We start from the raw sequence: 72,089 nt of genomic DNA on the forward strand, positions 1-72,089 counted from the left end.
AAGTGGGAGTTCTTAAGTAATATGACTAATTGAACTTTAATTTATCATGAACTTAGTCCTGATGGTATTAGCATATCTATGTTGATCAACAGCACGCGTATAGCTCCACTGTTTTATATTTTTATATGTTCCTAGAGAAAACTTAGTTGAAAGATGATACTAGCAATGATGCGGACTTGGTCCGTGATCTGAGGATTACCCTCGTTGCTGCACAGAAAAATTATCTCCTTGATGCACCGCTAGGTGACAGACCTATTGCAGGAGCAGATGCAGATGTTATGAACATTTGGCAAGCTCGGTATGATGACTACTTGATAGTTTAGTGCGCCATGATTTACGGCTTAGAACCGGGACTTCAAAAACGTTTTGAATGCCACGGAGCATATAAGATGTTCCTAGAGCTGAAATTGGTATTTCAGACTCATGCCCGAGTCGAGAGGTATAAGACCTCTGATAAGTACTTTGCCTACAAGATGGAGGAGAATAGCTCAACCAGTGAGCATGTGCTCAGAATGTCTGAGTACTACAATCGCTTGAAACAAGTGGGAGTTAATCTTCCAAGATAGTGATTGACAGAGTTCTCTAGTCACTATCACCAAGTTACTGGAACTTCTTGATGAACTATAATATGTAAGGGATGGAAAAGACAATTCCCGAGCTCTTCGCAATGCTAAAGGCTACGGAGGTAGAAATCAAAAAGAAGCATCAAGTGTTGATGGTTAACAAGACCACTAGTTTCAAGAAAAAGGGCAAAGGGAAGAAGGGGAACTTCAAGAAGAATAGCAAGCAAGTTGCTACTCCCAGTAAGAAGCCCAAGTTTGGACCTAAGCCTAAAACTATGTGCTTCTAGTGCAAAGGGACTAGTCACTGGAAGCGGAACTGCCCCAAGTATTTGGCGGATAAGAAGGATGGAAAAGTGAAAGGTATATTTGATATATATGTTATTGATGTGTACTTTACTAGTGTTCATAGTAACCCCAGGGTATTTGATACCGTTTCAGTTGCTAAGATTAGTAACTCAAAACAGGAGTTACAAAATGAACAGAGACTAGTTGAGGGTGAGGCAACGATGTGTGTTGGAAGTGATTCCAAGGTTGATAAGATCACTATCGCATACTCCCTCTACCTTCAGGATTAGTGTTGAACCTAAATAAATGTTATTTGGTGTTTGCGTTGAGCATGAACATGATTGGATCATGTTTATTGCAATACATTTATTCATTTAAGTTAGAGAATAATTGTTGTTCTATTTACATGAATAAAACCTTCAATGGTCATACACCCAATGTGAATGATTTGTTGAATCTCGATCGTGGTTATACACATATTCATAATATTGAAGCCAAAAGATGCAAAGTTAATAATGATAGTGTAACTTATTTATGGCACTGTCGTTTAGGTCATATTAGTGTAAAGCGCATGAAGAAACTCCATGCTGATGGGCTTTTGGAATCACTTGATTATGAATCATGTGATACTTGCGAACCATGCCTCATGGGCAAGATGATTAAAACTCCGTTCTTCGGAACAATGGAGTGAACCACTAACTTATTGGAAATAATACATACTGATGTATGCAGTCCGATGAGTGTTGAGGCTCGCGGCGGGTATCATTATTTTCTGACCTTCATAGATGATTTGAGAAGATATGAGAATATCTACTTAATGAAACATAAGTCTGAAACATTTGAAAAGTTCAAAAAAATTCAGAGTGAAGTGGAAAATCATCGTAACAAGAAACTAAAGTTTCTACGATACTGATCGCAGAGGCGAATATTTGAGTTATGAGCTTGGTCTTCATTTGAAACAATGTGGAATAGTTTCGCAACTCACGCCACCTGGAAACCACAATGTAATGGTGTGTCCGAACATCGTAATCATACTTTATTAGATATGGTGCGATCTAGGATGTCTCTTACCGATTTACCACTATCGTTTTGGGGTTATGCATTAGTGACAACTGCATTCATGTTAAATAGGGCACCATCTGATCCGTTGAGACGACACCGTATGAACTATGGTTTAACAAGAAACCTAAGCTGCCGTTTCTTAAAAGTTTGGGGTTGTGATGCTTATGTGAAAAAGTTTCAAACCGATAAGCTAGAACCTATATCGGAGAAGTGCGTCTTCATAGGATACCCTAAAAGGAAATTGTTGGTCACACCTTCTATCACAGATCTGAAGGCAAGATATTTGTTGCTAAGAGTGGTTCCTTTCTAGAGAAGGAGTTTCTCTCGAAATAAGTGAGTGGGAGGAAAGTAGAACTTGATGAGGTAGTTGACCTTCTCCCGAATTGGAAAGTAGTTCATCACAGAAATCAGTTCTAGTGATTCCTACACCAATTAGTGAGGAAGCTAATGATGATGATCACGAAACTTCAGATTAAGTTACTACCGAACCTCGTAGGTCAACCAGAGTATAGTCCGCACCAGAGTGGTATGGTAATACTTTCTGGAAGTCATGTTACTAGACCATGACGAACCTACGAACTATGAGGAAGCGATGATGAGCCGAGATTCTGCAAAATGGCTTGAGGCCATGAAATCTGAGATTGGATCCATGTATGAAGAACAAAGTGTGGACTTTGGTTGACTTGTCCGATGATCGGCAAGCCATTGAGAATAAATGGATCTTCAAGAGGAAGATGGACCCTGATAGTAGTGTTAATATCTAGAAAGCTTGAATTGTCGCAAAAAGTTTTCGACAAGTTCAAGGTGTTGACTACGATGAGATTTTCTCACTCGTATCGATGCTTAAAGTCTGTCCGAGTCATGTTAGCAATTTCCACATTTTATGAAATCTGACAAATGGATGTCAAAACTGCATTCCTTAATGGATTTATTAAAGAAGAGTTGTATATGATACAACCAGAAGGTTTTGTAAATCCTAAAGCTGCTAACAAAATGTGCAAGCTCCAGCGATCCATCTATGGACTAGTGCAAGCATCTTGGAGTTGGAATATACACTTTGATGAGTTGATCAAAGCATATAGTTTTATACAGACTTGTGGTGAGGCCTGTATTTGCAAGAAAGTGAGTGAGAGCACTACAGCCTTTCTGATAAGTATGTGTGAATGGCATATTGTTGATCAGAAATGATGTAGAATTTTCTGGAAAGCATAAAGGAGTGTTTGAAAGGAGTTTTTCAAAGAAAGACCTCAGTGAAGTGCTTACATATTGGGCATCAAGATATATAGAGATAGATCAAGACGCTTGATAAGATTTTTCAACTAGTACATACATTGACAAGATTTTCAAGTAGTTCAAAACAGAACAGTCAAAGAAGGAGTTCTTGCCTGTATTGCAAGGTGTAAAGTTGAGTAAGACTCAAAAACACGACCACGGTAGAAAATAGAAAGAGAATGAAAATCATTCCCTATGCCTCAGCCATAGGTTCTATAAAGTATGCTATGTTGTGTACTAAACCTATTGTGTACCTTGCCATGAGTTTGGCAAGGGGGTACGATATTGATCCAGTAGTGGATCACTAGACAATGGTCAAAATTATCCTTAGAAGACTAAGGACATATTTCTCGGTTATGGAGGTGCTAAAGAGTTCTTCGTAAAGAGTTATGTCGATGCAAGCTTTTACACCGATCCGGATGACTCTAACTCTCAATCTGGATACATATTGAAAGTGGGAGCAATTAGCTAGAGTAGCTCCATGCAGAGCATTGTAGACATAGAAAATTTGCAAAATACATGCGGCTCTGAATGTGCCAGACCTATTGACTAAGCTTCTCTCACAAGCAAAACATGATCACACCTTAGTACTCTTTGGGTGTTAATCATATAGCGATGTGAACTAGATTATTGACTCTAGTAAAACCCTTTGGGTATTAGTCACATGGCGATGTGAACTAATCACATAAAGATGTGAACTATTGGTGTTAAATCACATGACAATGTGAACTAGATTATTAACTCTAGTGCAAGTTGGAGACTGAAGGAAATATGCCCTAGAGGCAATAATAAAGTTGTTATTTATATTTCCTTATATCATGATAAATGTTTATTATTCATGCTAGAATTGTATTAACCGGAAACTTGATACATGTGTGGATACATAGACAAAACACTGTGTCCCTAGTAAGCCTCTACTAGACTAGCTTGTTAATCAAAGATGATTAAGTTTCCTAACCATAGACATGTGTTCTCATTTGATGAACGGGATCAAATCATTAGGAGAATTATGTGATGGACAAGACCCATCCATTAGCTTAGCATATTGATCGTTCAGTTTTATTGCTATTACTTTCTTCATGTCATATACATATTCCTTTGACTATGAGATTATGCAACTCCCGGACACCGGACGAATACTTTGTGTGCTATCAAATGTCACAAACATAACTGGATGATTATAAAGATGCTCTACAAGTATCTCCGAAGGTGTTTGTCGGGATGGCATAGATCGAGATTAGGATTTGTCACTCCGAGTAACAGAGAGGTATCTCTGGGCCCTCTCGTTAATGCACATCATAAGAAGCCTTGCAAGAAAAGTGACTAATGAATTAGTTGCGGGATGATGTATTATGAACGAGTAAAGAGACTTGCCAGTAACAAGATTGAACTAGGTATGAAGATACCGACGATGGATTCTCGGGCAAGTAACATACCGATGGACAAAGGGAATAACGTATGTTGTAATAACGGTTCGACCGATAAAGATCTTCGTAGAATATGTAGGAGCCAATATGAGCATCCAGGTTCCACTATTGGTTATTGACCGGAGAGGTGTCTCGGTCATGTCTGCATAGTTCTCAAACCTGTAGGGTCCACACGCTTGACGTCCAATGACGCTTTTGTATTATATGAGTTATGTGATTTGGTAACCAATTGATATTCGGAGTCCAGAATGAGATCACGGACATGAAGAGGAGTCTCAAAATGGTCGAGAGGTAAAGATTGATATATATATATATACATATATATATATATATATACATATATATATATATACATATATATATATATATATACATATATATATATATATACATATATATATATATATATATGACGATAGTATTCGGACACAGGAAGTGTTTCGGAGGGTACCGGGTACATATCGGGTCACCGGTAGGGGTTCCGGCCCCCCGGCAAAGATATGGGCTTAATGGGCCAACTGAGGTAATACACCAACCCATAAGGGGCTGGTATGCCCCCTATAGGGCCAGCCATATGGGGAGGAAAGAAAAGGAGAGGAGGAAAAGGAAAGTGAGAAGTAGGTCTCCTAGTTCCTTCCCCTCCCCCCTCATTCCTTTGCCCCTTGTCCAAACATGGCAGGGGGGCGGTTAGGGCAGGAGCCCTAGGGCCGGCCGACCACCTATGTGGTGCACCAGGCTGCCTCCCCTCCCCTCCCACCTATATATATTTTAGGGTGGGGGCGTGCCCCTAGCACAACACAACAACATCTGTTAGCCGTGTGCGGCGCCCCCCTACAAAGATTACACCCTCGGTCATATTCTTGCGGTGCTTAGGCAAAGCCCTATGTGGATCACTTCACCATCACCGTCACCACACTGTCGTGCTAACGGAACTCATCTACTTCCTCGACACTTTGCGGTATGAAGAGTTCGAGGGACACCATGGAGCTGAACATGTGCAGAACTCGGAGGTGCCGTACGTTCGGTACTTGATTGGCCGGAAAGAAAAGAAGATCAACTACATCAACCGCGTTTTCAAACGCTTCCGTCGTCGGTCTACAAGGGTACATAGACACACTCTCCCCCTCTTGTTGCTATGCATCTCCTAGATAGATCTTGCGTGAGCATAGGATTTTTTTTTGAAATTGCATGCTACATTTCCCAAGAGTGGCCATGAAGGCTCGATGGCCATGGCTCAAAAGGACAGACGTGACTAGACCATGGAGTGAGCTCTGAATCAAAGTTAGTAGGCTCAAGAAGCACGAGAGCTAACTGCAGATCTTCTTTGAGGCCACCTCTGAAGTGATAGATGATAACCCACAAGTATAGGGGATCAATTGTAGCCTCTTTCGATAAGTAAGAGTATCGAAACAAACGAGGAGCTAAAGGTAGAACAAATATTCCCTCAAGTTCTATCGACTACCGATACAACTCTACGCATGCTTAACGTTTGATTTACCTAGAACAAGTATGAAACTAGAAGTACTTTGTAGGTGTTGCTGGATAGGTTTGCAAGATAATAAAGAGTGCGTAAATACAAAGTAGGGGCTGTTTAGATAAAGCCACAACTAAATTAGTTTTAGTAGAGAGCTTTTTGTCACGAGAAAGTTATTTGTCCCTAGGCAATCGATAACTAGACCGGTAATCATTATTGCAATTTTATTTGAGGGAGAGGCATAAGCTAACAAAATTTCTCTACTTGGATCATATGCACTTATGATTGGAACTCTAGCAAGCGTTCGCAACTACTAAAGATCATTAAGGTAAAACCCAACCATAGCATTAAAGTATCAAGTCCTCTTTACTCCCATATGCAAACAACCTACTTACTCGGGTATGTGCTTCTGTCACTCACGCCACCCACCATAAGCAAATCTTGAAGGTATTGCAACACCTTGCAGCGGGGATCCCTCATGCTTGCGCGACACAGAGAGCACCATAGGACAACATCAATACTAAAACATGCAACTCAAACCAATCACGATCATCAATTAACCCATAGGACAAAACGAATCTACTCAAACATCATAGGATAGCCATACATCATTGGGAAATAATATATAGCATTGAGCACCATGTTTAAGTAGAGATTACAACGGGTAAAAGAGGGGTTACACTGCTGCATAGAGGGGGGAAGTGTTGGTGATGGTGGCGGTGAAGTTGTTGGTGTAGATTGCGGTGATGATGATGGCCCCGGCGGTGTTCCGGCGCCACCGAAAGAGAGGGGGAGAGAGCCCCCCTCCTTCTTCTTATTCCTTGACCTTCTCCCTAGATGGGAGAAGGGTTTCCCTCTGTTCCATGGTCTCATGGCGTGGGAGGGGCGAGAGCCCCTCTGAGATTGGATCTGTCTCTCTGTTTCTGCGTTCCCTGATTCTGCCCTTTCACCGTTTCTTAAATTCCTGGAGATCCATAACTCCGATTGGGCTGAATTTTGGACATGATTTTTATTCGGATATTGGCTTTCTTTCGGCGAAAGAAGGGCACCAACCGCCTTACGGGGTGGCCATGAGGGCCCAGGGTGCGCCTGACCCCCTAGGGCGCGCCCCCTTCCTCGTGGCCCCCTCGGGCATCGTCTCACGTTGATTCTTCTTCCCAAAAATATCATATATTCCAAAAAAAATCTCCGTCAGTTTTTATCCCGTTTGGACTCCGTTTGATATGGATTTTCTGTGAAACAAAAAACAAGCAACAAATAGGAACTGGCACTGGGCACTGGATCAATATGTTAGTCCCAAAAATAGTATAAAAAGTTGCCAAAAATATATGAAAGTTTTAGAATATTGGCATGGAACAATCAAAAAATATATATACGACGGAGACGTATAAGCATCCCCAAGCTTAATTCCTGCTCGTCCTCGAGTAGGTAAATGATAAAAAAAAGATAATTTTTGATGTGGAATGCTACCTAGCATAATCTTGATCATGTAATCTAATCATGGCATGAATATTAAGACATGAGTGATTCAAAGCAATAGTCTATCATTTGACATTAAGATAATAATACTTCAAGCATACTAATAAAGCAATCATGTCTTTTCAAAATAACATGGCCAAAGAAAGTTATCCCTACAAAATCATATAGTCTGGCTATGCTCCATCTTCACCACACAAAATATTCAAATCATGCACAACCCCGATGACAAGCCAAGCAATTGTTTCATACTTTTGACGTTCTGTAACCTTTTCAATTTTTACGCTATACATGAGCGTGATCCATGGACATAGCACTATAGGTGGAATAGAATATGATGATGGGGGTTGTGTGGAGAAGACACAAAGGAAGAAAGTCTCACATCGACGCGGCTAATCAACGGGCTATGGAGATGCCCATCAATTGATGTCAATGTGAGGGGTAGGGACTGCCATGCAACTGATGCACTAAGAGCTATAAGTGTATGAAAGCTCACACTAAAACTAAGTGGGTGTGCATCCTACTTGCTTGCTCATGAAGACCTTGGACATTCGAGGAAGCCCATCATCGGAATATACAAGCCAAGTTCTATAATGAAAACTTCCACTAGTATATGAAAAGTGATAACTCAAGAGACTCTCTATATGAAGAACATGGTGCTACTCTGAAGCACAAGTGTGGTAAAAGGATAGTAACATTACCCCTTCTCTCTTTTTCTCTCAATTTTTTCTTTTTTTTCTTTTGGTGGGCTTCTTTGGCCTCTTTTTTTATTTTGGATTCTTTGGCCTCTTTTATTTTGATAACATCACATAGGACAATGTTCTAATAATGATGATCATCACACTTTTATTTACTTACAACTCAATATTACAATTCGATACTAGAACAAAGATATGACTCTATATGAATGCCTACAGCGGTGTACCGGGATGCGCAATGATCTAGCATAGCAATGACATCAAAAAACGGACAAGCCATGAAAACATCATGCTAGCTATCTTACGACCATGCAAAGCAATATGACAATAAATGCTCAATTCATGTATATGATGATGATGGAAGTTGCATGGCAATATATCTCGGAATGGCTATGGAAATGCCATAATAGGTAGGTATGGTGGCTGTTTTGAGGAAGATATAAGGAGGCTTATGTGTGACAGAGCGTATCATATCACGGGGTTTGGATGCACCGGCGAAGTTTGCACCAACAGTCGAGGTGAGAAAGGGCAATACACGGTACCGAAGAGGCTAGCAATGATGGAAGGGTGAGAGTGCGTATAATCCATGGACTCAACATTAGTCATAAAGAACTCACATACTTATTGCAAAAATCTATTAGTCATCGAAACAATGTACTACGCGCATGCTCCTAGGGGGTAGATTGGTAGGAAAAGACCATTGCTCGTCCCCGACCGCCACTCATAGGGAAGACAATCAATAAATATCTCATGCTCCAACTTCGTTACATAACGGTTCACCATACGTGCATGCTACGGGAATCACAAACTTCAACACACGTATTTCTACAATCTACAACTACCCACTAGCATGACTCTAATATCACCATCTTTATATCGCAAAACTATTGCAAGGAATCAAACATATCATATTCAGTGATTTACAAGTTTTATGTAGGATTTTATGACTAACCATGTGAATGACCCATTCCCGTCATCTCTCTAAATAGATATAATTGAAGCAAGAGAGTTTAATTCTTTCTAAAAAAGATATGCCCACGCTCTAACAAATATAAGTGAAGCAAAAGAGCACTCTACAAATGGCGGTTTTCTATGTGAAGAGAAACAGGCAATCCAAACTTCAAAAGATATAAGTGAAGCACATGAAGCATTCTATAAAGCCATACTCAAAAGATATAAGAGAAGTGCAATGAGAATTCTATAAATCAACCAAGGACTATCTCATACCAGCATGGTGCATGAAAGAAAAGTGAAAACTAAATGCAAAAGACGCTCCGAGATTTACACATATCATGTGACGAATAAAAATATAGCTCCAAGTAAAATTACCGATGATTGTTAGAAGAAAGAGGGGATGCCTTCCGGGGCATCCCCAAGCTTGGTTGCTTGGGAGTCCTTGAATATTTCCTTGGGGTGCCTCAGGAATCCCCAAGCTTAGGCTCTTGCCACTCCTTATTCCTTCATCCATCATGATCTCTCCCAAAACTTGAAAACTTCAATTACACAAAACTTAACGGAAAGTTCGGTAACATTCGTTAGTATAATAAAGCAAATCACTACTCTAATTACTGTTGTAAACCAATTCATATTTTGTTTTTTCATTGTATATACTGTAATATAACTTTTCCATGGCTTAATCCACTGATAGAAATTGATAGTTTCATCAAAACAAGCAAACTATGCATCAAAAACAGAATATGTCTTAAACAGGACAGTCTGTAGTAATCTGAACATTCACCATACTTATGGCACTCCAAAAATTATGAAAAAATTAGGAAAAATGAAAAATTTGTATAGAAAGACAGTGCAAAAAGTTTCGGAACCGTTTGACGTTCCAGTAAGAAATGTAAAATCCTGCACTACAGCCAAAGTTTCTGTTCTGCACCGCACAAACCAACAAGCAATGTAAACATCCTAAAGGCAAATCTTGGCACATTATTTTTATAATATAATGGAATTGTACAAGGGTATAATTATTTTTATTGAAAAGTATCTGTAATCAAGATTCACAAAGTTTCCGTGAGCATGAACAAAGTTCAAGGAGCTCCCCCACTTCAACAATGCTTGTCTCTCTCACTTTCACTTTCCTTTTTGAAAAGTTTTGGGTTCCCCTCTTTATTTTTTTTGTTTTAAACTATATAAAAGCACTGAACAGAAATAAATGACTCTCTAAAACTTCCAGGTTGTCTCCCTGGCAGCGCTTTCTTTAAACCCATTATGCTAGGCATATAGTACTCAAGTAATGAATCCACCTAGATCCCAAGGTATATCAAAGCCAATTTGAATTAGAAATGATTTGGCATTTAGTAGTGAGCACAAAGCAACATATATCATGTAATGATGAAGTCTAACTCTCTTCCTATGCATCCGCATGTCATAAAAGAACAATTCATGCACACATAGTAAAGGCCAATGCATAGTATAAATAGTTTCTTGCAATTTTATCATATTGGAAACATGGAGAGGTGGAAATGTAGTTCCTCTCTCATAATAATTGCAAGTAGGAGCAGCAAGCACATGCATATTATATCTATCAAAATCATCATGTGTAGTAGTGAAATGCAACCCATCAATATAATCCTTAATAAGGGAAAACTTCTCCAATATAGTGTAGTCGGGAGAATTCAAATAGATAATAGGACTACCATGTGTGGGTGCAATAGCAACAATTTCATGCTTAACATACAGAACTATAGCAAGTTCATCTCCATACGCATAATTCATATTGGCATCTTGACCACAAGCATAGCAAGCAACATCAAAAAGGGATATTTCAAAAGAATCAACGAGATCATAACAATCATCATAGCAATCATCCTTCGGTAAGCATGAAGGGAAATTAAACAATGTAATCATTAGAAGGTGGGCACGGGTAGCTAATCCACTCTTCCTCCTTTTGTTCTTCGCTCTCCTCATCATCTTTTTCATCCAATGAGCCCACAGTTTCATCAATTTCTTCTTCCATAGACTCCTGCAAAATATTAGTCTCTTCTTGGATAGCGGAGACTCTCTCAATAAAATCATCAATATCGGAATTGAATTCATAATTCTCATAGCAATATCTAAGTATAGCAAAATTTTCAGGTCTGTAAACAGCATCATCAAGATTTTCACACTCTTTAAACAAAGATTCAATTTCATAAGCACCCATAAAAGCAATGAATTCTTCTATTTGTTCCATATCATAATAATCATATATACCATTATCATAAGAAGCCAAGGTTTCATCATCATTAAATTCACATAAAAAGGGAAGGTGTGGAGCCTTCATCCTAGAGCAACAAGTATAATCATATCTCAAGCATAGTTGCCGAGCATACCAATGCAACATATAAATTTGATCCCATAATAGTTTCCCTTTTTGAGTCAAGCAATAATCCCTAAAGTATTCACGTTGATCCAACGTTACTCCCATTATAAAGTTGAATGGGGTTTTCTCAGGATTATCAAAGTAGTACATAATATATTTCACATAATGAGCATCGAGGGTTTTAGGAGGTTCCCCATCTCCATGAGTAGCAAGTAAACCTAATTTTTTTTGGCATTTCGTGTTCCATATCCATAACTAAAGATGGAGAACAACTTAGAACATCAAATAAACTTTACTTAGTGATAAAGCAAACAAGCACACACGAGAATATTCACCCCATGCTATAATTCCCTAGCAACGGCGCCAGAAAAAGGTCTTGATAACTCACAAGCATAGGGGATCAGTTGTAGCCTCTTTTGATAAGTAAGTGTGTCGAACCCAATGAGGAGCTAAAGGTAGAACAAATATTCCCTCAAGTTCTATTGACCACCGATACAACTCTACGCACGCTTAACGTTCACTTTACCTAGAACAAGTATGAAACTAGAAGTACTTTGTAGGTGTTGTTGGATAGGTTTGCAAGATAATAAAGAGTGCGTAAATAAAAGTAGGGGCTTTTTAGATAAAGACACAACTAAATTAGTTTAAGTAGAGAGCTTTTTGTCACGAGAAAGTTATTTGTCCCTAGGCAATCGATAACTAGACCGGTAATCGTTATTGCAATTTTATTTGAGGGAGAGGCATAAGCTAACATACTTTCTCTACTTGGATCATATGCACTTATGATTGGAACTCTAGCAAGCGTCCGCAACTACTAAAGATCATTAAGGTAAAACCCAACCATAGCATTAAAGTATCAAGTCCTCTTTACTCCCATATGCAAACAACCTACTTACTCGGGTATGTGCTTCTGTCACTCATGCCACCCACCATAAGCAAATCATGAACGTATTGAAACACCCTACACCGGGGATCCCTCACACTTGCGCGACACGGAGAGCACCATAGGACAGCACCAATAATAAAACATGCAACTCAAACCAATCACGATCATCAATTAACACATAAGACAAAACGGATCTACTCAAACATCATAGGATACCCATACATCATTGGGAAATAATATATAGCATTGAGCACCATGTTTAAGTAGAGATTACAGCGGGTAAAAGAGGGGTTAAACCTCTGCATAGATGGGGGAAGAGTTGGTGATGGTGGCGGTGAAGTTGTTGGTGTAGATTGCGGTGATGATGATGGCCCCGGTGGCGTTCCGGCGCCACCGGGAGAGAGGGGGAGAGAGCCCCCCTCCTTCTTCCTCCTCCTTGACCTTCTCCCTAGATGGGAGAAGGGTTTCCCCTCTGGTCCATGGTCTCATGGCGTGGGAGGGGCGAGAGCCCCTCTGAGATTGGATATGTCTCTTTGTTTCTGCGTTACCTGATTCTGCCCTTTCACCGTTTCTTAAATTGCCGGAATCCGTAACTCCGATTGGCTGAATTTTGGACACGATTTTTATCCGGATATTGGCTTTCTTGTGGAGAAAGAAGGGCACCAACTGCCTTACGGGGTGGCCACGAGGGCCCAGGGCGCGCCTGAACCCCTAGGGCGTGCCCCCTGCCTTGTGGCCCCCTCGGGCATCGTCTCGCGTTGATTCTTCTTCCCAAAAATCACATATATTCCCAAAAAAATCTCCGTCATTTTTTATCCTGTTTGGACTCCGTTTGATATGGATTTTCTGTGAAACAAAAAACATGCAACAAACAGAAACTGGCACTTGGCACAGGATCAATATGTTAGTCCCAAAAATAGTATAAAAAGTTGCCAAAAGTATATGAAAGTTGTAGAATATTGGCATGGAACAATAAAAAATTATAGATACGACGGAAACGTATCAATAGATCATGTTCTTTTCATCAGGAACATCCTGCCTTGCAAAGTGAGCAAGTTTCTGAAACTGAATGTTGTATTGGTACATAGACATGCTTCCTTCCTTGAGATTGCGGAACTCCTTACGCTTGCTCTCAGCAACACTTGTTGGAATATGATGAGCTTTGAAATCTCGGCAGAAATCATCCCAAGTAATCACATGACCTCCTCTGGAGTCTTTGTATTGTTGCCAATCAGTAGCTTGGTCCTTGAGTTGAAACGAAGCGAACTTGACGTAGTCCTCAGGCCTGACATTACTACATTCAAAATGCTTGTTGATGTCCACGAGCCAATCATCAGCGTCCGTGGCCTCGGCACAGTAGCTGAAAGACTTTGGCTGATTTGCAAGGAACTGGTTGAGGGTAGCAAACTAAGGCTGATTGTTGAAATTCCCTTGGCCTTGATTTCCTTGGTTTCCTTGACCTTGGTTGCGTTCTTGCAAGAGTTGCAAAAGCATCTGGGCATTGGCGTTGGTGGCTGCCATGACAAATTGCCATGCCTCCGGAGGCGGAGGTGGAGGTGGAGGGTTCGCCTGACTCCCATCATTGTGTGGATTCAGACGCATTGGAGGAGCCATCCTGAAGAGGGTGACATCCGTTAGAATCTTGATAGACAGATAGATAAGATGAATCAATGGATAGAAATTGCAACATATAGTCTTCACAATAAACATCTGAACAAGAATGAACGAATGAATTCCAAAGTTAACATCACACGCCCATTAAGGTGAGAAGCCACTTAGATAAAGGTTGATGGGTGAAACAACAAGGTACGAATGGAACAAACAAGTGGTAAGGATTACCCAATCACAAACCAAATATCTACGGGAAGAAATACTAGAGCTACTTGAATTCCCACCTATAAACTCCCGAAACTTTCTGGTCATGCAATCTGGTGTTCGGGATACAGGGGGGCACAATATATATCACATAACTAACAAGCCCTACGCTCCAATTGTATCCATCCATCAACACATAACTAACAAACATTCGGAAATCGGGTACCTCAACCTTTGAAAAGCATCCGTTATACGAGTTATGGAAATAGTCTCGAACTCCCGCCCTAGTACTGGGTGGCATCGAGATTATCTCACAAACAACTGCATAGAAGAGATTTTCGATGTGGGCAAACTCAGGTATTCCAGAACTGCAACGATAAAATTGTGACGACAACACCTCGGAGCTTAACTCCCCGGGACACTGCCACAACCCCTAAATGACAGGAGGTACCAAGAACAATGTTCTCGTCACAAGAATATCAGAACGATTCCAGGATACCCGCGTGATCCTAAAACTTTTTTAGTGAAATTTGAGGAGAGGAAAGTCAAAACATCTATGTCAGGAGGCCTCAACAGAGCGACGAAGGGACTGGGGAGTAAAAAGAATCTTACTCTCCGATATATATACAATCCCAAGACTCATAACATTTTGTTCTAGACTGAACGATGTCAGCGATTCGATCAAGCAGGGGGCTCCTAAGTCGGGGATGGCTCTAATTACCAACTTGTAACACCCACGATGCGGCTATAGCTCCTACATGTCGAGCCACGACTTAGAGGCATAACCCATAGTGGTTTTGTCGCAAGAAGGGTCATCTTCACAACATCCCATGTAGTGAACGAGAAAGGGATAAATAGAGTTGGATTACACTCGCCATGTCACACAATATTCAAATAAGTCATACATCATCAGAATACACTCATATTCTGACTATGGACAACCAAATGAAAAAGAAAATAACCAAACTGCTAGGTCCCCGATAGTCCCAACTGGGCACCACTACCGATCATCAGGAAACGACACCTAGTAACGACCAAGGTCCTCGTCGAACTCCCACTTGAGTTCAGTAGCGTCACCTGCACTGGTATCATCGGCACCTGCAACTGTTTTTGGAAGTATCCGTGAGTCACGAGGACTCAGCAATGTCACACCCGTGAGATCGAGACTATTTAAGCTTATGGGTAGGATGAGGTAATGAGGTGGAGTTGCTGCAAGCGCTAAGCAATTATGGTGGCTAACATACGCAAATAAGAGTAAGATGAGAAGCTACGCAACGGTCGTGAAGCTACAAGTGATCAAGAAGTGATCCTGAAACTACTTATGTTCAAACATTACCCAAAACCGTGTTCACTTTCCGCACTCCACCGAAAAGAGACCATCACAGCTACACACACGGTTGATTCATTTTAGTTAAGTCAAGTGTCAAGTTCCCTACAACCAAATATTAACAAATTCCCATCTGCCACATAACCGCAGGCACGGCTCTCGAAAGTTTATACCCTTTAGGGGTGTCCCAACTTATCCCATCACAAGCTCTCATGATCAACGAATGATATTCCTTCTCCCGGAAAGACCCGATCAGTCTCGGAATCCCGGTTACATGACATTTCCACAATGGTAAAACAAGACCAGCAAGACTGCCTGATGTGCCGATAAATCCCGATAGGAGCTACACATATCTCATTCTCAGGGAACACAGGATGAACACTACGTACAATAACCGAAGACCCCGGGTGAAGGGGTGGCACCGCAAGTGGCTCTAGGTTGGACCGACACTCAAAGGAGCACTGGCCCCAGGGGTTAAAATAAAGATGACCCTCGGGTCTGCAAAACCCAAGGGAAAGTTATAGGTTGTTAGGCAAATGTAAAATCAAGGTTGGGCCTTGCTGGAGGAGTTTTATTCAAAGCGAACTGTCAAGGGGGTCCCATAACCCCAACCGCGTAAGGAACGCAAAATCAAGGACCATAACACCGGTATGACGGAAACTAGGGCGGCAAGAGCGGAACAAAACACCGAGAAAAAGTCCAAGCCTTCCACCCTTTGCCAAGTATATAGATGCATTAATTAAATAAGAGATAATTTGATATCCCAACATATCCATGTTCCAACATGGAACAACCTGCAAGGCACCTGCAACTAGCAACGCTATAAGAGGGGCTGAGCAAAAGTGGTAACTTAGCCAAAGAATAGTTTGCTAGGAAGGTGGGTTAGAGGCTTGACATGGCAATATGGGAGGCATGATATAACAAGTGGTAGGTAGTGTGACATAGCGATAGAACGAACAACTAGCAAGCAAAGATAGAAGTGATATCGAGGGTAATGGTCATCTTGCCTGCACAGTTCTCTGAGTTGTCGAAAGCTTGCTCCTCGTTAGCGTACTCAACAGGTTCCTCGTTCATGTACTCGTCTCCCGGCTCTACCCAAAGCAAGAACACAAGCAACGGAACAACAATCAATCACGGCGCAATGCACAAACAACATGATGCAAGACATGGCATGGGATGCAAGGTATGATGTGCAATGCATATGGATACTCCAAAAGGGAAAATATGAATGAGACATCAACTTGGAAAACCAAGTATGCCACTGGAAAGATGAGGTGATTTCAGTCGAAATCGATATAAGGAACACCGGAAACGGATGCACGGTTTGCAAACGACAAGCAATACAAGAATGACACAAATCTGCGATTAACAGCATCATAGCACTTAGAATGCAACAAGAAACTATGCTACAACACTCCAACATAGCAACAATGTACATGGACGTAAAGTACATGTGAAGTTCTACAAATCATGAACAGTGAGCTCCTGCTAGAACTCACTAGAACAAGTTCAAAATAGCATGGCAAAAATGCAAATGATAACAGATTCACAGACTTGGAGAAAATACTAAACATGTCAAAACAACATCATATAGCAATGTTTAGAGCTAGCAAACAACATGCTACAGAAACATATCATGGAAAACAAAGGCATGGAATGCTAGAAATCAAAGCATAGAATAAAACTCCCATGCTAAAATTTAACCAAAGATGCATAGAAAATGATGTGGTACCCATGCAAACATGGAAAGTTATATGAACAGTTTTAGACGGTAGAAAAACATGACATGGCATAAACAGATTCATGATAGCAACTTTGCAAGCTCAATTCACTCACCACAAGGAATTTCATGGCATAACAAGGTAACTGCTACCTCTTGAGCACTGCGTTGATTTTCCCCGAAGAGGAAGGGATGATGCAGCAAAGTAGCGTGAGTATTTCCCTCAGTTTTTGAGAACCAAGGTATCAATCCAGTAGGAGGCTACGCGCGAGTCCCTCGTACCTGCACAAAACAATTAAATCCTCGCAACCAACGCGATAAGGGGTTGTCAATCCCTACACGGCCACTTACGAGAGTGAGATCTGATAGATATGATAATATTTTTGGTATTTTTATGATAAAGATGCAAAGTAAAATTAAAGCAAAGTAAAAAAGCAAATGAAATAACTAAGTATTGGAAGATTAATATTATGAAGATAGACCCGGGGGTCATAGGTTTCACTAGTGGCTTCTCTCAAGAGCACAAGTATTCTACGGTGGGTGAACGAATTACTGTTGAGCAATTGACAGAATTGAACATAGTTATGAGAATATCTAGGTATGATCATGTATATAGGCATCACGTCCAAGACAAGTAGACCGACTCCTGCCTGCATCTACTACTATTACTCCACTCATCGACCGCTATCCATCATGCATCTAGAGTATTAAGTTAATGAAAACAGAGTAACGGCTTAAGCAAGATGACATGATGTAGAGGGATAAACTCATGCAATATGATGAAAACCCCATCTTGTTATCCTCGATGGCAACAATACAATACGTGCCTTGCTGCCCCTACTGTCACTGGGAAAGGACACCGCAAGATTGAACCCAAAGCTAAGCACTCCTCCCATTGCAAGAAAGATCAATCTAGTAGGCCAAACCAAAGTGATAATTCAAAGAGACTTGCAAAGATAACTAATCATACATAAAAGAATTCAGAGAAGATTGAAATATTGTTCATAGATAGACTTGATCATAAACCCACAATTCATCGGTCTCAATAAACACACCGCAAAAAGAAGATTACATCGAATAGATCTCCACAAGAGAGGGGGAGAACATTGTATTGAGATCCAAAAAGAGAGAAGAAGTCATCTAGCTAATAACTATGGACCCGTAGGTTTGAGGTGAACTACTCACACTTCATCGGAGGGGCTATGGCGATGATATAGAAGCCCTCCATGATCGATGACCCCTCCGGTGGAGCTTCAGAACAGGCCCCAAGATGGGATCTCGTGGATACAGAAAGTTACTGTGGTGGAATTAGGGTTTTGGCTCCGTATCTGATCGTTTGGGGGTATGTAGGTATATATAGGAGGAAGGAGTGCGTCGGTGGAGCAACAGGGGGCCCACGAGGGTGGAGGGCGCGCTTGGGGGGGGAGGGTAGGCGCGCCCCCCTACCTCATGGCCTCCTCTTTTGTGTCTTGACGTAGGGTCCAAGTCTCCTGGATCATGTTCGGTGAGAAAATCACGTTCCCAAAGGTTTCATTCCGTTTGGACTCGTTTGATATTCCTTTTCTTCGAAACCCTAAAATAGGCAAAAAACAGCAATTCTGGGTTGGGCCTCCGGTTAATAGGTTAGTCCCAAAAATAATATAAATGTGGATAATAAAGCCCAATAATGTCCAAAATAGTAGATAATATAGCATGGAGAAATCAAAAATTATAGATACGTTGGAGACTTATCAAGCATCCCCAAGCTTAATTCCTGCTCGTCCTCGAGTAGGTAAATGATAAAAAACAGAATTTTTGATGTGGAGTGCTACTTGGCAAAATTTTAATGTAACTCTTCTTAATTGTGGTATGAATATTCAGATCCGATAGATTCAAGATAAAAGTTTAATATTGACATAAAAATAATAATACTTCAAGCATACTAACAAAGTAATCATGTCTTCTCAAAATAACATGGCCAAAGAAATTATCCCTACAAAATCATATAGTCTAGCTATGCTCCATCTTCACCACACAAAATATTTAAATCATGCACAACCCCGATGACAAGCCAAGCAATTGTTTCATACTTTTGGTGTTCTCAAACTTTTTCAATCTTCACGCAATACATGAGCGTGAGCCATGGATATAGCACTATAAGTGGAATAGAACGGTGGTTGTGGAGAAGACAAAAAGGGGGAACATAGTCTCAAATCAACTAGGCGTATCAACAGGCTATGGAGATGCTCATCAATAGATATCAATGTGAGTGAGTAGGGATTGCCATGCAACGGATGCACTAGAGCTATAAGTATATGAAAGCTCAACAAAAGAAACTAAGTGGGTGTGAATCCAACTTGCTTGCTCATGAAGACCTAGGGCATTTTGAGGAAGCCCATCATTGGAATATACTGGCCAAGTTCTATAACGAAAAATTCCCACTAGTATATGAAGGTGACAACATAGGAGACTCTCTATTATGAAGATCATGGTGCTACTTTGAAGCGCAAGTGTGGTAAAAGGATAGTAACATTGTCCGTTCTCTCTTTTTCTCTCTCATTTTTTATTTGGGCCTTTTCCCTTTTTTCTTTTTTATGGCCTCTTTTCTTTCTTTTTTTTATTTTTTTTGTCCGGAGTCTCATCCCGACTTGTGGGGGAATCATAGTCTCCATCATTCTTTCCTTACTGGAACAATGCTCTAATAATGATGATCATCACACTTTTATTTTTCTTACAACTCAACAATTACAACTCGATACATAGAACAAAATATGACTCTATATGAATGCCTCCGGCGGTGTACTGGGATGTGCAATGAATCAAGAGTGACCCGTATGAAATAATTATGAATGGTGGCTTTGCCACAAATACGATGTCAACTACATGATCATGCTAAGCAATATGACAATGATGGAGTGTGTCATAATAAACGGAACGGTGGAAAGTTGCATAGCAATATATCTTGGAATGGCTATGGAAATGCCATAATAGGTAGGTATGGTGGCTGTTTTGAGGAAGGTATATGGTGGGTGTATGATACCGGCGAAAGGAACGCGGTATTAGAGAGGCTAGCAAAGGTGGAAGGGTGAGAAAAGTGCGTATAATCCATGGGCTCAACATTAGTCATAAAGAACTCATATACTTATTGCAAAAATCTACAAGTTATCAAAGCAAAGTATTACGCGCATGCTCCTAGGGGGATAGACTGGTAGGAAAAGACCATCGCTCGTCCCCGACCGCCACTCATAAGGAAGACAATCAAAAAATAAATCATGCTCCGACTTCATCACATAACGGTTCACCATACCTGCATGCTACGGGAATCACAAACTTTAACACTAGTATTTCTCGAATTCACAACTACTCAACTAGCATAACTCTAATATCACCATCTTCATATCTCAAAATAATCATCAAGCATCAAACTTCTCATAGCATTCAACACACTCATAAGAAAGTTCTTTTACTATTCTTGAATTCCAAGCATATTAGGATTATTTAAGCAAATTACCATGCTATTTAAGACTCTCAAAATAATCTAAGTGAAGCATGAGAGACCAATAGTTTCTATAAAACAAATCCACCACCGTGCTCTAAAAGATATAAGTGAAGTACTAGAGTAAAACTATATAACTCAAATGATATAAGTGAAGCACATAGAGTATTCTAACAAACTCCAAATCATGTATGGCTCTCTCAAAAGGTGTGTACAGAAAGGATGATTGTGGTAAACTAAAAATAAAAGACTCAAATCATACAAGATGCTCCAAGCAAAACACATATCATGTGGTGAATAAAAATATAGCTCCAAGTAAAGTTACCGATAGAAGTTGACGAAAAGAGGGGATGCCTTCTGGGGCATCCCCAAGCTTTGGCTTTTAGGTGTCCTTTGATTATTTTGGGGGTGCCATGGGCATCCCCAAGCTTAGGCTCTTGCCACTCCTTGTTCCATAATCCATCAAATCTTTACCCAAAACTTGAAAACTTCACAACACAAAACTTAAAGTAGAAAATCTCGTGAGCTCCGTTAGCGAAAGAAAACAAAAGACCACTTCAAGGTACTGTAATGAACTCATTATTTATTTATATTGGTGTTAAACCTACTATATTCCAGCTTCTATATGGTTTATAAACTATTTTACTAGCCATAGATTCATCAAAATAAGCAAACAACACACGAAAAACAGAATCTGTCAAAAACAGAACTGTCTGTAGTAATCTATAGCTAGCGCAAGATCTGGAACCCCAAAAATTCTACAATAAATTGCTGGACGTGAGGAATTTATCTTTTAATCATCTTCAAAAATAATTAACTAAATATCACTTTCCAAATAAAAATGGCATCAGTTCTCGTGAGCGCTAAAGTTTCTGTTTTTACAGCAAGATTAACAAGACTTTCCCCAAGTCTTCCCAACGGTTCTACTTGGCACAAACACTAATTAAACAGAAAAAATCACAACCTAAACAGAGGCTAGATAAATTATTTATTGAATAACAGGAAGGATAAATATTGGGTTGTCTCCCAACATGCGCTTTTCTTTAAATCCTTAAAGCTAGGCATTGATAATTTTAATGATGCTCACATGAAAGACAAGAATTGAAGCACAAAGAGAGCATCATAAAACAAGTGACAAACACATCTAAGTCTAACATACTTCCTATGCGTAGGCATTTTATAGGCAAACAAATTGTCAAGGCAAGCAAAAACTAGCATATGCAAGGAAGCGGAAAGAAACAATAGCAATCTCAACATAACGAGAGGTAATTTAGTAACATGAAAATTTCTACCACCATATTTTCCTCTATCATAATAATTGCATGAGGGATCATAAGAAAATTCAACAAAATAGCTATCGCACAAAATATTTTCAACACGATCCATATGCATGCAAAGTTGACACTCTTCCAAAATAGTGGGATTAACATTAACTAAAGTCATGACCTTTCCAAACCCACTTTCAATAATATTGCAAACACTATTATCAATCTCATATTCATCATGGGGCTTAAATAAATTTTCAATATCATAAGAAGAATCACCCCAATCATGATCATTACAACAAGTAGTAGACATAGCAAAACTAGCATCCCCAAGCTTAGGGTTTTGCATATTATTAGCACAATTGACATCAAGAAAATTTATAGTAAAATCATTGCAATCATGCTTTTTATTCAAAGATTTATCGTGAATCGCTTCATAAAGTAATTCATCACACTCTTCAGATTCACGAATTTCAAGCAAAACTTCATAAAGATAATCTAGTGCACAAAACTCACTAGCAATTGGTTCATTATAATTGGATCTCTTAAAAAGATTAGCAAGTGGATGAGGATCCATAGATCTTAGGCTCTCTATTTAGTAATAAATAAACAACTATTCCAACCATACGAGCAAACAAGAAACAGGCAAAAAGAGGCAAATAGAGAAAGAGAGGGAGGATAAAGAGAGAGAGAGAGAGAGAGAGAGAGAGAGAGAGAGGGCGAATAAAACGGCAAGGGTGAAGTGGGGGAGAGGAAAACGAGAGGCAAATGGCAAATAATGTAATGCGGGAGAGAAGGATTGTGATGGGTACTTGGTATATTGACTTTTGTGTAGACTCCCCGGCAACGGCGCTAGAAATCCTTCTTGCTACCTCTTGAGCACTGCGTTGGTTTTCCTCGAAGAGGAAGGGATGATGCAGCAAAGTAGCGTATGTATTTCCCTCGGTTTTTGAGAACCAAGGTATCAATCCAGTAGGAAGCTACGCGCGAGTCCCTCGTACCTGCACAAAACAAATAAATCCTCGCAACCAACGCGATAAGGGGTTGTCAATCCCTACACGGCCACTTACGAGAGTGAGATATGATAGATATGATAAGATAATTTTTTGGTATTTTTATGGTAAAGATGCAATGTAAAATAAAAGCAAAGTAAAAAGCAAATGAAATAACTAAGTATTGGAAGATTAATATGATGAAGATAGACCCGGGGCCCATAGGTTTCTCTCAAGAGCATAAGTATTCTACGGTGGGTGAACGAATTACTATTGAGCAATTGACAGAATTGAGCATAGTTATGAGAATATCTAGGTATGATCATGTATATAGGCATCACGTTCGAGACAAGTAGACCGACTCCTGCCTGCATCTACTACTATTACTCCACTCATCGACCGCTATCCATCATGCATCCAGAGTATTAAGTTAATGAAAACAGAGTAACGCCTTAAGCAAGATGACATGATGTAGAGGGATAAACTCATGCAATATGATGAAAACCCCATCTTGTTATCCTCAATGGCAACAATACAATATGTGCCTTGCTGCCCCTACTGTCACTGGGAAAAGACACAGCAAGATTGAACCCAAAGCTAAGCACTCCTACCATTGCAAGAAAGATCAATCTAGTAGGCCAAACCAAACTGATAATTCGAAGAGACTTGCAAAGATAACCTATCATACATAAAAGAATTCAGAGAAGATTCAAATATTGTTCATAGATAGACTTGATCATAAACCCACAATTCATCGGTCTCAACAAACACACCGCAAAAAGAAGATTATATCGAATAGATCTCCACAAGAGAGGGGGAAAACATTGTATTGAGATCCAAAAAGAGAGAAGAAGCCATCTAGCTAATAACTATGGACCCGTAGGTCTGAGGTGAACTACTCACACTTCATCGGAGGGGCTATGGTGATGATGTAGAAGCCCTCCCTGATCGATGCCCCCTCCGGCGGAGCTCCGGAATAGGCCCCGAGACGAGATCTCATGGATACAGAAAGTTACGGCCGTGGAATTATGGTTTTGGCTCCGTATCTGATCGTTTGGGGGTACGTAGGTATATATAGGAGGAAGGAGTACATCGGTGGAGCAACAGGGGGCCCACGAGGGTGGAGGGCGTGCCTGGGGGGGTAGGCACGCCCCCTACCTCATGGCCTCCTCTTTTGTGTCTTGACGTAGGGTCCTAGTCTCCTGGATCATGTTCAGTGAGAAAATCACGTTCCCAAAGGTTTCATTCCATTTGGACTCCGTTTGATATTCCTTTTCTTCGAAACCCTAAAATAGGCAAAAAAACAGCAATTCCGGGCTGGGCCTCCGGTTAATAGGTTAGTCCCAAAATAATATAAAAGTGGATAATAAAGCCCAATAATGTCCAAAACAGTAGATAATATAGCATGGAGCAATCAAAAATCATAGATACGTTGGAGACGTATCAGTAACCTGCATGAAATAAACGTATTCAAGAAGCTAAACATGGCAAGATCAAGTTCATAGGGTACATGCATCACTAGCAAATCACATGGCAATATTGAATATCATGTTAACAATCTGCCAGGAACAATATTTAGCAAAAATAGAGCAAGGAAATGACATGTTAGATTACTCCATAATTGTAACCAAAGAGATGAACGGATAGAACAACACCACATCTTCAAAACACTCTTACTGAACTATCTTAAAATGTGCATGGATCTCATGGTAGCAACAAGTTTACATGGCATCAAAATGTAACTGGAAAAGGACTTAGCAAAATGACCAAGTGCCTGAAATCAGCAACATTATGAAGCCCACTTTGCATGCTTGTGCTAGTCACCACATTGATCACAAAAATACAAAACTTGCACCCCTGTAATGATGGCATGATGGAGCTCATAAAACATGTAGACATCATGCTCATAGGATGCACATACAAAATGCAACGAAAATAACAATTGATCAAGTTCTGTTAAATTCCAGCAGACAACATCATATAGCACTTTCGCAACAATGATAATGGCATCAAAATGGAGAGTAACATGCATGCAAATGCCACTAACATCAAGAGCATCACGAGAAGAACATTTGATATATCATATGCATGATTCGAAGCACCGAGCATAGAGATATAGCATGTTGAACAGGACATCACAATGTGCAGATTTCGGGACTTAGTGAAAAAAATGAAGTCAACCTTTGATTCGGATCTAGGGTTTGGAGGCGCGGTTCCCGAGGACGGCTGGAGAGCTCGCCGGATCTTGCGACGGAGATGAGGGTGCGGCGGCCGGTGACACGGGGCAGCTCGCTGGAGAAGGTCGCCGGACGAGGAGGAGGCCAGAGCGGTCCGCAGCGGAGGCGGCGAAGGCGGCTTGGCGCGCGGCGCCGGAGGGCTCCGGTGGCACCGGCGGAAGGCAGAGGAGGGCGCTGCGGCGGAGGGCGCGGGGCAGGGAGGCGGAGCTTCATCGGCGGCAGGCGCGGAGGAGGCCGGGAGGCAGCGCGGGTGCGGCAACCAGCGTGGGAAGGCGCGGGCGGCGTGCGGGCTTCGGGGGCCCGCACCGGGCCTGGTGGGCCGGCGCGGTGGACGGCGGCAGAGGCCACGTGTCGCCTCCTGGTTGGCTGTGGGCGGCGGCTGGATCTGTCCGGTGGCGCCCGGACATGTCCGGCGGTGCGGAGGGACCTAGGCTACGGTTTGTACCGTGAAAAATGAGGAGGGTGAGGTAAATATATAGGTAGAGGGAGTTAGGAGCGTCCAAATAAGGTGCGGTTTTCGCCCACACGATCATGATCCAACGACGGAGAGCATGGAGGGGGTTTTAATGGGCTAGTCGGCTGTTTTGGAGGGGTGTTGGGCTGTAACCAGAGATGGGCTTTTACGGTTACCCGGTTAATGGTTGGGGCATCAAACGACCTCCAAATGGAACGAAATTTGACAGGTGGCCTACCGGTGGTGTCCCAAGGCCACTCGACAAATCTCGACCCATTCCGAGAACATTTTCTCCCGCTCATGAAACGAGATAAGAGAGGTGCAACGGGTACATGTGGGAGTGTCGGATTGCGAAACAGACAACGGGGAAAATGACTGGATGCATGAGACGAACATGAATGCAAAAGAGATGCACATGATGACATGAGATGAAATGCATGACATGAACAAAATGCAAAACGAAGACAAAACCCAACCACGAAGGGAATATCATATCACATAGCCGGAAATGGCAAGAGTTGGAGTTACAAATATGGAAAGTTACACCCTGGGTGTTACAACACTCCACCACTACAAGAAGATCTCGTCCCGAGATCTAGGACTGAAAGAATTCCAGATATTAGGAACAGAGGTGATCCTCGCGTTCCCAGGTGGCTTCTCGGTTGGAATGGCATGACCACTTCACTTTCAGGAATTTGATTGACTTGTTGCGAGTCTTGCGCTCGATTTGTTCAAGAATAGCAATGGGATGCTCATGATAAGAATCTTCTTGGAGACCAATCTCTTCGAAGCTGATAGTGCACTTGGGTGTCTTGAAGCACTTGTGAAGCTGTTACACGTGAAACACATCATGCACATTTGCGAAGTTGGACGGAAGCTCAAGTTGATAGGCGAGGTCGCCTCTTTTGCCAATGATCTTGAAAGGACCCACGTATCTCGGGGCAAGCTTCCCTTTGATACCAAAGTGACGAGTGCCTTTCATTGGAGAGATGCTGAGGTAGACATGGTCTCCGATCTCGAAAGCCAAGTCACAGTGCTTGTTATCATAGTAACTCTTCTGGCGCAATTGCATGGCTTTGAGATTTTCACCGATGACTTTACACATTTCTTCAGCTTTTGTGATCAAGTCATTGCCAAGAAGTTGGCATTCACTAGTCTCTGACCAATTGAGAGGAGTACGACACTTTCTATCATATAGAATTTCAAATGGGGCCTTGCTCGAACTTGCTTGGAAGCTATTGTTGTAGGAGAACTCGGCATATGGAAGGCAATCTTCCCACTTCATACCGAAAGAGATGACACAAGCCCTGAGCATATCTTTGAGGATTTGATTGATTCGCTCGACTTGGCCACTTGTTTGAGGATGGAAAGCTGTGCTGAAGCGAATGTTGCTGCCCATGGCCTTTTGGAAGGAGTCCCAAAACTTAGAAGTGAAGATACTTATGTGGTCTGAAGATATAAATTGCGGAAGACCATGCAAGGAGAAAATTTTGGAGGTGTAAAGCTCTACCAACTGAGCTGTTGCGATAGATTCTTTGATTGGAAGGAAATGAGCCACTTTTGTAAGCTTGTCAATGACAACGAAAATAGCATCATTCTCACGCTTGGACTTGGGAAATCCAGTTACAAACTCCATTTCAATATGGTCAAACTTCCGTTCTGTAATGGCAAGAGGTTGGAGGAGACCAGTTGGTCATTCGTGTTCTGCTTTCACCCTTCGGCAGACATCACATTCGTTCACGAATTGAGCAATCTCTCGCTTCATTCGAGTCCACCAATAGGACTGCTTGAGGTCGTGGTACATCTTCGAACTGCTTGGATGAATGGACAAGAGAGAATTGTGCGCTTCGTTCATTATGACCTTCCTTAGATCACCTTGAGGAACCACGATCCGGTCCTCGAAGAATAAAGTGTCTTTGTCATCAATGCGGTAGCACTTGTATTTGGATAGGCCCTTGGCAATACCATGTTTCACCTTTTTCACCATGGTATCAAGGAGTTATTCCTCACAAATTTGGTCTTCCAAAGTAGGAGTGACTTGAACGTTGGCAAGAAAACCTTGAGGAACAACTTGGATATTGAGCTTGCGGAAAGCTTCACAAAGATCCGGTTGGAATGGCTTGAGAATTAAGCTGTTGTAATAAGCCTTTCTGCTCAAAGCATCTGCAATCACATTGGCCTTGCCTGGAGTATATTCAATACTTGGGTTGTACACTTGAATCATTTCGAACCATCGAGATTGCCTGAGGTTGAGGGTTGAGTGAATATATGCTTGAGGCTCCTGTGATTTGTGAAAATGTCCATTTGCCTTCCCAACAAGAGATGTCTCCATGTTATTAATGCATGGACAACTGCCGCCGACTCAAGATCGTGAGTGGGGTAGTTCCTTTCGTTGGGCTTCAACTGATGAGAGGTGTAAGCCACAACTTTCTTCTCTTGCATTAACACAGCGCCGAGACCTTGCAAAGAGGCATCACAGAAAACTTCGAATGGCTTGGATTCATCAGGAGGAGTCAAGACAGGAGCTGAGACAAGCTTCTCTTTTAGAGTGTTGAAAGCAACGTCACACTCAGGAGTCCATACACACTTGACATGCTTCTGGAGGAGGTTGGAAAGAGGCTTTGCAATCTTAGAGAAATTCTCAACGAATCTTCGGCAATAGCTTACAAGTCCAACAAAACTGCGGAGCTGCTTGACATTCTAAGGAGGCTCCCAGTTCAGAACTGCAGAAACCTTCTCCGGATTAACAGCAGTGCCCTTGGAGGAGATGATATGACCAAGATAAATAACTTCATCAAGCCAAAACTCACATTTGGAAAACTTCGCATAGAATTGATACTCTCTGAGCTTGTCGAGCACCAATCTCAAATGCTTGGCATGATCCTTCTTATTCTTGGAGAAGATCAAGATATCATCAAGATACACCAGGACAAATTCATTTGTGTAGGGGTTGAAGATGAAGTTCATCATGCGAGAGAACGTTGGAGGAGCATTGACAAGACCGAAGGACATGAAAGCATATTCATAAGAACCAAAGCTTGTTCTGAATGCTGTCTTGGGAATATCTTGTTCACGAATTTGAATCTGATGATAACCCATACGGAGGTCAAGATTGGAGAATACTTTAGAACCTTTAAGTTGCTAGAATAGCTCATTGATGTTGGGAAGTGGATACTTGTTCTTAATTGTCTTCTTGTTCAATGGATGGTAATCGACAGAAAGTCGGTCCGTGCCATCCTTCTTCTGGACAAAAAGAACACCACAACCCCACGGAGATGAACTCGGTCTGATCAAACCCAGACGCTCTTGTTTCATCGAGCTGTTTCTTCAATTCCTTCAACTCCTTTGGTCCAAGCTTGTATGGACGCTTGCAAACGGGTTCAGTACCAGGCTCAAGATCGATAACGAATTCAACTGGCCAGTGAGGAGGCATTCCTGGAAGCTCTTCTGGAAAGACGTCTTGGTACTCACAAATGACTGGAATCTGAGAGATTACATCTAACTCGCCCTTCTCATTGAGAGAAAACAGTCGAATGGTTTCGTCCCGAGCAGCATAGATGATCACATCATCAGAAGAGTGTGTCAACTGAATCTCCCAGGCAGCACAATCAAGTTGAGCCTTGTGCTTAGAAAGCCAGTCCATGCCGAGAATTAGATCAATATCAGAGTTTCCAAGAACAATTGGTTTAGACAAAAATTTATAGTTGCCCATCTTGATAGAAACATCCGGGACGCAATTATTAGATGTCATTTGCTTACCCGGGGACACAATCTTCAACGGGATAGGAATATTTTCCATCACAAACTCATGCTTGGCAACAAAAGGTCTTGAAATGAAAGAAAGCGATGCACCAGTATCGAATAAATTTTTTGCAGGAATGTCATTAACTGAGAGATTACCCATTATCACATCAATAGATTCCTCTGCTTGAGCTGCATTCAACAAGTTCACCTTTGCATGCTTGGGATTATGCTTGACCACTGCATTGCTTGAAGATCTCACAGGAGGAGGAGGCGGAAGGCGCCTTTGGTTGAAGCACTTGTTCGCATAGTGACCTTTCTGCTGACACTTGTTGCAAGTCACCTCTAAGAGCGGACGATGATAAGGAGCACTTGACCATGGATCTTGAGTCTTAGATTTGTTTTGATAGGCTGGTTTGGGTGGGTGAGAAGATCCATGGCCACCTTTGTTCTTCTGCTGGTAGGGCTGATGAAACGGAGGAGGAGGAAGCCAGAACTTCTGTTGCTTAGCTGCCACTTGTGAGGAAGAAGAAGACTGAACTGCATCCTTGATTCTCTTCTTAGAATCCTGACACTTGAGCTGAGCACCTTCTTGCTTGAGGGAAATGTTATAGAATTGATCAAACTTAGTAGGCTCAAGAAGCACGAGAGCTAACTGCAGATCTTCTTTGAGGCCACCTTTGAAGTGATAGATCATGCTCTTTTCATCAGGAACATCCTGGCTTGCGAAGCGAGCAAGTTTCTGAAACTGGATGTATTGGTACACAGACATGCTTCTTTGCTTGAGATTGCGGAACTCCTCACGCTTGCTCTCAACAATACTTGTTGGAATATGATGAGCTTTGAAATCTTGGCAGAAATCATCCCAGGTAATCACACGACCTCCTCTGGAGTCTTTGTATTGTTGATACCAATCAGCAGCTTGGTCCTTGAGTTGAAATGAAGCAAACTTGACGTAGTCCTCAGGCCTGACATTGCTACATTCAAAATGCTTGTTGGTGTCCACGAGCCAATCATCGGCGTCTGTGGCCTCGGCACAGTAGATGAAAGACTTTGACTGATTTGCAAGAAACTGGTTAAGGGTAGCAAATTGAGGCTGAGTGTTGAAATTCCCTTGGCCTTGATTTCCTTGGTTGCCTTGACCTTGGTTGCGCTCTTGCAAGAGTTGCAAAAGCATCTGGGCATTGGAGTTGGTGGCTGCCATGACAGATTGCCATGCCTCCAGAGGTGGAGGTGGAGGTGGAGGGTTCGCTTGACTCCCATCATTGCATTCCAGATTCAGAAGCATTGGAGGAGCCATCCTGAAAAGGGTGACATCCGCTAGAATCCTGATAGACAGATAGATAAGCTCAATCAACAGATAGAAATTGCAACATATAGTCTTCACAATAAACATCTGAACAAGAATAAATGAATGAATTCCAAAGTTAACATCACACGTCCATTAATGTGAGAAGCCACTTAGATAAAGGTTGATGAGTGAAACAACAAGGTACGGCTGGAACAGATAAGTGGTAAGAATTACCCAATCACAAATCAAATATCCGCGGGAAGAACTACTAGAGCTACTTGAATTCCCACATATAAACTCTCGAAACTTTCTCGTTGTGTAATCAGGTATTGGGCATACATGGAGGCATAATATATATCACACAACTAACACGCCCTACGCTCCAACTGTATCCATCCGTCAACACATAACCAAGAAACCTTCGGAAATCGTGTACCTCAACCTTCGAAAAGCATCCGTTATACGAGTTATGGCAATACTCCTGAACTCCCGCCCCAGTACTGGGTGGCGTCAAGGATATCTCACCAACAACTGCATAAAAGAGATTTTCGATGTCGGCGAACTCAGGTATTCCAGAACTACACTGATAAAATTGTGACGACAACACCTCGGAGCTCAACTCCCCGGGACACTGCCACAACACCTAAATGTCAGGAGGCACCAAGAACAATATTCTCGTCCCAAGAATAACGGAATGATTCCAAGATAACCGCGTGATTCTAAAATGTTTTAGTGAAATTTGAGGAGAGGAAAGTCAAAACATCTACGTCAGGAGGCTTCAATAGAGCGACAAAGGGACTGAGGAGTAAAAAGAATCCTACTCTCTGATATATATAATCCTAAGACTCAAAACATTTTGTTCTAGACTCAATGACGTCAGCAATGCGATCAAGCAGGGGGCTCCTAAGTCGGGGATGGCTCTGATTACCAACTTGTAACGCCCACGATGCGGCTATAGCTCCCACATGTCGAGGCACGACTTATAGGCATATCCGCATAGTGGTTTTGTCGTAAGAAGGGTCATCTACACAACATCCCATGTAATGAACGAGAAAGGGATAAATAGAGTTGGATTACACTCGCCACATCACACAATATTCAAATAAGTCATACATCATCAGAATACACTCATAGTCCGACTACGGACAACCAAATGAAAAAGAAGATAACCCAACTACTAGATCCCCGATCGTCCCAACTGGGCACCACTACTGATCATCAGGAAACGACACGTAGTAACGACCAAGGTCCTCGTCGAACTCCCACTTGAGTTCGGTAGCATCACCTGCACTAGTATCATCGGCACCTGCAACTGTTTTTGGAAGTATCTGTGAGTCACGAGGACTCAGCAATCTCACACCCGCGAGATCAAGACTATTTAAGCTTATGGGTAGGATGAGGTAATGAGGTGGAGTTGCAGCAAGCGCTAAGCAATTATGGTGGCTAACATACGCAAATAATAGTAAGATGAGAAGCTACGCAACTGTCCTGAAGCTACAAGTGATCAAGAAGTATTAAAGATGAGAAGCTACACCACGTAAACAGCTCCCGCAGACAAAGAACAAATACTTGCAACCCGACGTATTAAAGGGGTTGTCAATCCTTTTCGGGTAACGGTGCCAGAAATTGACAAGTAGACGAGATAAAAATTGTAGTAGATTGATAAATGCAAATAAAAGCAAATAAAATGCTGCGAGATATTTTGGGTTTTTTGGATTAATAGATCTGAAAATAAAAGCAAATAAAAATAGACCATGAAGGCAAATATAATACAGAAGATACCCCGGGGCCGTAGGTTTCACTAGTGGCTTCTCTCGAGAAAAATAGCAAACAGTGGGTAAATGAATTACTGTTGGGCAATTGATAGAACTTCAAATAAACATGATGATATCCAGGCAATGATCATTATATAGGCATCACGTCCAAGATTAGTATACTGACTCCTGCCTGCATCTACTACTATTACTCCACACATCGACCGCTATCCAGCATGCATCTAGTGTATTAAGTTCATGGAGAAACGGAATAATGCAATAAGAACGATGACATGATGTAGACAAGATCTATTTATGGAGAAATAGACCCCATCTTGTTATCCTTAATAGCAACGATACATACGTGTCGGTTCCCCTTCTGTCATTAAGATCAAGCACCGTAAGATCGAACCCATCACAAAGCACCTCTTCCCATTGCAAGATAAATAGATCAAGTTGGCCAAACAAAACCCAATATCGGAGAAGAATTACGAGACTATAAGCAATCATGCATAAAGAGATCAAAAGACTCAAATAACTTTCATGGATAAAAACATAGATCTGATCATAAACTCAATGTTCATCGGATCCCAACAAACACACCGCAAAAAGTGTTACATCATATGGATCTCCAAGAGATCATTGTATTGAGAATTAAACGAGAGTGAGGAAGCCATCTAGCTACTAACTACGGACCCGAAGGTCTACAAAAGACTACTCACGCATCATCGGAGAGGCACCAATGAGGATGATGAACCCCTCCGTGATGGTGTCTAGATTGGATCTGGTGTTTCTGGAACTTGCGGCGGCTGAAATTGATTTTCGTCGACTCCCCTAGGGTTTCCGAAATATTGAGGGTATTTATAGAGCAAAGAGGCAGTGCAGGAGGCCACCGAGGTGGGCACAACCCACCTGGGCATGCCTTGGGGCCCAGGCCCACCCTGTTGGGTTGTGCCCCCCTCAGGGCACCCCCTAGGTGCTTCTCCGGCCCATTGGGTGTCTTCTGGTCCATAAAAAATCCACAAAAAGTTTCGCTGCGTATGGTATTGATTTCCTGCGATGTAAAAAGCAAGCAAAAAACAACAACAGACACTTGGCACTATTTCAATAGGTTAGTATCAAATATGATATAAAATGATTATAAAACATTCAAGAATGATAATATAATAACATGGAACAATAAAAAATTATAGCTACGTTGGAGACGTGTCAACGCTCAGCGCCGCCGCCGGCGGTTGGCAGAGGGCCCGGTCTTGCTCTGAGGGCACCGACGGGCTTGGTGGCCAGGGAGGCGGCAGGTGAGGCGTGCGTTGGATATCTGCAGTCTATATGGCGATGCTCCGAGCTCAGCCAGCGCAGGCAGAGGCCCTTGTAGCGCCTTAAGAACGCCTGCCTCGATGTAGCTGCATCCTCACTTGGGCGGTGCGGGCGCATTAGGGTGCGTTTGGTTGCAAGGGCGGTCATGAATGGGTTGGGATCGTTCAAAAAATAAACATGTTTGGTTATAAAGCACATGAATGGTTCGAATCAAAAAAAGAGAATATGCCATGAAGATGCTGAACCGTTCCACCCAACCAAATCGGTCGAATCAAATGGCCACCCTTTGCATGCATGACTATGTGAGCATGACTGGTGGTCCCGTCCTAAATAATTAGCTCACCACTTATATTCAGCCAAACACATGAATTGAATGGTTCAATCCCAAAAAAATTGAACGGTCCCAACCCATTCATACGACACCTTCAACCAAACGCATCCTTTAAAGGCGGAGGACGGGGAGCCCCGTTACCGAGCAGATTGAGAGTGTTTCGCTTGCTTTTGCGGGACCTCGCCTGCGTGCAACCTTCCTCAAGCGGTGGCGGGATTTAGGCTGATGGAGCCGCAGCTGGGGGGGATAACTATGGAGCGCAGGCAAGAATCCAGCGGATCTGAGGATGACGCGCTAGGGGAGCCGCCATTAAGATCCGGCACCACAATGATGGATTTGAGGCGGGCACCCCCCTCCGACCGGGCCGGGCGCAGACAGGAGGGGAGCTCGCGTGGACTACCAGATCTGGAGATGAGCGGGTTGCCGAGCCCCGGGCCGCCTCCACCGAATCTGGCGACATGACGGGCGTAGGATTCAGGGAAAGCTGCGATTCAGAGACGTGAGATGGGGATCCAGCTACAGATCCGCCCACCTCATCCTCGGACGAGGCCCTGTCAACCTGCTCCGTGGGCGCCGGAGAGGCCGGACCCGGGGAGCGCATCGAGGCTTGGAGGAAGGCTACTGTCCGGCGGGCAGGGGGAGGCGTGGCCGCCGCGGCTGGAGCGGCCAGCGGCGCTAGGCTAGGAGGGGCTGGAGCGGCGCTTTGCTCTCGTGTCCTGCAATCAATTTAAAAGCACATTTCCTTCTAAAGGTGGTCTCTGAGCAATAAAAAGAAATGTTAGAGATGAAATATCGCTTCCGGTGTATTGCTCTTGCATGCAACATGAAGAAGCACCCGTTGAGTTAGAGAAAAACTAGGTATTAGGATCCCACCGTCCTCATTGTAAGCTTAGGGGCGATCTGATAATACCTTCTATCTTTGCTTTTTCGAGCTTCTTTATCTTTTCTTGTGAAATAAAAATTGAGTTATCAAGTTAGTTAGGAGCAAGGGAGGAGTCTTTATTCCAAGGGAAAAGTATATCTTTTGTCCTTTAATTTTTTTCAAAGTATAGAAATGATCCTTCAACTCTAAAACCAGCAAATCTTAGTCCCTCAATTTTTAATATCGGATAAGTTTAGTCTTTCTTACCGCTTATAGTGATTTGGTGCTCACGTGGACACGGTTTTAACTAAAACTAAACATGTTGCATAAGCTTGACGGCCAATGCACACAGGTTTGACCGCCACATACATATCCACAAACTCACCGTGGCCATCGTCATCGAGCCACTGCTCCCGTAGGAACTCGCGGCAACGGGTGCCGACCAGAGGGCGTTGCTGCAGCAGCACTCCTCGGCAGCTCGTGAGGAAGCACTGGCTGGGCTCAGGCGTGCTGCTCCGAGATCGCCTATGGGTATGTACGTACCGAAGCTGGCTTGGGTTCCACCGGAAGATAACACACGCACAGCAGAGCTGCTGGATCGATTCACAGGAGACTAGCTAGGTACGTACTACTCCGTAGATGGATTTTCGCCGGATTGGAAAACGCACACAAGCAACACACTTAAGCGACCCGCCGGCGTAGCGGAGTCGGTCGTGGATGGTTGGACTGTTTTAGTCGCTGTGGCCGTTGTCCGGCACGCCTTGACTCTCGCCCGGAGAGGAGCTCGTGCCTCAGTCGCGTACGCCCGGCGACAAGCACCTGATTGGTTTCCGGTGCACGGTGGCCATGTCCTTGAGTAGCCTCGACAGTGATGGAGTCGAGCCTGGACATGGATTCGTGTAGCAGCAGCCGGTAGGGCCGTGCACGAGGTCGCCCGTGGACATCCTCCGCTTGCCCCAGGACGCGCCGGTGACCCTCGACGGGCGATGGCCGCAACCTGCAACGCATATCCTTTTCGCCTGCTGCACAAAGCCGCTCCTCAGAGGCACCACGAAGTTGGGTGTGGCCTTGACGTGGAAGAAGGGGACGCCATAGCCCTGCTGACTGCTGTGCGGCCCTCGCCGCCACCGTCTGAAAATGTGGCAAGCGCACGACAGGGGTTTGATAAAATGCCAACGAAAACCATGCCACATCATCAATCAAACAACTCAGAGCGGTACGAGGAACTAAAGTTATCCGGTTTGAGAAGTTGAGGGACTAAAATTTGCTGGTTTTGAAGTTAAAAGACCATTTCTATACTTTGAAAAAAATTAAGAGACGAAAAATATTTTTTCCCTTATTCCAATGACTAGTGGATATTTAAGATGCAAAGTTTTATTGCATCCTCACAATAATTATATTAGGTGCAAGATTAAACTTGGGTGCTACTACATTTCTACCTAGAGATAATAGTAAGTCTTCCACATATTAAGAGACGATTGATTAGTGATAGTTAGCAACTGTATGAAATAGATCATCTTTGTTTCAGTATTCTCATGAGAATGTTAGGCAAAAATAAATAATAGTTCTTTGAGACATGTTCCCAAATAAAACAAATTAGAAAGAGCAACAAGCGAGAAAGGTTGAACTCTCAAATGCTAATTAAGTATGATCATTAAAATTTGAGAGGTCTTTTTTTCATTCATTTCGCTAAGCATTCTTAGCTTACTGGACACAAATTAAACATCATATGATTGTGACATGAGCAAATAAGCCTGCTACCCAAGAGAAGGTGAAAAATAAAAGCACATGATTTAGAAGAAAACAAGCATATAAACGCTGGTTGAAAGAAATGAGAGCCCCTCGCAACTTGCTCAACTGAAGCACAGATGACTTATTGCATGGAAGTTGTTAAACTTCTGCTAATGAATTGATCACTAAAGGTATGGAACCCTTCATAATTATGTTGGTGGTAAAGATGCACTAGCATTCATCATGATTATGTGTCTAATGTGAACATTCATTTGATGCAATAGACTCTTTCGTTTACATTTACCCACACCTCATGTACTTGACGACCTTGTTCTTCAAGCTGTGGGATTTGCTCAGACGAGCAAAACTCTAAGCTTGGGGGAATGAGTCCAAAATATATTACTTTTTATCTTTAGTTTTTGTTCCGTAGTCGTACGATTGTCAAAATTTTACCATGTTCGTTGTAATGCCCTAGTGTCATGCTACAGTGATCTCATGCTAATTATGCCTTGTCACCATGTTTGCTAAGCCAAATTGCCATTCGATAAAAATCAAAGTCAAATTCAAAATTCAAATTGCAAGTGAAATTTCAAGTTTCACAAACATGGTTGCAAAATAATCCATCATTTAGCAAATATTCCATAACAATTATTTGTTAAGGAAAACAATGTAAGTTATTTGCTTAATTGGGCTCTAGCAACTAAAACAGTACCAAATCGACATATTTAAACACTTTTTCATTTATGCAAAATTCAGACACCTTCAAATATTTTTCAAACCTTCTGTGGCAGTGCCAAATAATGCAAAGTAAATATATGGCCAAGTCCCATATTTTGCAAAAGTCATTTGTTGGCTAAATAAAATGCAAAATTGGTGCTGTAAAAGAATAAAACAGAAAATATAAAACAGGAACAAAAACTAAAACATAAAAGAAAAATAAATAAAGGAGTTTTACTACTGTGCACTTGAGGCCCAAAAGACCATTAGCTAGCCCAGCCCACCTCCTATCTCCTTCCTCTTTGTACAGGAGGCAAGGCATGGCGCACATCCACGTCGGCCATGCCGTGGATGGCCGACACTTGCGCCTTAGCTGCGTCGTGGGGAGGATAAAAGCAGTGTTGGACGCCCTTGATCAAACCCTAGCTTCTAATCCCCTATCCCCCACTCGTTCGTCTCACTATTGTAGACACCCGACGCCACGAATGTCGTGTTGTCGTCGTCCCCGTGGTCATCGCCCACCTCGTCGACTGAGGCCTTGCCAGGAGCTGCGTGTGCTTCATCTACATCGACTCCGAGGAGCAGCTTGAGCAGGAGATCACCACAGCGCAGGGATCGACATCGTCTTCATCCTCCGGTCACCGCGACGCCATCGACGAATTCATCGCCGTCGCTACAATCCCAGCCTCCTCGAACTCGCCCTGGAACCGCAGTGAGCTCCTCTCCCCGTTCCCCTGTTTCCCCTTGATTGCATCGCCGTAAACAACCGCCCCACTGCCATGCCTCGAGCTCCACTCTTCGGGCTCCTGGCCACGCCCGCGCGCCCTGCCACGCACCCATGGTCACTGTTGGCCGTGCCCTGGCTGCACCTCATGCACGCCCTGCTGCGTGTGCCTGCGTCCGTTGAGGGAGTCTTGGATTAAGGGCTCCTCGAGTGTCCGGGTTATTCGATATGGGCCAGACTGATGGGTCGTGAAGATACAAGAAGAAGACCTTCCCCCTGTGTCTGGGTAGGAGTCCTCTATGCGTGGATGGCCAGATTGGTGTCTGGATATGCTATTTCCTTCCCCCACCAACCGACTCTGTACAACCCTACGCCCCTCCAGTGTGTATATAAACCAGAGGGTTTAGTTTGTAGAGACTATCCGAATTCTCATAGGCTAGGAAACTAGGGTTTAGCCATTACGATCTCGAGGTAGATCAACTCTTGTAACCCCCATACTCATCAAATACAATCAAGCAGGACGTAGGGTTTTACCCCCATTAAGAGGGCCCGAACCTAGTGTAACATTCCCGATGTAACATTCCATAATTGTAACTCCAACTCTTGCCATGTCCGGCTATGTTATATGTTATATCCTCCGTGGTTGGGTTTTGTCCTCGTTTTGCATTTTGTTCATGGCATGCATTTCATCTCATGTCATCATGTGTATCTCTTTTGCATTTGTGTTCGTATCATGCATCCAGTCATATTCCCCATTGTTCGTTTCAGAATACGACACTCACACATGCACGCGTTGCACCTCTCAGATCTTGTTTCGTGAGAGGGAGAAAAACATTCTCGGAATGGCCCGAGATTTTTCGAGTGGCCTTGGTACATCACTGGTAGGCCGCCTGTCAAATTTTGTTCCATTTGGAGGTCGTTTGATGCCCCAACGGTTAACCATGTAACCGTCGAAACCCCTCTCTCTTTGCAGCCCGACACCCCACCACAACAACCCACTAGCCCATCTAAACCCCCTCCATGCTCTCCGTCATTGGATCACAATCGTGTGGGCGAAAACCGCACCTCAAAACTCCTCGCCTAGCTCCCTCTAGCTATAAAACACCCCTCCCCCGAAATCAGGGCAAACCCTAGTCTCCACCTTCCCCCTCCGCCGCCGGACGTGTCCGCCGGACCGGAGACGTCCGCCGCCACCCGCATGGCGAATCCGCTCGCGCCACGTGAGCAGCGCCGCCTGCCTCCACCGCTGGCCTGAGCGGCCCGGGGCGGGCCCACCCGGCCTATCCGCCGCCCCACGCGCCCCGCACGCGCCGCCACCGCCCGTACGCCGCTCGCCGCTCATCCCAAGCCGCCCCTCTGCCTTCCGCCGCCGAGCCGCCGCCCGCCTCTGCTGCCTTGCGCCGCGCTCGCCGCCACTCGTTTCCCCGTCGGCGGCGCCCGTCACCGGCCAGATCCGGCGAGGAGCCGGCCAGATCCGTTGCCTCCGCCGCCCACCGGACTCGCCGGAGTCCACGCTGGCTCGCCGGAGCCCCTCACTGCCCGGACCAGCGCCCAATTCACTTCGCCTCGACCCGATCCGTCTGCGTTGACTTTTTCCAGAGGTCCAAAATCTTCTAAGTCCCTGATTTCTCACAATATGTGCTCATGTTTGGGCTGCCATAACTTCCTACTCATAGCTCCGTTTCACATGCATGATATGTCGAAATGTTCATCTCGTGATGCTCTTCATGCTAGTGTCATTTGCATGCATGTTACTGTCCATATTGATGCCCTAATCTTTGTTGAAAAGTGCTAAATGATGTTATCTGCTAGAATCCATCATAACATGCTGATTTGTCTTTTTCATAGCATTTTGTGTGTTTGTCCTTTGAGCATCATGTTAACATGTCTTAGGAGCATCTTCATGCCATCTTTACTGTGGTGCAATCCTTGTATTTTTATGTGTCATATGGTGACTAGCACAAGCATGCCAAGTAGGCCACTTGATGTTGCTGACTTCAGCCACTTAGTTTTTCTGCCAAGTCTTTTCCTGTTACATTAGGTTGCTATGTTAACTTGTTGCCTCTAGTGAACCCATGCATATTTTGATGGAGTTCAGTAAGGATATTTTGAAGATATGGTTATGCTCTATTTATCCATGCCATTGTTGGTAATTATGGCGTACTATAGCTTGTCATTACCATGCTCTAGTTTTGCTAAATATTACTGTTGTCAGTCTGTTAAGAGGAAGTGCATTTTGCCATGTGTTTTGCTAGTGATCCATGCACCCTATGACCATGATCTTGCCATGTTTAGCTTCCGAAATGTGTCTTCTTACTGTTGGTTGCTTTGTTATGCCTTGAAATGCTATGTGGTGAGTTGCACAAGCTTGCAAAGTTGCTATCAAGAATCTGTCTCTGCCATGCATGATTTTCTTCTTAAGTCTGGAACCTGTTCATATCACTTGCCATGTTTGCATTGATGCTACCATCTTTTCTGTGGGTTTTTGGCTCAAGTTCAGTAAGGGTGTTTTGTTCATTGCCTTTAGTACTAGCATGCCATGCTCAAGTTTCCCATGATATGTTCCTGTAGCTTGTAGTTTACTAGCTCTAAACATTGCTACCTGATGTTGTTTCTGCCATGATCAGTAAATTTGTTGTCATTTGCATTTTTGCCATGCTGTTTTAGACTTGTTCTAGTGAGTTCTAGCATAAAATCAGTGTTCATGATTTGTAGAGCTTCACCTGTACTTCATTGCCATGTGTTTTGTTTTTATGTTGGAGTGCTGTAGCACATTTTCATGATGCATCTTAAGTACTATGTTGTTGTTAAGCGCAGTTTTGCATTGTTCTTGTTTTGCTCGTCATTTGCAAACCGTGCATCTGTTTTTGGTGATCTTCATATCGATTTCGACTGAAATCTCTCAACCTATCCAGTGGCATGCTTGGTTTGCCAAGTTGGCATCACATTCATCTTTTCCCTTCTGGAGTACCCATATGCATTGCACATCATATATTGCATCCCATGCCATGTCGTGCATCATGTTGCTTGTGCATTGCACCGTGATTGATTATTGTTCCCTTGCTTGTGTTCTTGCTTTGTGTAGAGCCGGGAGACGAGTTTGTGAACGAGGATCCTGTCGAGTACGTTTACGAGGAGCAAGATTTCGACAACCCTGAGAACTTTGCAGGCAAGATGATCATTATCCCCGATATCACTTCTATCTTTGCTTGCTAGTTGTTCGTTCTATGGCTATATTGTGCTACCTATCACTTGTTTTTCAAGCCTCCCATATTGCCATGTCAAGTCTCTAATCCACCTTCCTAGCAAACCGTTGTTTGGCTAGGTTACCGCTTTTGCTCAGCCCCTGTTATAGCATTGCTAGTTATAGGTGTAGTGCAGGTTGTTCCATGTTGGAACATGGATATGTTGGGATATCACAATATATCTTATTTAATTAATGCATCTATATACTTGGCAAAGGGTGGAAGGCTTGGCCTTTTGCTCGGTGTTTTGTTCCACTCTTGCCGCCTTAGTTTCCATCATACTTGTGTTATGTTCCTTGAATTTTGCATTCCTAACACAGTCGGGGTGTTATGGGCCCCCTTGTCTCTTCGCCTAGAGTAAAGCTTTTCCCGAGGAGATCCAACATTTGTTTTACCATTTGCCTAATAATAACTAAAATTTGCATAGGGAGTAATTAACCCAAGAATTCTTAATCAACCCTCCGGGCCAGTGCTCCTCATGAGTGTTGGTCCACCTACCCAGCAGTCGGCGCTGCCGCCTCGGGGAAACTCGAGGTATTTTGGCTACCGTCCACTTAGCATAGACGGGTGAGTCCGTAGATGGAGAGCGCGCGGCTCTGGCACGGGTCTGACTCACCGGGAGATCTCCTTGGGATAGTTTTCCTTTCTTGGAAGAGCTTGTGCACCGGGATTCCGAGAATACTCGGGGTGTCCCGCGATGGAGGATTGTCTCCACGGATCGTGAGCTTGTCATGGGCTAAGTTGGGACACCCCTACAGGGTTTAAACTTTCAAGAGCCATGCCCGCGATTATGTGACAGATGAGAATTTGTTAATATCTGGTTGTAAAGAACTTGACACTTGGCTTAATTAAAATACACCAACCGCGTGTGTAACCGTGATGGTCGACGAGGTTCGGGAAGAGAACACAGTGGGGTTATGTTTGGACGTAAGTAGCTCAGGATCACTTCTTGATCACTTCCAGCTCTGCGTTCCTTGCATAGTTTCTCATCTTACTCTTGTACTCGTATGTTAGCCACCATATTTGCTTAGTGCTTGCTGCAACTCCACCTTATAACCACATCCTACATTTAAGCTTAAATAGTCTTGATCTCGTGGGCTTTGAGATTGCTGAGTCCTCATGACTCAGAGATACTACAAAACAGTTGCAGGTGCCGATGATACAAATGCAGGTGATGCCACCGAGCTCAAGTGGGAGTTCGACGAAGACCTTGGTTGCTACTATCTTTCCTTTCCGGATGATCAGTAGTGGTGCCTAGTAGGGACGAACGGGACTTAGCATGGGGGTTGTCTTCTTTTCATTTGGATCCGTCCGTAGTCGGACCTTGTGTGTACTCTGTTTGATGTATGAATAATTTGATCATTGTGTGACATGGCGATTGTAAGCCAACTATTTACTTCCTTGCTCATTTACATGGGATTGTGTGAACATGACCCTTCTTGCGATCATACCAAAATGCGGTTATGCCTCTAAGTCGTGCCTCGACACGTGGGAGATATAACCGCATCTTGGGCGTTACAAGTTGGTAATTAGAGCCATCCTAACTTAGGAGCCCCCTGCTTGATCGAACCGCTGACATTGTTGAGTCTAGGACAAAACTGTTTTGAGTCTTAGGATTATATATATTGAAGAGTAGGATTCTTTTTACTCCTCAGCCCCCTTCATCGCTCTGGGAAGGACGCCTGACGTAGATGTTGACTTTCCTCTCCTCATTTTCACTAAAAAAATTAGGATCACACAGGTATCTTGGGATCGTTTCGATATTCTTGTGACGAGAACATTGTTCTTGGTGCCTCTTGACATTTAGGGGTTGTGGCTATGTCCCAGGGAGTTGAGCTCCGAGGTGTTGTCGTCACAATTTTATCGTTGCAGTTCTAGAATACCTGAGCTCACCGACATCGAAAATCTCTTTTATGCAGTTAGTGGTGAGATAACCTCGACGCCACCTAGTAGTGGGGAGGGAGTTCAGGAGTATTGCCACAACTAGTATAACGGATGCTTTTCGAAGGTCGAGGTACACGATTTTCGGAGTTTTGTTGGTTATGTGTTGACGGATGGATACAGTGGAGCGTAGGGCTTGTTAGTTGTGTGATATATATATATTACGCCTCCCTATATCCCCAACACCAGATTGCATAACCAGAAAGTTTCGGGAGGTAATAGGTGGGAATTCAAGTAGCTCTTAGTTATTCTTTCGACAGATAATTGGTATGGGATTGGGTGATCCTTACCATTTATTTGTTCCAGTCGTACCTTGTTGTTTCATTCATCAACCTTTGTCTAAGTGGCTTCTCACCTTAATGGTCATGTAATGTTAACTTTGGAATTCATTCATTCAATCTCTGTTCGAATGTTTGTTGTGAAGACTTCTTTGCACATATCTGTTTGTTGATTCAGCTTGTCTATCATGGTTCTAACGGATGTCACCCTCTTCAAGATGGCTCCCCCGACGTGTCTGTATCCGCAACATGCTGATGGAGAGCAATCAAACCCCCGCCTCCTGCTCCGCCTCCGGAGGCATGGCAAGCTGTGATGGCGGCCACCAACGCCAATACCCAGATGCTTTTGCAGCTCTTGCAAGAGCGCAACCAAGGCCAAGGCAACCAAGGAAATCAATGCCAATGGCAATTCAACAATCAGCCTCAGTTTGCTACCCTCAACCAGTTTCTTGCAAGTCAGCCAAAGTCTTTCAGCGCTTGTGCCGAGGCCATGGACACCGATGATTAGCTCGTGCATATTAGTTGATGCAAAGTGAAACTGCCCATGTGGACATTGTCCTCCTCCATAGAAGTGCTCGTACAAACAAGTACGATGGGTTCAGGGTGCCACCTGTTTCTGACAAGAGAGCTGCGACATCCAAGGTCAAGCCCAGGAAAGATCCTTTTGTTCCTTGCTCCTCTTCTGCTGGTGGGCCTGAAAAGGTATCTCACGTTATTCCACCTCCCACCTCCATACTAGCTATCCAATCCATTGGCACTAATATGTGTGGTTTGCATCCGAGTCAGTTAAGTAAGCGGAAGCTGCTCTCTTCTCAAGCTGGGCAGAAGAGCGACACCGTGGATCCTGATGCAGTTTAAGGCGTGGAAAGTGCTGTGCTAGAACATCCGAGGGATCAACTCCGAGCAAAAACAAGCTTTGTGTAATGCTATTAGTAGTAGTGGATGTTCAGTAATTTGTCTACAAGAAACCAAGCGTGCTGCTTTTGTTACACTTTTCTGTCCTAAAAAGTTTGATAAATTTGAAGTGGTGCCCTCTTAGGGGGCCTCTGTTGGTATTGTGTTATGGGATAGTTTGATGTTTAATGGCACTGTGATATGTTGAGAATCTTTTGCTTTGGGTATTCAGTTTACTTCTCTGCAAAATGCCAACAAGTGGAATCTTATTAATGTTTATGGGCCATGTACTTGGCCTGCCAGAGCTACTTTCACTTCTTGGCTGTTTGATTTGGACATACCTGATGATGAGGATTGGTTTCTCTACGGTGACATTAATTATATTAGAGCGCCTGATAATCGTAATAAACCTGGAGGGGATGCTAATGACATGCTAACGTTTAATGATTTTATACAATCTCAAGTGCTGGCCGAGCTACCAATTAAGGGCAGACAGTTCACGTGGAGCAATATGCAGACTAATCCTCTGCTTGAACAAACCGACTGGTTCTTCACTTCCTCGAACTAGACGTCGAACTATCCTAACACCACCGTGGGGCCACTCCCCAAGCCAGTCTCAGATCATACTCCTTGTGTGGTCTCCATTGAGTCCTCTGTCCCCAAAAGTAAGGTGTTTAGGTTTAAAAATTTCTGGATTTCACATCCAGGTTTCTTGGAGCTGGTTCAGGCAACATGGGATAAGTATTGTTATGCACCCAACTCAGCTGCATTGTTATGCAAGAAGCTAAAAAACTTGAGGTATGCTCTAAAAAATGGAGTAAAAACATCTATCGCTTGAATTTGTGTATTGACAATTCAAACTGGGCACTTCTCGAACTGGATAATATTGAAGATAAGCGGGCATTGACAATACCTGAAGCAAACTTCAGGGGAATTCTTAAGGATCATTTGTTCACGCTCCTCGGCTATAAACAAGAATATTGGAAGAATAGGTACACAGTTCGTTGGTTCAAATGTGGGGGTGATAATACTAATTTTTTCCACTCGGCGGTGTCGGAGAGATATCGCAAAAATTCCATCGCCTCTCTCAAACTTCAGGATGGTACTGTTGTTTCTGACCATGCAGGTAAAGCGAAGGAGCTCTTTGAAACGTACAAGGAAAGACTGGGAAGAAAGACACCTTATGAAATGAAATTTGATCTGGCAAGAATTATTAAGAAAGTTGAAGGCTTGGATGGGCTGACTAAACCCTTCGCGCATGAGGAGATAGACAAGGTGGTGCAGGAGATGCCTGCGGATAGAGCACCGGGCCTCGATGGGTTCAATGGTTGCTTCCTCAAATCTTGCTGGCATATTGTCAAAGAAGATTTTTATAGTCTTTGCAAGGATTTCTATGATGGTACTCTAGATCTTCAAAGTCTCAACTGAGGTTATATCACACTCATCCTGAAGATCCAGTCGCCCAAAACTACTAATGATTACAGACCAATCACCTTGCTCAACTGTTGTCTCAAGCTTATAACTAAGCTGCTAGCTAATCGTCTACAAAAAATTGTTCTTAAGGTTATCCATCACAATCAATATGATTTTGTCAAAGGGAGGTCGATCCAAGACTGCTTGGCTTGGGCCTTTGAGTACATCCATCAATGCTAGGCTTCTGGGAGTGAGTGTTGTATCCTGAACTTGGACTTTGCTAAGGCGTTCGACACGATTCAGCATGAACCAATGATTGAGATCATGCGCAGTATGAGATTTGATGATAAGTGGCTGGGCTGGATTAATTGCATTTTTTCCTCTGGTTGTTCTTCGGTGCTGGTCAACGGCACCCCGGGGAAGCAGTTCCAGTGTCTTTGCAGTGTTCGTCACGGTGATCCTCTATCACCACTAATTTTCGTTCTCGCAGCGGATCTGCTGCAGTTGGCGATCAATGACACCCACAACTCAGGGTTGATCCAACTACCTATACCGACGCCAAATAAGGACTACCTTGTGATCCAGTCCGTTGATGATACGATCGTTGTGTTCCCCGCTTGCCCCATGCAGGCTCAGGTGTTGAGGAAAATTTTGATGGATTACGCAACATCTGTGGGTCTCAAGATCAACTTTAACAAGTCCACTTTGGTACCTATCAACCTGGATCATATGAATGCCACGGTGTTGGCGGCAGTCTTTGGTTGCTCAATTGGCCAGATGCCGTTCACGTATCTTGGTTTACCCATGGGCACCACGCGTCTGTCTGTAAATGATTTGATGTCATTGGTCACGTTAGTGCAGAGGAGGGTTCCGGCTGCGGCGTCGTTGTTGGATTATGGCTCCAAGCTAACTTTACTAAATTCTGTAGTGACCTCTCTGGCTATATATGCCATGTGTTCGATCAAGATAAACCTTAAAATCATTGAACACCTTGATAAACTGCGACATCTTGTCTCTGGGTGAGGAAATCGGATGATGGAAACAAAAGTAGCTCTCTGGCAGCATGGGGGATGGTGTGTAGACCAAAGAACAAAGGAGGCCTGGGAGTCATTGATCTCAAAATCCAAAATCAAGGGCTTCTTCTCAAACAGCTCCACAAGTTCTATAACGAACTTGATGTCCCCTTGGTAAATTGATCTGGAATGCTTACTATACACGCAAGGTACGTCATGCAACAGAGGCCCGTGGCTCGTTTTGGTGGAGGGATGTCATGCAACTCTCGGATATCTACCGAGGGATCACCAAGGCGGATGTGGCTGTGGGTGAAACGATCCTCTTTTGGAAGGACAAATGGAAAAATGAGGTTTTTCAGGATCGGTTCCCGAGAGCCTTCTCATTCTCTATAGATCCAGACATACCGGTGCGCCAGTTGCTTTGTTCTCAATGATTGAGTGAGGTGTTTCACCTTCCATTATCGCATGAGGCACGGCAAGAGGTGGCTGGTTTGCAGGCAGATACTATGGAGGTATCCATCACCGAGGACAAGGATATTTGGTCTTGTATCTGGGGGGATGTAACGCCCTCGATGCGGCTATATCTCCCACGTGTCGAAGCACGACTTAGAGGCATAACCGCATTGAAAGCAATGTCGCAAGTGAGGTAATCTTCACACAACCCATGTAATACATAAGGGAAAAGATACATAGTTGGCTTACATCACCACTTCACACAATTACAAGAATAAAGCATTACATCATCCAGATACAATCAAGGTCCGACTACGGAACTGAAATAAAAGAAGACTACCCCAAATGCTACACAGATCCCCGATCGACCCCAATTGGGCTCCACTACTGATCAACTAGAACGAATCAACACAAAGGGCAAGATCTTCATCGAGCTCCTCCTTGAGCTTGGTTGCATCTCTGCATGGTTCAACGGCACCTGCAAGCTGGTTTTGGAAGTATTTGTGAGTCACAGGGACTCAGCAATCTCACACCCACGCGATCAAGACTATTTAAGCTTATGGGAAGGGTAAAAGGTATGAGGTGGAGCTGCAGCAAGCGACAAGCATATGTGGTGGCTAACCTATTCGCAAAAGAGAGCGAGAAGAGAAGGCAAAGCACGGTCGAGAAATCTATGATCAAGAAGTGATCCTAGAACAACCTACGTCAAGCATTACTCCAACACCGTGTTCACTTCCCGGACTCCGCCGAGAAGAGACCATCACGGCTACACACGCGGTTGATGCATTTTAATTAAGGTCAACTTCAGGTTTTCTACAACCGAACATTAACAAATTCCCATCTGCCCATAACCACGAGCACGGCTTTCGAAAGTTCAAATCCCTGCAGGGGTGTCCCAACTTAGCCCATCGCAAGCTCTCACGGTCAACGAAGGATATTCCTTCTAGCGGGAAGACCCGATCAGACTCATAATCCCGGTTACAAGACATTTAGACAATGGTAAAACAAGACCAGCAAAGCCACCCAGATGTGCCGACAAATCCCGATAGGAGCTGCACATATCTCATTCTCAGGGCACACCGGATAAGCAAGACGTCAGGTGGGCCAGCCCAGAGTTGCCCCTGGTAGCTCCGGACATCGCTCAGGTTGACCAACACTCAAAGGAGCACTGGCCCGGGGGTTTAAAATAAAGATGACCCTCGAGTCTGCAGAACTCAAGGGAAAGAAAAGGTTATGTGGCGAATGGTAAAACCAATGTTGGGCCATGCTAGAGGAGTTTTATTCAAGGCGAACTGTCAAGGGGTTCCCATTATAACCCAACCGCGTAAGGAACGCAAAATCCGGGAACATAACACCGATATGACGGAAACTAGGGCGGCAAGAGTGGAACAAAACACCAGGCATAAGGCCGAGCCTTCCACCCTTTACCAAGTATATAGATGCATTAATTAAATAAGAGATATTGTGATATCCCAACAAAATAACCATGTTCCAAACATGGAACAAGCTCCAATCTTCACCTACAACTAACAACGCTATAAGAGGGGCTGAGCAAAGCGGTAACATAGCCAAACAATGGTTTGCTAGGACAAGGTGGGTTAGAGGCTTGGTTCAACAATATGGGAGGCATGATAAGCAAGTGGTAGGTATCACAGCATAGGCATAGCAAAAGAGCGAGCAACTAGCATGCAAAGATAGAAGTGATTTTGAGGGTATGGTCATCTTGCCTGAAATCCCGCAAGGAAGAAGAATGAGTCCTTGAAGAAGACAAATGGACGTAGTCGAACGGATCCTCACAACTCTGGAACGAAACCGAAGCTAACGCGAGAAGCAACCCGGAAAGAAGCAAACAACATACTAAACAACCACCACATAAGCATGGCACGAAGCGCAAACAAGTATGATGCATGTCCGGTTTAATGAAGCATGGCATGGCAAAATGCACAAACAATCCTACAAATTAAGTGGAGCTCAACATGCAACTCCGTTGCATATTGACAAAACACCAAATTCAAGTTATTTAGTTCGATCTCGTTTATGTACCCAACAAGATTAAATGTTGTTAGCATGGCAAGAGGGTGAAGCAAAGTAAAACTACCTATCTAGTCAAGTTTAAATGAGGCCGGAAGCAACGTACAACAATTCCGGTAAATCCCCAGATGCATATATTAGGTTTGGTGCTGTTCTGCCCTGAACCAAATTTTATAGTTGTTAAACAAGCAAAGTGATGCCACCATGTTAAACTAGGAAAAATTCTACCCCATTTACATATAAAGTTTATTAGAAACCGAGCTACGGTTATTTAGTTATGATTTAAACCGTTTTAGCAAGTTATTTAAGCAAATTAAAACAAACAACATTTTAAACATTTTAAACATAGATGAAAGTTTCATATTATTAAACTAGATGAAAAACTAAGCAAGTTTCATATACAAAGTTTTTACATGTGATGCTTAGTTTGTGAGATATTACATGCATGAAGGCTAAGGGGTTTTCTGTAAATCTGCAAATCCCTAGAAATTAGCTAAATTCGCAGAACCAAAAAAAACATCCACTGGGCCGAAACTGAACTGGCCCAGCAGTAAGAAAAGAAAAAAAGGAGGGGGCGCTTGGGGTGGCCTCACCCATGGGCTTCGGCCCGTTCGGTGGTGAGGTGGACCGGATCTGGTGGACTGGATGGTTGAAGGGGCGCGGCTGGCCTTGCGCGAGAAGCGGTCCAGGCGTGGTCGCGGTCGACCAGCGAGGAGCAGGACGAGGCGCTGGGTGAGCGAGGCGACTGGTCAACGCGAGGCGCTCGTCCCCTGAAAGAAGAACAGAGACAGCGACAACCTGCTGGCAAGGAAGAAGACGGCGATGCATGAGGCAGCGGCGGCGCTGGAAGGTGCGGGGACATCGAGGAATGGCAAAATGGGGCGGCACCGAGCGGATCTGGACGGAGGGGTCGAGGAGGACAACGGCGGTGAGACGCGACAGCGAGGTTCAGACGGCCATGGCGGACTCCATGGGCTTGGCGGGGTGGCGCAGGTGGTCTCCTGCAGAGAAAGACGTGAGAGAGAGGAAACGGTAGAGGAAGAAGAGAGGGGGACGGGGCCTTGAACCTGATGGCTCGGGGAGAGGTCAAAGGAGGCCGTGGGATCCTGCTAGTGCTGCTTCCCATCGCTGGCGGGGACGGATCGCGAGGAACACGGCGGAGGTCTGGATCGGGATGAGCTTGGCTCTCTTTGGGCGTTGCACGACGCGAAAGGGAGGCAGGGAGCTGAGGAAGGAGGAGACTCACACGGGAGGGGCGCCATGGATCCTGGGAGCATGCTCGAGCACCTCTTGTTCGGGCGCGGGGGTTGCAAGGACGAAGAACGGCCAGGTGGCGGCTCGGGCTCTAGTGGCGGGGTGAGGAGCTTAGGCAGGGAACATCGGAGATGCTGCTGGTGGAGGTGGATCAAAGAGGGGATGGATTCGAAGGGAGCCATGGGAGGCTCTGGTTGGTGGGGATCGATGGATTGGGCAGGGGAGAATGAGAGGATCCCGAGGTAGCTTGTGAGTTGGTGGCGGCGGCGGACACAGAATGGATGGGACATCCCCTAGGTTTTAGGGTTTGTCCAAATAGGCATGTGGGTGGACTATTTATATAGGGAAAGGAGAGAGTTTGGACCTTCCGATCGAAAACACGCGGATGAGAATAAATAGACTAGGGAGTCCAATAAATAAAACGATGATATTTTGTAGATGTTTGGGGCTGTTCCGGACCCAGCGGTAACGACTGTCCGGGTCGGGTTCGGGACAATTTTCGGACGCGCGCGAGGGGTTCGATGCACTGTGCAGAGAGGGTTTCGGGGCCTAGCGGTTGATAGCGGACTGTGCAGAAGTCCTCAGGCTGAGAGAAGAGGAGAGAGAGAGGCCCGGCGACTGTTTCCGGAGACCGAAAACGTCCGACGATTTGATCGACTATAATGCCGCTATAGTTTAATGGTCGGGCTATCAAACGAACTCCGAATGCGATGAAACTTGACAGGCGGTCTATCTTCACTAAAATAAGACCACACGCCAACTTTCAACCCATTCCAAGAACATTTTCTGGCCACTTATAAAATACTATTTCAGACATGCCGCGGGCGCGTGCAAGTGTGGTTGGGCTCAGATCGGACAACGGACGGAACTGGGGGAACCCGGACGAATGCAGGTTTTGAAAACATGATGATGCAATGCACATGATGACATGATGAAATGAAACACGCAAGCAAATGACATGGCAACATCGGCGAATAACTGGAAGACACCTGGCGCAACGGTCTCGGGGCATCACAACACTCCACCACTACGAGAGGATCTCATCCCGAGATCTAGAATGGCACCGGAGGGAAAACGGAAGAGAAAAGAGAAAAGGTAAAACTAAGTTGCTTCTTTGACAAACGAATGAAACCAATGAACCTTGAAAGGTTGAACAACTTGAAAGGAATAAAACCACGGAGGTGATCGAAGTTGAAAAAAAACACTCCATTAGAAAGAGGAACAAGGAAGAACAAATTCGGGCAGTAATCCGATTGAAAAGAAAAGGAATTGAATAAGAACTTGATAAGATGAGAAGATACTTGATGAAATCACAACACACTGCCTCCGTAACTATTGAAAGAATGGGACAAGGGGTAAGAAAGATCTCAGACAACACTCCGGTTGAGAAGGGAGGTAAAACTTGATAAGATGATAGAACTTGAAAAGAGGGCACGACACTCCGGTTAAATGGATAAGCACGAAAAGAACATTATCTTTGATGAAACGAGATGATGGTGAATAAAGCAACATCACAATGCCTCCGGAGCAAAAGAATAGAAGATAGATAATTGAAATAGGAGAATTGAGAAGAAAATGCCAACTTCTGTCACAAAAGAGCTTGAAAAGGCATCTTTAGGAGAAGGGTCGAACGGAGTTGTTGACAAACCAACAACGAAAAGAGTAAGCTTGTTGTGGGCTTATGGAAAACATCTCAAAACTATGAGGTGAAATTCTGCCATTAACGGAAACGATAAATTGGATTGATATGAACAAGGAGACGAGAAGATTATTTCACCAGGAGGATAGATGAAGAACTTGGATCATATATTATCACCATAAATAGCAACAAACCTTAGGGAAAGTTTTAGGTGAAAAATAACCCAAGATAACTCCAATGAAGAGGTTGATGGATTTAACATATGTCATTCTTAACAACATGTGAATCATGGAACATGAACTCAAATCATCAAGAATGACGTAATACCACCTCAAAATATGAGATATGAAAGAATTGCACTTCGAATTGCAAGATGAAGAAAACTTGAGCCCCTTAGAAAAGAATCTTGATGAACACTTCAAGAAGGAATTAAATCCTTGATGAACCAACATGTAGAACATCCATGAAGAACTCCGGTAATAAAAGAATGATCCAAAATAATTGAATGATGAAAAGAATAAGATTGAAGCCTTGCAATGATTTAGATTAAGCTTTGCGACGAGATAAAGTGGAAACTTGGAACTCCGGAAAAGAAAGATGAGCAAATGAAATCAAGAATTTGATGAACCTCCGAAATAAGGAATTGAATTTACTCGATGAAACAAGAATAAGAATTATGTTATGCTTATCCTTCACCAATTAAATTGATGACAATCAACGGACTTGACATATTACTTATTCCCGTAGAAAAGATTAAGAGAGATATCGATAACTTGATAAGGTCTTCAATGAAACACCGGTAGAATTGAAACAACGAATGAATCTGTATGATAACGAAAGAGAAGCACTCTTGAACGAACCACCGTAAGAATTGAACAATGAATGAAGTAAAAGGATGAATCACCGGTAAGAATAAACAAATGAACGAACATACTTGAGACAATCTAGATACATGAGAATGAAGAGATCACGAACTGATTAGAGATCACTTGAACGATGCACCGGTAAGATTGGAGAATGATAACTGAAAGCTGAGAATGAATAAACCTGAATTGATGGACTCCGGATAACAAACTGAGAAGACTCTTGAATTGCTCCGGATAGGTGAAAAGAATTCTCACGATCAAAATAATTATGAGAGGATGGCAACAAGCTAGAATCACGAATCTTGAAGAGAATGGAGCAAGATTAAAGAGAAACTCTTCTTCGGTCTTCAAAATCCGAGAATGAAGACGAGAAACACCACCATGAATTATTTAGACACTCCGGAATGAAGAATGGAAAGGTTGAGCCAACGATGAAAATAATTTGAAAGATCTTGGCGAAAAACATAAGACTATTGACAATCATTCTTACGTCAAACTTCGAAAATAAAATTTGAGGATAGCTCCGGGAAAATAAGAAGAGTCAGGTAAGATCCCGGGAAAAGACCTGTGGGTTAGGGCCCACTCAAGAGAAACACCGTTGAAATGATTTAAAGAGAGAGATTGCACCGGTTGAATTAAAAGACTTGAATGAGATAACAGCCTCGAGATATCTTGAGCACTCCGGAACAATTGAATAGCAAACGGGGAATGATTATGAGGTGCACCGGCATAAGAACACATTTGAAAAGAGGAAAAAGGATGTGATCAACAAAGTTTGACTTGAAACCACCGGAGATGAAAAGAATGAAGAATGACGAACTTGAAGCTCCATTAGAATCTTCATGAGAATCACCGGATAAGAACATTGACGGAAAAGGAATGGAGAGACTTCACAAGAATAAAAGGATACTTGATTAAGACATCGGATTCCTTGAAGAAAAAGGGTGGGTGGGCGGGAAAACAAAGGCAACTTGGGGACGGATGAAACAAACACCGTTGAGAAGAACTGATACTTGATCTTGCGGATGTCGCGATGATCGGATCCACTTGAAGAGAAGCACACCGGTTAAAAGGATTGACATCACAAACTCGATGATCGAGAAGGATTAGTATCCACATAGAAATATGAGGACACCACTTAGGAAAGGCATGGAATCAACATTTGACTTCGAAGCAACTCAAATACCACAACTCGAAACAAAACAAAGGATTGGCTTGCAAAATAGGCCGGAACAAACATATGATCGAGATTTCGTCCAAAGTTTTCGTTGTGGGGCCTACACGGGCTCGATCGTACAACACCATCATGTACAAGGCAGTGCACATGACATACGAAGCATCCCCGAGTCGGCATAGCCAAGGACTCTTTAAGACACAACAAGACCACTGTAAAACCAACCGTGGATAAGCGGACCACTAGACGTCGAACCCCAATTTCATATCATACATCTGTCGGAAAGATATCCTAAGAGGTACTTGAATTCCCACTTATAAACTCCCGAAACTTTCCGGTTATGCAATCAGGTGTTGGGGATACAGGGGATGCATAATATCTCACCCAAAACTAGCAAATCCTACATCCAGCTGTATCCATCCTTCAACACATAACCAAGAAACCTTCGGAAATCGTTTACCTCAACCTTCGAAAAGCATCCGTTATACGAGTTATGGCAATACTCCTGAACTCTCGCCCCAGTACTGGGTGGCGTCGAGGTTATCTCACCAACAACTGCATAAAAGAGATTTTCGATGTCGGCGAAACTAATCTCAGTTATTCCAGAACTGCAACGATAAAATTGTGACGACAACACCTCGGAGCTCAACTCCCCGGGACACTGCCACAACCCCTACATGATAGGAGGCACCAAGAACAATGTTCTCGTCACAAATCGATCAGAACGATTCCAAGATACCCGCGTGATCCTAAATTTTTTTAGTGAAATTTGAGAAGAGAAGAGTCAAAACTCTATGTCAGGATGCCTCACCAGAGCGACGAAGGGACTGAGGAGTAAAAAGAAGTCCTAACTCTCCGATATATATAATTCCCAAATGACTCAAAACATTTCTAGACTCAATAACGCCAGCGATTCGATCAAGCAGGGGGCTCCTAAAGTCGGGGAAGGCTCTGATTACCAACTTGTAACGCCCTCGATGCGGCTATATCTCCCACGTGTCGAAGCATGACTTAGAGGCATAACCGCATTGAAAGCAATGTCGCAAGTGAGGCAATCTTCACACAACCCATGTAATACATAAGGGAAAAGATACATAGTTGGCTTACAATCGCCACTTCACACAATTACAAGAATAAAGCATTACATCATCCAGATACAATCAAGGTCCGACTATGGAACCAAAATAAAAGAAGACTACCCCAAATGCTACACAGTTCCCCGATCGACCCCAACTGGGCTCCACTACTGATCAACTAGAACGAATCAACACAAAGGGCAAGATCTTCATCGAGCTCCTCCTTGAGCTTGGTTGCGTCTCTGCATGGTACAACGACACCTGCAAGCTGGTTTTGGAAGTATCTGTGAGTCATGGGGACTCAGCAATCTCACACCCAGGCGATCAAGACTATTTAAGCTTATGGGAAGGGTAAAAGGTATGAGGTGGAGCTGCAGCAAGCGACAAGCATATGTTGTGGCTAACCTATTCGCAAAAGAGAGCGAGAAGAGAAGGCAAAGCACGGTCGAGAAATCTATGATCAAGAAGTGATCCTAGAACAACCTACGTCAAGCATTACTCCAACACCGTGTTCACTTCCCGGACTCCGCCGAGAAGAGACCATCACGGTTACACACGCGGTTGATGCATTTTAATTAAGGTCAACTTCAGGTTTTCTACAACCGGACATTAACAAATTCCCATCTGCCCATAACCGTGGGCACGGCTTTTGGAAGTTCAAATCCCTATAGGGGTATCCCAACTTAGCCCATCGCAAGCTCTCACGGTCAACGAAGAATATTCCTTCTAGCGGGAAGACCCGATCAGACTCGGAATCCCGGTTACAAGACATTTCGACAATGGTAAAACAAGACCAGCAAAGCCACCCAGATGTGCCGACAAATCCCGATAGGAGCTGCACATATCTTGTTCTCAGGGCACACCGGATGAGCAAGACGTCGGGTGGGCCAGCCCAGAGTTGCCCCTGGTAGCTCCGGACATCGCTTAGTTGGACCAACACTTAGAGGAGCACTGGCCCGGGGGTTTAAAATAAAGATGACCCTCGAGTCTGCAGAACCCAAGGGAAAGAAAAGGCTAGGTGGCGAATGGTAAAACCAATGTTGGGCCATGCTGGAGGAGTTTTATTCAAGGCGAACTGTCAAGGGGTTCCCATTATAACCCAACCGCGTAAGGAATGCAAAATCCGGGAACATAACACCGATATGACAGAAACTAGGGCGGCAAGAGTGGAACAAAACACCAGGCATAAGGCCGAGCCTTCCACCCTTTACCAAGTATATAGATGCATTAATTAAATAAGAGATATTGTGATATCCCAACAAAATAACCATGTTCCAAACATGGAACAAGCTCCAATCTTCACCTACAACTAACAACGCTATAAGAGGGGCTGAGCACAGCGGTAACATAGCCAAACAATGGTTTGCTAGGACAAGGTGGGTTAGAGGCTTGGTTCAACAATATGGGAGGCATGATAAGCAAGTGGTAGGTATCGCAGCATAGGCATAGCAAAAGAGCGAGCAACTAGCAAGCAAAGATAGAAGTGATTTCGAGGGTATGGTCATCTTGCCTGAAATCCCGCAAGGAAGAAGAACGAGTCCATGAAGAAGACAAACGGACGTAGTCGAACGGATCCTCACAACTCCGGAACGAAACCGAAGCTAACGCGAGAAGCAACCCGGAAAGAAGCAAACAACATAGTAAACAACCACCACATAAGCATGGCACGAAGCGCAAACAAGTATGATGCATGTCCGGTTTAATGAAGCATGGCATGGCAAAATGCACAAACAATCCTACAAATTAAGTGGAGCTCAACATGCAACTCCATTGCATATTGACGAAACACCACATTCAAGTTATTTAGTTCGATCTTGTTTATGTACCCAACAAGATTAAATGTTGTTAGCATGGCAAGAGGGTGAAGCAAAGTAAAACTACCTATCTAGTCAAGTTTAAATGAGGACGGAAGCAACGTACAACAATTTCGATAAATCCCCATATGTATATATTAGGTTTGGTGCTGTTCTGCCCTAAACCAAATTTTATAGTTGTTAAACAAGCAAAGTGATGCCACCATGTTAAACTAGGCAAAATTCTACCCCATTTACATATAAAGTTTATTAGAAACCGAGCTACGGTTATTTAGTTATGATTTAAACCGTTTTAGCAAGTTATTTAAGCAAATTAAAACAAACAGCATTTTAAACATTTTAAACATAGATGAAAGTTGCATATTATTAAACTAGATGAAAAACTAAGCAAGTTTCATATACAAAGTTTTTACATGTGATGCTTTGTTCGTGAGATATTACATGCATGAAGGCTAAGGGTTTTTTTGTAAATCTGCAAATCCCTGGAAATTAGCTAAATTCGCAGAACCAAAAAAAAACATCCAGTGGGCCGAAACTGAACTGGCCCAGCAGTAAGAAAAGAAAAAAAGGAGGGGGCGCTTGGGGTGGCCTCACCCATGGGCTTCGGCCCATTCGGTGGTGAGGTGGACCGGATCTGGTGGACTGGATGGTTGAAGGGGCGCGGCTGGCCTTGCGCGAGAAGCGGTCCAGGCGTGGTCGCGGTCGACCAGCGAGGAGCAGGAGGGGGCGATGGGTGAGCGAGGCGACTGGTCAACGCGAGGCGCTCGTCCCCTGAAAGAAGAACAGAGACAGCGACAGCCTGCTGGCAAGGAAGAAGACGGCGATGCATGAGGCAGCGGCGGCGCTGGAAGGTGCAGGGACGTCGAGGAATGGCAAAACGGGGCGGCACCAAGCGGATCTGGACGGAGGGGTCGAGGAGGACGACGACGGTGAGACGCGACAGCGAGGTTTGGACGGCCATGGCGGACTCCATGGGCTTGGCGGGGCGGCGCAGGTGGTCTCCTGCAGAGAGAGACGTGAGAGAGAGGAAACGGTAGAGGAAGAAGAGAGGGGGACGGGGCCTTGAACCTGAGGGCTCGAGGAGAGGTCAAAGGAGGCAGTGGGATCCTGCTAGTGCTTCTTCCCATCGTTGGCGGGGATGGATCGCGAGGAACACGGCGGAGCTCTGGATCGGGATGAGCTTGGCTCTCTTTGGGCGTTGCACGGCGCGGAAGGGAGGCAGGGAGCAGCGGAAGGAGGAGACTCGCACGGGAGGGGCGCCATGGATCCTGGGAGTGTGCTCGAGCACCTCTTGTTCGGGCGCGGGGGTTGCAAGGACGAAGAACGGCGAGGTGGCGGCTCGGGCTCTGGTGGCGGGGTGAGGAGCTTAGGCAGGGAACATCAGAGATGCTGCTGGTGGAGGTGGATCGAAGAGGGGATGGATTCGAAGGGAGCCATGGGAGGCTCTGGTTGGTGGGGATCGATGGATTGGGCAGGGGAGAATGAGAGGATCCCGAGGTAGCTTGTGAGTTGGTGGCGGCGGCGGACACGGAATGGATGGGACATCCCCTAGGTTTTAGGGTTTGTCCAAATAGGCATGTGGGTGGACTATTTATATAGGGAAAGGAGAGAGTTTGGACCTTCCGATCGAAAACACACGGACGAGAATAAATAGACTAGGGAGTCCAATAAATAAAAGGATGATATTTTGTAAATGTTTGGGGCTGTTCCAGACCCAGCGGTAACGACTGTCCGGGTCTGGTTCGGGACAATTTTCGGGCGCGTGCGAGGGGTTCGATGCACTGTGCAGAGAGGGTTTCGGGGCCTGACGGTTGATAGCGGACTGTGCAGAAGTCCTCAGGCTGAGAGAAGAGGAGAGAGAGGCCTGGCGACTGTTTCCGGAGACCGAAAACATCCGACGATTTGACCGACTATAATGCCGCTATAGTTTAACGGTTGGGCTATCAAACAAACTCCGAATGCGATGAAACTTGACAGGCGTTCTATCTACACTAAAATAAGACCACACGCCAACTTTCAACCCATTCCGAGAACATTTTCTGGCCACTTACAAAATACTATTTCGGACATGCCGCGGGCGCGTGCAAGTGTGGTTGGGCTCAGATCGGACAACGGACGGAACTGGGGGAACCCGGACGGATGCAGGTTTTGAAAACATGATGATGCAATGCATATGATGACATGATGAAATGCAACACGCAAGCAAATGATGTGGCAACGTCGGCGAATAACTGGAAGACACCTGGCGCAACGGTCTCGGGGCGTCACAGGGGAGGAGTTTTTCGTTCCACACAATACTATGCTTATTGCTTCAGCCAAGTTCAGGTCGATGACGCCTTCAAGTGGATTTGGAAATCCAAATGCACCATGCAGTGGAAAGTTTTCTTATGGTTGCTAATGTCCGACAGATTGAACACTAGAAACATGCTCAAGAGAAGACATTACAGAATCCAAAATGATGATTACACGTGTCTGCTCTGTTGTAACCCTCCGGAGGAAGACATTATACACCTCTTTTTTACTTGCCCCTTCAGTCAGAGATGTTGTAACGCTCTTGGGATACAATGTCCAAGTGATCCGTGCAGGTTGAGGAAATTGCATGAGGCCAAGGCTAGATGGGCTCGACCAATGTTCCTCGAAGTCTTTGCGGTGGCAGCTTGGGGGATCTGGAAGGAGAGAAATGACAAGCACTTCCGTGGGATTCGGCCCTCGTTTGGATCCTAGAGAGACAGATTCAAACGGGACTTTGCCATGCTAGTTCATAGAGCAAAGCAGGAGCATGGCCCCTACATTTTATCCCTTGCCGATTCTCTGTAAAGATTCTTGTAAATTATCTTGTAATAGTTTAGTCTCTATACCCCCCCTCTATAATGTAATCTGTAACTCTTTGGACTTTCTAACCCCCCCCCTTCTCTTAACATATTAATATAAAAAAGGCAGTGAGGGAACCTCACTGTCATCAATTCTCAAAAAAGTTCACCTCTTTTCAGCTCAAGGACCAAGTAGGTGATTGGTATCAACAGTACAAAGATTCCAGAGGGGGTCGAGTGATTACCTAGACTGACTTCTGCCAGGACTTCCGAGCTCATCACATTCCAACAAGTGTTGTCGAGAGTAAGCGTGAGGAATTCCGCAATCTCAAGCAAGGAAGCATGTCCGTGTATCAATACAACATCCAGTGTCATAAGCTTGCTCACTTCGCAAAGCAAGATGTTCCTGATGAAAAGAGCATGATCTATCACTTCAGGGGTGGCCTCAGAGAGGATTTGTTGTTAGCTCTCGTTCTTGTCGAGCCTACTCGGTTCGATCAGTTCTACAACATGGCCCTTAAGCAAGAAGCTACTCAGCTCAAGTGTGAGGCTTCAAAGAATAGAATCAGGGATGCAACTCACTCGTCTTCTTCCTCTCAAGTGGCAGCTAAGGAATAGAAGTGCTGGCTTCCTCCACCTCCTCCGTTTCGTCAGCCCTACCAGCAGAAGAACTCAGGTGGTCGTGGATCTTCCCACCCACCCAACCCAGGCTATCAGAACAAGTCTCAGACTCAGGCTCCAAGGATAGGTGGTCCTCCTCTTCCTCATTATCAATACCCGCTCTTAGAGGTTACTTTCAACAAGTGTGGTCAGAAAGGCCACTATGCAAACAAGTGCACCCAGAGGCGCCTTCCGCCTCCTCCTCCTGTGAGGTCTTCAAGCAATGCAGTTGTCAAGCATAATCCAAAGTTTGCAAAGGTGAACATGATGAATACAGCTCAAGCAGAGGATTCTTTAGATGAGATCATGGGTAACCTCGCAGTTAACTCTTTTCCGGCAGAAGTATTATTTGATACTGGTGCATCGCATTCGTTCATATCAAGACCTTTTATGAGATGCATGACTTGATGCCTGAGTTATTAGCCAAGCCTTTATCCATTGTCTCTCCGGGGAAGATCATGAATTCTCGCTTGATAGTTCCTGATATAAGCATCAAGATGGGCAATTGTAAATTCCTGGCTTCCCCAATTGTTCTCGGCGACTCTGATATTGAACTCATTCTCGGCATGGATTGGCTTTCTCAGCACAAGGCTTCTCTTGATTGTGCTGCCAGGGAGATTAAATTGACGCACCCTTCTGAGGATGTGATCATCTATGCCGCTCGTGATGAAACCATTCGGTTGTTCTCTGTGAATGAGAAGGGCGAGTTAGATGCTATTTCTCAGATCCCAGTTGTTTGTGAGTATCAAGATGTGTTTCCAGAAGAGCTTCCGGGTATGCCTCCTCACCGGCCAGTCGAGGTCATTATTGATCTTGAGCCCGGTATGGAACTCGTTTGCAAGCGCCCCTACAAGCTTGGGCCAAAAGAGCTGAAAGAATTGAAGAAATAGCTCGATGAACAAGAGCGTCTGGGTCTGATCAGACCGAGTTCATCTCCATGGGGTTGTGGTGTTCTTTTTGTCAAGAAGAAGGATGGCACGGACCAAATTTGCGTCGAGTACCGCCCATTGAACAAGAAGACAATCAAGAATAAATATCCACTTCCCAATATCAATGAGCTATTCGAGCAACTCAAAGGTGCAAAGGTGTTTTCCAAGCTTGACCTCCAAATGGGTTATCATCGGATTCGCATTCGTGAAGAAGATATCCCTAAGACAGCATTCAGAACAAGCTTTGGTTCTTATGAATATATTGTCATGTCTTTCGGGCTTGTCAATGCCCCTCTAACATTCTCTCGCATGATGAACTTCATCTTCAACCTCTACACCAATGAATTCGTCATGGTGTATCTCGATGATATTTTGGTCTTCTCCAAGAATAAGAAGGATCATGCCAAGCATTTGCGATTGGTGCTCGACAAGCTCAGAGAGTATCAATTCTATGCAAAGTTCTCCAAATGTGAGTTTTGGCTTGATGAAGTTCTTTACCTTGGCCACATCATCTCCGCCAAGGGCATTGCTATTAATCCGGAGAAGGTTTCTGCAATTGTGAATTTGGAGCCTCCTCAGAATGTCAAGTAGCTCCGCAGTTTCCTTGGGCTTGCAAGCTATTACCGAAGATTTGTTGAAAATTTCTCAAAGATTGCTAAGCCTCTTCCCAACATCCTTCAGAAGCATGTCAAGTATTCCTAGACTCCTAAATGTGATGTTGCTTTCAACACTCTCAAAGAGAAACTCATCACAGCTCCTGTCCTAACTCCTCCTGATGAGTCCAAGCCATACGAAGTTTTCTGTGCTGCCTCGTTGCAAGGTCTCGATGTTGTGTTAACGCAAGAGAAGAAATTTGTGGCCTATACTTCTCGTCAGTTGAAGCCAAATGAAAGGAAGTACCCCACTCACGATCTTGAGTTGGCGGTAGTTGTCCATGCATTCATAACATGGAGAAATATCTTGTTGGGAAGGCAAGTGGACATTTTCACCGATCACAAGAGCCTCAAATATATCTTCTCTCAACCCAACCTCAACCTCTGGCAAACTCGTTGGGTCGAAATGATTCAAGAGTACAATCCAAGCATTGAATACACTCCAGGTAAGGTGAATGTGATTGTAGATGCTTTGAGCAGAAAGGCTTATTGCAATAGCTTAATTCTCAAGCCCTTCCAACCCGATCTCTGTGAAGCTTTCCGCAAGCTCAACCTCCAAGTTGCTCCTCAAGGTTTTCTTGCCAACCTTCGAGTCACTCCAACTTTGGAAGACCAAATTCGTGAGGCACAACTCCTTGATACCATGGCGAAGAAGGTGAAACATGGTGTTGCCTAGGGCTTACCAAAATACAAGTGCTATCACGTAGATGACAAGGACACCTTATTCTTCGAGGACCGGATTGTGGTTCCTAAAGGTGATCTAAGGAGGGTCATAATGAACGAAGTGCAAAATTCTCTTCTTTCTATTCATCCAGGCAGTTCGAAGATGTACCATGATCTCAAGCAGTCGTATTGGTGGACTCAAATGAAGCGAGAGATTGCTCAATTCATGAATGAATGTGATGTTTGTCGAAGGGTGAAAGCAAAACATCAACGACCAGTTGGTCTCCTCCAACCTCTTGCTATTTTGGAATGGAAGTTTGATCATATCGAAATGGACTTTGTCACTGGCTTTCCCAAGTCCAAGCATGGGAATGATGCTATATTCGTTGTCATTGACAAGCTTACAAAAGTGGCTCATTTCCTTCCAATCAAAGAATCTATCATGGCAGCTCAGTTGGCAGAGCTATAGACCTCCAGAATTGTCTTGTTGCACGGAATTCCGCAATTGATCTCTTCAGACCGCGAAAGCATTTTCACTTCCAAGTTCTGGGACTCCTCCCAGAAGGCCATGGGCACCAACATTAGTTTCAGCATGGCTTTCCATCCTCAAACTACTGGCCAAGTCGAGAGAGTCAATCAAATCCTCGAGGATAGGCTCAGTGCTTGTGGCATCTCTTTCGATATGAAGTGGGAAGATTACCTCCCATATGCCAAGTTCTCCTACAACAACAGCTTCCAAGCAAGTCCGAGCAAGGCCCCATTTTAAATTCTATATGGCAGAAAGTGTCGTACTCCTCTCAATTGGTCCGAGACTAGTGAACGCCAACTTCTTGGCAACGACTTGATCACAGAAGCTGAAGAAATGTGTAAAGTCATCCGTGAAAATCTCAAAGCCGCGCAATCGCCCAGAAGAGTTACTATGATAACAAGCACCATGACTTGGCTTTCGAGATCGGAGACCATGTCTACCTCCGAGTATCTCCAATGAAAGGCACTCAATGCTTCGGTATCAAACGGAAGCTTGCCCCGAGATACATGGATCCTTTCAAGATCATTGGCAAAAGAGCCGACCTCGCCTATAAACTTGAGCTCCCGTCCAATTTCTCAAATGTGCATGATGTGTTTCACGTGTCAAAGCTTCGCAAGTGCTTCAAGACGCCCGAGTGCACTATCAACTTCGAAGAGATTGACCTCCAAGAAGACTTGTCTTATCATGAGCATCCCGTTGCCATTCTTTAAGAAACCGAGTGAAAAACTCGCAACAAGTCGATCAAATTTCTGAAAGTTAAGTGGTCTCACCATTCCAACCGAGAAGCTACTTGGGAGCGCGAGGATCACCTGCGTTCGAATATCCGGAGTTCTTTCAGTCCTAGATCTCGGGTCGAGATCCTCTTGTAGTGGTGGAGAGTTGTAACGTCCCGGATGTAACATTCCACAATTGAACTCCAACTCTTGCCATCTCCGGCTATGTTATATGTTATATCCTCCGTGGTTGGGTTTTTTCCTCGTTTTCCAGTTTGTTCATGTCATGCATTTCATCGCATGTCATCATGTACATCTCTTTTGCATTTGTGTTCGTCCCATGCATCTAGTCATTTTCCCCGTTGTCCAATTCGGAATCCCACACTCACACATGCACCTGTTGCACCTCTCAGATCTCGTTTTGTGAGCGGGAGAAAAACATTCTCGGAATGGGATGAGATTTGTCGACTGGCCTTGGTACATCACCGGTAGGCCGCCTGTCACATTTCATTCCATTTGGAGGTCGTTTGATGCCCCAACGGTTAACCGTGTAACCGCCTAAACCCCTCTCTCTTTGCAGGCCAACACCCCACCACAACAGCCCACTAGCCCATCTAAACCCCCTCCATGCTCTCTGTCATTGGATCACGATCATGTGGGCAAAAACCGCACCTCAAAACTCCTCCCCTACCTCCCTCTAGCCATAAAACACCCCTCCCCCGAAATCAGGGCAAACCCTAGTCTCCACCTTCCCCCTCCGACACCGGACCGGACGCGTCCACCGCCGCCCGCGTGGCAAATCCGCTCGCAACATGACAGCAGCGCCGCCTCCCTCCACCGCCGGCCCGAGGCGGGCCCTCCCGGCCTATCCGCTGCCACCCGCGCCCCTTGCGCGTCGCCTCCGCCTCTCCGCAGCTAGCCCCGCACCGCCCCTCCGCCTCCCGCCGTCACCTGCCTCCACCGCGTTGCGCCATGCTCGCCGCCGCTCGTCTCCTTGTCGTCGGCCCCTGTCACCGGCCAGATCCGGCGAGGAGCCGGCCGGATCCGCCGCCTCCGCTGCCCACCGGACTCGCCGGAGCCCCTCACCGCCTGGACCTGCGCCCGATTCGCATCGCCCCGACCCGATCCGTCCACGTTGACTTTTTCCTAAGGTCCAAAAGTCTTCTAAGTCCGTGATTTCTCACAATATGTGCTCATGTTTGGACTGCCATAACTTCCTGCTCATAGCTCAGTTTCACGTGCATGATATGTCGAATTGTTCATCTCGTGATGCTCTTCATGCTAGTGTCATTTGCATGCATGTTATTGTCCATATTGATGCCCTAATCTTCGTTGCAAAAGTGCTAAATGATGTTATCTGTCGGAATCCATCTTAGTTGCTGATTTGTCTTTTTCATAGCATTTTATGTGTTTGTCCTTTGAGCATCATGTCAACATGTCTTAGGAGCATCTTCATGCCATCTTTACTGTGGTGCAATCCTTTTATTTTTATGTGCCCTGTGGTGACTAGCACAAGCATGCCAAGTAGGCCACTTGATGTTGCTGATTTCAGCCACTTAGTTTTTCTGTTGTCTTTTCCTGTTACATTAGGTTGCTATGTTAACTTGTTGCCTCTAGTGAATCCATGCATATTTTGATGGAGTTGAGTAAGGATGTTTTGAAGATATGGTTATGCTCTCTTCATCCATGCCTTTGTTAGTATTTATGGGGTACTGTAGCTTGTCATTACCATGCTCTAGTTTTGCTAAATATTATTGATGTCAGTCTGTTAACAGGAAGTGCATTTTTGCCATGTGCTTTGCTAGTGATCCATGCACCCTATGACCATGATCTTGCCATGTTTAGCTTCATAAATGTGTCTTCTTACTGTTGGTTGCTTTGTTATGCCTTGAAATGCTATGTGGTGAGTTGCACAAGCTTGCAAAGTTTCTATCATGAATCTGTCTCTGCCATGCATGATTTTCCTCTTAAGTCTGAAACCTATTCATATCACTTGCCATGTCTGCATTGATGCTACCATCTTTTCTGTGGGTTTTGGGCTCAAGTTCAGTAAGGGAGTTTTGTTCATTGCCTTTAGTACTAGCATGCCATGCTCAAGTTTGCCATGGTACGTTCCTGTAGCTTGTAGTTTACTAGCTCTAAACATTGCTACCTGATGCTATTTCTGCCATGATCAGTGAATTTCTGCCAAGTCTGTGAAATTGTTGTCATTTGCATTTTTTCCATGTTGTTTTAGACTTGTTCTAGTGAGTTCTAGCATAAGCTCAGTGTTCATGATTTGTAGAGCTTCACTTGTACTTCACTGCCATGTGTTTTGTTTTTATGTTGGAGTGCTGTAGCATATTTTCATGATGCATCTTAAGTACTATGTTGGTGTTAAGCGCAGTTTCGCATTGTTCTTGTTTTGCTCGTCATTTGTAAAGCGTGCGTCCGTTTTCGGTGATCTTCATATAGATTTCGACCAAATGTGTTAACCTATCCATTGGCATGCTTGGTTTGCCAAGTTGGTGCCACATTCATCTTTTCCCTTCCGGAGTACCCATATGCATTGCACATCATATATTGCATCCCATGCCATGTCTTGCATCATGTTGCTTGTGCATTGCACCATGATTGATTGTTGTTCCCTTGCTTGTGTTCTTTCTTTGGGTAGAGCTAGGAGACGAGTTCGTGAATGAGGATCCTGTCAAGTACGTTTACGAGGAGCAAGCTTTGGACAACCCTGAGAACTTTGCAGGAAAGATGGTCATTACCCCCGAGATCACTTCTGTTGAGGAACGTAGTATTTCAAAAAAAATCCTACGATCAAGCAAGATCTATCTAGGAGAAGTATAGCAATGAGCGGGGAGAGTGTGTCCACGTACCCTCGTAGACCTAAAGCGGAAGCGTTTAGTAACACGGTTGATGTAGTCGAACATCTTCGCGATCCAACCGATCAAGTACCGAACGCACGGCACCTTTGCAATCTGCACATGTTCAGCTCAGTGACGTCCCTCAAACTCTAGATCCAGCTGAGGCCGAGGGAGAGTTTCATCAGCATGACAGCATGGTGACAATGATGATGAAGTTACCTACGCAGGGCTTCACCTAAGCACTACGACAATATGAACGAGGTGGAAATCTATGGAGGGGGGCACCGCACACGGCTAAGAAATCAACTTGTGTGTCTATGGGGTGCCCCTCCCCCATATATAAAGGAGGGGAGGAGGGGGGCAGCCGGCCTCATGGGGCGCGCCCCAAGGGGAGGAATCCTAGTCCTACTAGGAGTAGGTTCCCCCGTTTGCTAGTCCAACTAGGAGGGGATGGAAAGAGGAAGAGGGGGAGAAGGAAAGCCCCCCCAATTCGGATTGGGCTTGGGGGGGCGCGCGCCTCCACCTGGCCGCCTCCTACCCTCTTCCACTAAGGCCCATGAAGGCCCATTAACCCCCCGGGGGGTTCCAGTAACCCCCCGGTACTCTGGAAAATTCCCGAACCTATCTGAAACATTTCCGCTGTCCAAACATAACCATCCAATATATCAATGTTCATGTCTCGACCATTTCGAGACTCCTCGTCATGTCCGTGATCACATCATAAATCACAATACATATCGTCATCGAACGTTAAGCATGCGGACCCTACGGGTTCGAGAACTATGTAGACATGACTGAGAATCATCTTCGGTCAATAACCAATAGCGGAACCTAGATGCTCATATTGGTTCCTACATATTCTACGAATATCTTTATCAGTCAAACTGCACAACAACATACGTTGTTCCCTTTGTCATCGGTATGTTACTTGCCCGAGATTCGATCGTCGGTATCATCATACCTAGTTGTTGGAAATATGCCCTAGAGGCAATAATAAAATGGTTATTATTATATTTCCTTGTTCATGATAATTGTCTATTGTTCATGCTATAATTGTGTTATCCGGAAATCATAATACATGTGTGAATACATAGACCACAACACGTCCCTAGTGAGCCTCTAGTTGACTAGCTCGTTGATCAAAAGATAGTCATGGTTTCCTGACTATGGACATTAGATGTCATTAATAACGGGATCACATCATTAGGAGAATGATGTGATGGACAAGACCCAATCCTAAGCATAGCTCAAAGATCGTGTAGTTCGTTTGCTATCGCTTTTTCAAATGTCAAGTATCATTTCCTTAGACCATGAGATTGTGCAACTCCCGGAATCGGTAGTAGTGCTTTGGGTGTGCCAAACGTCACAACGTAACTGGGTGACTATGAAGGTGCACTACGGGTATCTCCGAAAGTGTCTATTGGGTTGGCACGAATCGAGATCCCGGACGTCACGAGGAGTTCCGGAATTGTCCGAAGGTGAAGGTTTATATATAGGAAGTCGAGTTTCGGCCACCGGGAAAGTTTCGGGGGTAATCGGTATTGTACCGGGACCACTGGAAGGGTCCTGAGGGTCCACCGGGTGGGGCCACCTATCCCGGAGGGTCCCATGGGCTGAAGTGGGAAGGGAACCAGCCCCTGGTGGGCTGGTGCGCCCCCCTTGGGCCTCCCCCTGCGCCTAGGGTTGGAAACCCTAGGGGTGGGGGGCGCTCCACTTGGCTTGGGGGGCAAGCCACCCCCCTTGGCCGTCGCCCCCCTTGGAGATCTCATCTCCTAGGGCCGGTGCCCCCCCTAGGGGTCCTATATATAGTGGGGGGGAGGAAGGGCAGCCGCACCCTAGCCCCTGGCGCCTCCCTCTCCCTCCCGTGACACCTCTCCCTCTCCCTGAGCTTGGCGAAGCCCTGCCGAGATCACCGTTGCTTCCACCACCACGCCGTCATGCTGTTGGATCTCCTTCAACCTCTCCTTCCCCCTTGCTGGATCAAGAAGGAGGAGACGTCTTCCCAACCGTGCGTGTGTTGAACGCGGAGGTGTCGTCTGTTCGGCGCTAGGTCATCGGTGATTTGGATCACGACGAGTACGACTCCATCAACCCCATTCTCTTGAACGCTTCCTCTCGTGATCTACAAGGGTATGTAGATGCACTCCCCTATCCCTCGTTGCTAGATGACTCCATAGATTGATCTTGGTGATGCGTAGAAAATTTTAAAATTCTGCTATGTTCCCCAACAGTGGCATCATGAGCCAGGTTTATGCGTAGTTTCTATGCACGAGTAGAACACAAAGCAGTTGTGGGCGTCGATATTGTCAATTTACTTGTCGTTACTAGTCTTATCTTGATTCGGCGGCATCGTGGGATGAAGCGGCCCGGACCGACCTTACATGTACGCTTACGTGAGACTGGTTCCACCGACTGACATGCACTAGTTGCATAAGGTGGCTAACGGGTGTCTGTCTCTCCCACTTTAGTCGGATCGGATTCGATGAAAAGGGTCCTTATGAAGGGTAAATAGAAATTGGCATATCACGTTGTGGTTTTGGCGTAGGTAAGAAACGTTCTTGCTAGAAACCTATAGCAGCCATGTAAAAACTTGCAACAACAATTAGAAGACGTCTAACTTGTTTTTGCAGCATGTGTCATGTGATGTGATATGGCCAAAAGGATGTGATGAATGATATATGCGATGTATGAGATTGATCATGTTCTTGTAATAGGAATCACGACTTGCATGTCGATGAGTATGACAACCGGCAGGAGCCATAGGAGTTGTCTTAATTTATTTATGACCTGCGTGTCAACATAAACATCATGTAATTACTTTAATTTATTGCTAAAGCGTTATCCATAGTAGTAGAAGTAATAGATGACAAGACAACTTCAAGTAGACACGATGATGGAGATCATGATGATGGAGATCATGGTGTCATGCCGGTGACAACGATGATCATGAAGCCCCGAAGCTGGAGATCAAAAGGAGCAAATGATATTGGCCATATCATGTCACTATTTGATTGCATGTGATGTTTATCATGTTTTGCATCTTATTTGCTTAGAACGACGGTAGCTTGAATAAGATGATCCCTCGTAATAATTTCAAGAAAGTTTTCCCCCTAACTGTGCACCGTTGCGAAGGTTTGTTGTTTCGAAGCACCACATGATGATCAGGTGTGATAGATTCTAACGTTCAAATACAATGGGTGTAAGCCAGATTTACACACGGAATACACTTAGGTTGACTTGACGAGCCTAGCATGTACAGACATGGCCTCGGAACACGGAAGACCGAAAGGTCGAGCATGAGTCGTATAGAAGATACGATCAACATGAAGATGTTCACCGATGTTGACTTGTCCGTCTCACGTGATGATCGGACACGGCCTAGTTGACTCGGATCATGTTTCACTTAGATGACTAGAAGGATGTCTATCTGAGTGGGAGTTCATTGAATAATTTGATTAGATGAACTTAATTATCATGAACTTAGTCTAAAATCTTTACAATATGTCTTGTAGATCAAATGGCCCATGTTGCCCTCAACTTCAACGCGTTCCTAGAGAAAACCAAGCTGAAAGATGATGGCAGCAACTATACGGACTGGGTCCGGAACCTGAGGATCATCCTCATAGCTGCCAAGAAAGATTATGTCCTAGAAGCACCACTAGGTGACGCACCCATCCCAGAGAACCAAGACGTTATGAACGCTTAGCAGTCACATGCTGATGATTACTCCCTCGTTCAGTGCAGCATGCTTTACAGCTTAGAACCGGGGCTCCAAAAGCGTTTTGAGCAACACGAAGCATATGAGATGTTCGAAGAGCTGAAAATGGTTTTCCAAGCTCATGTCTGGGTCGAGAGATATGAAGTCTCCGACAAGTTCTTCAGTTGTAAGATAGAGGAAAATAGTTCTGTCAGTGAGCACATACTCAAAATGTCTGGGTTGCATAACTGCTTGACTCAGCTAGGAGTTAATCTCCCGGATGACGCGGTCATTGACAGAATCCTTCAGTCGCTTCCACCAAGCTACAAGAGCTTTGTGATGAACTTCAATATGTAGGGGATGGAAAAGACCATTCCTGAGGTATATTCAATGCTGAAATCAGCGGAGGTGGATATCAAAAAGGAACATCAAGTGTTGATGGTTAATAAAACCACTAAGTTTAAGAAAAGCAAGGGTAAGAAGAACTTCAAGAAGGACGGCAAGGGGGTTGCCGTGCCCGGTAAGCAAGCTGCCGGGAAGAAGCCAAAGAATGGACCCAAGCCCGAGACTGAGTGTTTTTATTGCAAGGGAAGTGGTCACTGGAAGCGGAACTGCCCCAAATATTTAGCGGACAAGAAGGCCGGCAACACTAAAGGTATATGTGATATACATGTAATTGATGTGTACCTTACCAGTACTCGTAGTAGCTCCTGGGTATTTGATACCGGTGCGGTTGCTCACATTTGTAACTCAAAGCAGGAGCTGCGGAATAAGCGAAGACTAGCGAAGGACAAGGTGATGATGCGCGTCGGGAATGGTTCCAAGGTCGATGTGATCGCTGTCAGCACGCTACCTCTACATTTACCTATGGGATTAGTTTAAACCTCAATAATTGTTATTTAGTGCCAGCTTTGAGCATGAACATTGTATCAGGATCTCGTTTAATTCGAGATGGCTACTCATTTAAATCCGAGAATAATGGTTGTTCTATTTATATGAGAGATATGTTTTATGGTCATGCCCTGCTGGTGAATGGTTTATTCTTAATGAATCTCGAACGTAATGTTACACATATTCATAGTGTGAATACCAAAAGATGTAAGGTTGATAATGATAGTCCCACATACTTGTGGCACTGCCGCCTTGGTCACATAGGTGTCAAACGCATGAAGAAGCTCCATGCAGATGGAGTTTTGGAGTCTCTTGATTACGAATCATTGACACGTGCGAACCATGCCTCATGGGTAAAATGACCAAGACTCTGTTCTCAGGAACAATGGAGCGAG

The sequence above is a fragment of the Triticum aestivum genome, chromosome 7A (assembly GCF_018294505.1).
Source record: "Triticum aestivum cultivar Chinese Spring chromosome 7A, IWGSC CS RefSeq v2.1, whole genome shotgun sequence".
Taxonomy (NCBI): domain Eukaryota; kingdom Viridiplantae; phylum Streptophyta; class Magnoliopsida; order Poales; family Poaceae; genus Triticum; species Triticum aestivum.